The sequence below is a fragment of the Macrobrachium nipponense genome, chromosome 39 (assembly GCF_015104395.2).
Source record: "Macrobrachium nipponense isolate FS-2020 chromosome 39, ASM1510439v2, whole genome shotgun sequence".
In the NCBI taxonomy this organism is placed as follows: domain Eukaryota; kingdom Metazoa; phylum Arthropoda; class Malacostraca; order Decapoda; family Palaemonidae; genus Macrobrachium; species Macrobrachium nipponense.
Window position 1 is genome coordinate 36,615,431 of NC_061099.1, and position 61,666 is coordinate 36,677,096.

The 61,666-nt window shown below is 40.2% G+C and overlaps 3 protein-coding genes across 4 annotated transcripts in view; 1 reads left to right on the top strand and 2 right to left on the bottom strand.

The window, feature by feature from the left end:
* Positions 1-176, bottom strand: part of LOC135210301 (mitogen-activated protein kinase kinase kinase 9-like) — a 172,276-nt gene extending 172,100 nt beyond the window's left edge. The window contains 1 exon segment of the mRNA XM_064243184.1: positions 1-176. This exon segment is cut by the window's left edge and continues 767 nt beyond it. The gene's annotated coding sequence lies outside the window, so the exon portion shown is untranslated.
* Positions 177-6,085: 5,909 nt separating this feature from the next.
* Positions 6,086-23,104, top strand: LOC135210303 (large ribosomal subunit protein P1-like). The gene is made up of 4 exons (XM_064243187.1): positions 6,086-6,282; positions 20,758-20,950; positions 21,099-21,164; positions 23,053-23,104. The coding sequence occupies exons 1-4, from the start codon at positions 6,211-6,213 to the stop codon at positions 23,064-23,066; spliced, it is 345 nt and encodes a 114-aa protein (XP_064099257.1). The 5' UTR covers positions 6,086-6,210; the 3' UTR covers positions 23,067-23,104.
* A 1,585-nt stretch (positions 23,105-24,689) lies between these two features.
* On the bottom strand, positions 24,690-60,681 carry LOC135210302 (ubiquinone biosynthesis O-methyltransferase, mitochondrial-like). 2 transcript variants are annotated; one of them, XM_064243186.1, is made up of 8 exons: positions 60,487-60,681; positions 54,279-54,390; positions 52,954-53,199; positions 33,851-33,977; positions 31,934-32,043; positions 30,721-30,853; positions 25,790-25,949; positions 24,690-24,880 (listed from the first exon to the last, which is right to left on the bottom strand). In XM_064243186.1, the coding sequence occupies exons 2-8, from the start codon at positions 54,374-54,376 to the stop codon at positions 24,765-24,767; spliced, it is 990 nt and encodes a 329-aa protein (XP_064099256.1). In that variant the 5' UTR covers positions 54,377-54,390; positions 60,487-60,681; the 3' UTR covers positions 24,690-24,764. The 2 variants fall into 2 exon arrangements, with proteins under 2 accessions (XP_064099256.1, XP_064099255.1); XM_064243185.1 differs by lacking the exon at positions 60,487-60,681 and adding an exon at positions 55,922-55,970.
* Positions 60,682-61,666: the final 985 nt, after the last annotated feature.

A 61,666-nucleotide genomic window follows, 5' to 3' on the forward strand; every position in this document is an offset into this window, starting at 1 on the left:
CTATGTATTTAAACATCAATCATTCTCGAAGAGATTGCCTGACAAACTCAAACACCGACGCAATATTTCACAGATAAATGGAGGTATAAACAAAAGAATCGATAAAAACATGAAGAGAAATTTGACACATCTTAACGTATCACCCTCCAGAGCTTCACTACCGCCATTTTCTTCATCAATGACCTTCTGCAGCTGCTGCTTATCAGGGTCGCCAACATTACCAAATGGTACAATTGCGATATTTCAGCTTCGTGTCATGATTTTGCCTACACAGACGGTAAATGCTATTGTTTTCATAGCAAAATAAATTATCACGCATAATCTCAGGTTAACCCAGTTCTTGCTTCTCGATGCTGAGAACGATTTACCAAAACAAAACAACGATTGGAGTACATTCTTTTGAACCCTTGTTTTGTTTGTACCTGATACTATGGGAGGAATAAATCAAATGCCAATGTAGAAAACAGTCGTGGAAGCGTAAAGCTTAATGACCTAAAAAAGCATTTCATTCAAGCTTGGCATCATACTGATGTGTGACTCTTGCTTAAAAAATCGTGGTCTACATTGTCTCTATTTTACGAGTACCTGACCTTATTTGGGAGGTTATTATGACCAACCGGCTACCGATTAAACTATAATACAAATTCGTGCACTGCAAGGACACCAAGGTAGATGTTTTCACGGCAATTCTACGAGAAAAAAGTATCACATATAATTAATAAAAAATCAAAATTACGATATTCAACGAAACGTTTCTGCACAAATGTTTGTCAACTGTGTTTCGACGATCAACTTGAGAATGTATTAATTATCCTTTTTAAAAAAATCTCTACGCTCGCTAATGTTTTTCAAACACGCACATAGATTAAGTTAAATTTTTGGAAGATTCAATGGGGGCTCTGTTGATTTAAACAGTGAACATGGTATCTGGTTGTCAGTTGGGATTTGTGGGATGCAGCCAGAGAGCTTGGACGAGCATCTTCGTCTCTCAAAAATTTGGAAGCGAAAGGTTATACCACCTACTGAAGTGACCCCTGAAGTATATATACGTATATATATATATATATATATATATATATATATATATATATATACATATATATATATATATATATATATATATATATATATATATATATATATATATATATATATATATATATATATATATATATATATATATATATATATGTAGAGATATATAAATATATATATATATATATATATATATATATATATATATATAGAGATATATAAATATATATATATATATATATATATATATATATATATATATATATATATATATATATAATATATATATGTGTGTGTGTGTGTGTGTGTGTGTGTGTGTGTGTGTGTGTTTAGTTCAAGAGAAAGTTAAAAACTGACATGAATTTGCGTTGGATAGGAAAGGATGGAAATAAGCCCGTAAATTTGGAACAGATGAGCTTAATAAGAAGTACTTAAGAAGAGCTTCCATGGATGAAATAGATGAGTATTAGCTTAAGGCAAAGCCATGGAAGTGGAGGAGTTTCTGAGTACGCGAAGTGCCATAATGAAGTCATAGGTGGCGGGTCCAAGTAACTATTCCCAGTCTCTCTTGCTTCATCTCTTCTGTGACTCACCTCTTCTCTTGCCAGACCATTATTCAATATATTTACCCCCAATCCTTAAACGTATCACCACTTTCATTCTTTCATTCAAGCACGCACACATGCACACACACAGAGACGTGTGTGTGCGTTTGTGCTCTATTGTTGGTTTTGAAAAGTTTCTTCTTTTATAACTCTAGCACATCACAAGAACCACAGAAGGGGATTGCTGTTGTATGATACAGAGCTTGCGATTTTAGCCCTGACAATAATTCTGTTCGAAAGTCCAGCACACATAACTATAACAGAAGCCCTTTATTGTCTATTTTCGTTCCAAGAGTTCTTTCCATAAACTCAAAGAAAAATGGATTATGCTATGGGTGCTACTTTAATAGGCGGTCTACCTTCGTGTTTCAACACTGTTTAGTCGTATTTAGTACTAGCCCGTCGGGGGTCAAATGTCCCTAAGTGCATTTTACCACATATGATCCCCGAGGGGCTGGTACTAAAAGATTACGGACTGCTCTAAGAGCAAGAGCCCATGCTGGCATAAGCCCAGCTTAATCTTAAACAACAACAACCCTTGGTGCTAACGGGCTAGTATTAAACACGGCGAAACAGTGTAGAAACACGCAGGTAGACCGCCTACTAAAGTAACACCATGCTTTGTCCATTCCAGCCTACCATCCTCCTCCTGCGCGCCACTGTATGTGTAGGAAAGACGGCAGAGTGCAGAGTAGAAAAAAAGCAAGGCAAAAATATCCTCTATAAATTAAGCTGATCAGCTGTTGAGCAAGCACTGAGTCTTTCAGTCCTTCCTGTATATCAAATTCAGCTTCGTTATTTACACGTTGTCAAATGTCTTCTTACCAAACATCGCCTGTCTGAATTCAGGCCTGCTGCAGCAGCAATAAATAAATAAATAGATACATAAATAAATCAATAAATAATAATGATAATATAATAATAATATAATAATAATAATAATATAATAATAATAATAATAATAATAATAATAACAATAATAATAATAATAATAATAATAATAATAATAATAATAATAATAATAATAATAATAATAATAATAATAATAATAACCGTATGACTGATAAGAACATCGCATTACTAGCATGCCGAGGAAGTTATTTGGTACGATTTTGATTGAGAAAGTAAGACAGTTCAAAGACTGATAACCGAAGAACTTCTAGATATACATGCTAGTATTGATAAGGTGAAAAATTTTGTCAGGCGTCATGCTTGGCGACCTAACATAAAGGAAAATATAGAAATAAACAATTGGCTACAGTATCAATTCATCCCCTTGGAATTGTAAATTCTGCATGATTCTGTCATTATACATCGTTCCATATTGTTTTTCGTTCTCGAGATTAAGTTATAGCTGTTTGTCTCATTTATCTTTTATGCATTGATGGTAATAAAGATACTTGATACATTTTAACCTTTTCGACACGAATATGCCTTACTGTTCGTAGAATGTGCCCTTGAATCGCTACATACACAACTCTCCTCTCTCTCTCTCTTCTCTCTCTCCTCCATCTATCTGTTCTCTCTCTCTCTTCTTCCTCCTCTTCTCTAAGTCTCTCTCTCCTCTGCTCTCTCTCTCTCTCTCTCCCTCTCCTCTCTCTCTCTCCTTCCAACCTTCTCTCTTCTCTCTCTCTATCTCTCTCTCTCTTCTCTCTCTCTCTCTCTCTCTCTCTAGGCTATGCTACATTGTGTCATGCCTTCATTGCTTGTCATTTCGCATTTGTGATCCGTCTGAATCAGTATTCTTATTTTCATAAGAGCACATTCTTAAAAGGCTGATTAATTTTACTAATTCCCACAGAATAATTTTTTTTACAAACTTTGTATACTATGATGACGTTTTACTAATTCCATGGCAAAAGTTATATTAAGAATCTAATTGAGTCCCTTTGTGAATGAGGTGACCATATCCAGTATTATTTGAGTTACCCTCTCAGTTTGGTACCACCGTTGAGATATAATACGTTTTCTCTAATTCTTTTTCATCATCATCGTATGACTGCAGTATAAATCGTTTCCCTTTGCTAATAGATGCTGGGGAGTAAAAATGGCTTTTAATCATCATTGCCTCATTTCATGGTAAATATTTGTTTTTTACATTTTCAATTTTTCTGCCATTTAGCTTTATCGGGTTGTCTCCCGTCCTACTTATTAACATTCTTTTTCAGTGTTGCCTTTCCAGCTTTCTTCTTCTTTCAAAGTATTTTGAAAACTGTTATAGATACGTATGGCTAATCACTCTTCAATTTCTCTTACCCAAGATATCATACCTCGAGTTATTTTTCGCAAAGTTATTCGATATTATTCAGGTTCATTATAAGCTACATTGGAGCCTTCTGCAAAGCACAACATTGAATCAATCCGCCATCTTCATTGATCAGTAGGCACTGCTCATAGAAGCTTATTTTTAAACTAACTTTTTCACAGTTTTTCAAACTTGACTCACTAACATCACTGCCTTACGCCATTTAGTATAACTGATTATCCATTTTTTAAATAAAAATTTGAGTTATTTTATGTTTGTATCTTTGCTACTGTGCTTATTTGTAATCGTCATTTCTTCATGATTACTATTAGTTTCCCTCTATCCACAGAAATAAGTTAAGGCCTTTTGAAAATATATTGATGCAATAAACAAGAGGTACTATCTCGTTTTCTACGTCTGTTGAATACATTATTCTGAGATATACTAATTATCTATGGCCCTCCTTTCTGTCGCAACATGATTGTAGTTCGTGTGCTTCGCTATGCGTTCAAGGTGGTTGTGTTTTGTTTTAATGGTCGCATACTCGTTATTCTTATTCTCTCGCCTGTTGGTTTTATACGCTCTGCTCTGTTAGTCTTATTTCTGGTATAGGTTTGATTTATATCATAATTTAATTAGTGTCATTTATTGCAAAGGTTCAATTTCTATGAGAATTTGTTTAGGTAGATAATTTGACCATATGCTCTTGCGCGGTACTGTGAAATAACATATGGTGCCCGTTATGTTTTGGGACCATTACGCTTCTTTGTAAAACCTCTTCCGTGTCACCATTATATCTATATACTACATCATCATTACATATTTAATTGATTTCGTTTCAATATTCTGGTATATTGGCCTCCAGAAGTAATTACCAGTAACATTAGTGTTAGTAGCTGCAGTATTAGCAAGTAGTTACTAGTAGTAGTAACAATTTGAATTTGAAACGGCTCCCTCGTGCTGTTTTGCCTTTATGCTTTCTTGTCTATTCATCATTTCATTCTGTTTCATTATTTCTATTTCATGTTCTCCAAATGGCAGCAACCCCACCTCCATTTTTTTTCTTTTGCTAGAATATGTAGACCTTCTGTTTCAGCCTGTAATATACTTCTTCATGCCAGAATCACTTCAGGTCGAGGCCTTTCTCTTCAATTTTTTCAAAGCTTATCTCTGTCTTTACTTGTCAATAATCCATAGTAGTTCAGTCTCATCATGTTTTTTTTATGGTATTACCTTCCTTCTTATTGTTTTTTCAACTGTCTACTACTTTATTGTTAGGGCTCATCCAAGTCTCTAAGAGCTATTCAGTAGCCATTTCCTTGTGGACTCTTCCGTTAATTTCAGATATGTGGTCTTTTTAATTTGGTTTGTGTAGGCTTTTCCTCTTATTTTTTTAAACATCTAAATCGGACCTTCATAAAATGATGCCCATATAAGTCATATACTACAATCTTCGTTCATTTAGTACAAATAGGTTTAGGCCTATATATACTTTCCTTGACTGACGAGGATAAAGTCTTCTGTATTCCTTTGATCGCTTCTTCTGCAAATTGTTTCATCTTTGCTGATAGGACCTCCATTCAGTAACAAAAGATCATTTTTTTCTATCCTCCTATTAATTTATTTTCAAATTTATTCCAAACTTGTGTTTCATATAAATACTATATGTCCAATGGCGTCCACGGGTAGGCTACAATCAAAGACAGGTGTATGGCTTCTCCCGTGGCTTTATGTAAGGCATTGATTATTTCTTTATTTCTTTTGAGACATTAGAACCAAACTAAATTTAGTCATTCTAAGATTTACTAAAAGGTTATCCTTACATTACTCAATTCAGTGTCTCACTTGGTTCTATATACATCATCAAAAAATCTCATCCTGTGTGTGTGTGTTCCAACCAACAATGATCTCAGTTTAATAGTATTGGCAGTATTTTAGTTTTTTTTTTTTTTTTTACATTTCATTTACATTTCTCGAGTTCTTGTTCGTAATTGGCCATCATTTCACTTAATTTTCTTGTAAAATTGAAATAGTCTTCTTCAATGTCCTCTTTTTCACATTTTAAGTGCATTTCTTATACAATTTGATGCTTTTGTGAGTTTAATTTTGTAAAAAGAAAAAAAAAACTGAAAACACGATATATTTTGTTATATGAAGAAGAAGAAGAACGATCGGCTCTGCTCATTTGTTTTCTTCTTCTTCTCAGGCCTCTCTTACCAACACATTCTCTTTGAGTAAGGGTGTCCTGTTTCTTCCCTAGTGGTTAAAGGTGGTAGCATTTTATCGCCGAGTTACAGGCCCATCCGTCACACATAACACCAAAAAATGCCATCCAACGACGAATTGGCTTGCGTATATGCAGCCCTCATCCTTATGGATGACGAAGTCCCAATTACGGTAAGAATTTTGAGTTACACGTTTGAATTTCGTGTTGTGTTTTGGGGTCGTCAGCATGTCTGGCATTGATGACAAATTTGCTCTCGCCGAGTACTATTTCATGGCCGGTTGTTTTTACTAGGTGGTTAAATCGTGGTAGATATGTTTAGTGATTAGTATGTAATAAATAATTAAGTAAAGAATGAAGTATAGGCTAAGTATTTAATTCTGTTACGGTGACCACTAATGCTCGTGTTTGTCTACAACATTCACGCTAGTCTATGAAGCTTAGGATTGTTGTGATGGAAATTTTACCGCATTAATCACTCACAATCCTGCTGCCGAATCTAAACAATTATAATAGCACTAAAATGAGCAACAGGTACCCAGCTTAGACTTAATGCGTACATGAGGTACCGGTACCTTGATCAGGCAAACGAGACCTCTTTCCTTTAGGGTAAAAAAACCCCATGGTACAGGGGTGGACCATGTACGATCAATGTGTACAGCCCCCCAAAAAGTACATTATAACGCGTCCTGACATCGGAGATGGGCATCAGACGCGACTTATTGGTGAGAAACGGAGCTAAAGACCTCTACTCCGGTGTCAGGACGCGTTATAGTGTACTTTTCTTGGGGTTGTACACATGGATCGTACATGGTCCACCCCTGTACCATGCGGTTTTTTTACCCTATTTCTATCTTGCACTTCTGCCTCATCAATTCCCTTCTCTTGTAAGTCTCCTCTCACACAGTCCATCCATCTCTTTCTTGGTCTCCCTCTTCTTCCTTGCACCTCCACCCCCATAGTATGTCTCCCAGCGTGGTCCTCATCTCTCCTCAACAGGTGTCCATACCATCTCAGCCTCCCCTCTTGCACTTTCTTTGATACTTCCACCACCTTAGTTGACCCCCTTATGTAATAATTTCTGATCCTATTCTCTCTTGTCACCCCAGACATCCACCTAAGAATTCTCATTTCTACCACATCCATCTTCTTCCCCTCTGTTTTTCTCATGTTTGCTGCTTCCTTTTAACCTAAGTGGCACTCTTTTGTCACAAAGAACTCCAGAGGGTGCTCTCCAGTTGTTCCAGCCTGACTGTACCTGATGTTTTACTTCTTCCATACTTCCTCCAGCGTTAACAAAAGATCCTAAATACTTAAACTTATCAACTCTCCTTATTTGCTCTCCACCAAGCTGAATACTTTCATCCCCCTCAGTGGTGGTACACATATATTCTGTCTTAGGTCTACTTATTCTCATTCCTCTGTCCTCCTGTACTCGTTGTCTCCATCTTTCCAATTTCACTTCCAGATCTTCCCTGCTCTCTGCACACAGAACAATGTCATCCGCATACAATGTGTTCCATGGTACGGTCTCCCTTACTTCCTCTATTATAACATCCATCACTATGTTAAAGATAAATGGGCTCAGAGCCGACCCCTGGTGTAATCCTACTCTCACCTCAAAGCCTTCTGTCTCCCCAACACTGCTCCTCACTCTGGTAAATACATTCCGGTACATCTCTTGTATCAATCGCACATACTTCTCTGGCACCAGCTTCTCCCTCAGACTCCTCCATACCTCTTGTCTCGGGACTCGGTCATAAGCCTTTTCAAGGTCAATGAATACCATATGGAGGTCCCTTTGTCTTTCCCTGAATTTCTCCATCATTTGCCTCAGACAGAATATACCATCTGTTGTTCCCCTTCCCTTCATAAATCCCATCTGCTCTACCTATTTGTACTTCTCTCAATCTAGCATCTATCATCCTTTCCAGTATCTTCAAAGTGTGGGACATCAATTTAATGCCCCTATAATTACCACACTCGTGGACGTCGCCTTTCCCTTTAAAAATTGGGCTCAATATACTCCCACGCCACTCATTTGGTATCTTTTCCTGTTTAAGGATCTTTATCATAAGATCGTACAGTATATCCACTCCTTCATCTCCTAATGGTTTCCATGCCTCCACCGGAATCATGTCTGGTCCGGTTGCCTTCCCATTCTTCATCTTCTTCAGTGCATTCAGTACCTCTTGCCTAGAAAACCTCATTACCATGCCAATGTTCACTTGCCCATCCTCTCTTATTAGTCTATTATTTTCTTCATTTAACAACTGTTCGAAATATTCTTTCCATCTCTTCACAGTCTTCCTCCTTTCTAAGTACTACACCATCTTGATCCTTTATTTGTTTGATATGTGTAATATCTTTGGTGCTCTTATTTCTAGCCTTTGATAGCTTGATCATCATCTTTAATCCTTCCTTTGACCCCAGCTCATTATACACATCATCATACGCCTTTGCTTTAGCTTGGGCTACCACCTTTTTCACCCCCTTGTTTTTCTCTCTGAACCTATCACTGTCTTTCACTGACTGACTCTTCCCATCTTTTCTTTGCCTCCTTATCTTTTACTACTTTCTCAATGTCTTCATCCCACCACCAACTCTCCTTTTCTTCCCATATGATACCAGATGTCTCTCCTAGCAGCTCCTTTCCATGCCTTCTTATTACGGCTGCATTTCGTGCCCACCATTCTTGAACATCTTCAATCCTTATATCAATATCCTCCAAAACCCTCCTCTTAAACTTTCTCTTATTATCCCCTTCCTTCTCTATCTGGGAGAATCTTCCCCCACTCCTATATGTTATTAGGTGTTCCCTTTTCTCCTTAAAGAATGTTTACTATTGCCATGTCGAATGACACAGCAAAGTCCACTACACTCTCCTTCTGGGTTTCTCTCCCCAATTCCATGCCCCCCATGCACCCGCCCAATCGCCTCATTTTCACTTCCGACATGGCCATTCAAATCTGCCCCAACTATCACCCTCTCATGCTCTTCCAGTTCTTGCATTATTCCATCCATGTCTCCGGAAATTTCCCTTCTCTTCTTCTGTGCAACCAACTTGTGGTGCATATGCTCTTATAATATTCAGAATCTCTCCTCCATAACATATCTTCAATCTGATGATACGGTCATTCTTTCTTTGCACTTCTATTACTGAGTTCTTCAGTTCACTAGACAGTACTATGCCAACTCCATTTCTACCTTGTTTATTTGCTCCACTATAATATAGCTTATATCCATCTCCCAACTCTAGCTTTATTTCCTTTCCACCGCATTTCTTGCACACATAACATCTACTTTCTTTTGTCTCATCAAATCAGCTAATTCTCTACCTCTCTCAGTCATGGACCCAACATTTAGCTGACATACTCTACACCCAATGTGAGCTCGCTTCTTTAGCTGCACCCGCTCCTGATGCAGTAGCCCTCGCCTTACCACAGAGTTAGGGCGATGTCTCTGTGCATCGTTTACGGAGTACGCCCTAGCATTATCTCTTTCCATATTTCGGCTCATTCCATTTTTTTGGTTTTGGCACAGATTTTTACAGCTGGATGCCCTTCCTGACACCAACCCTCCCTATTTATCCGGGCTTGGGACCAGCACCCATAAGGACTTGGTTGCCCCCCCCAGGTGGCTAGGTTTCTCCGAAAAAGTACATTATAAGGGGAAACACTACCGATTACCAACCCTTATCACGCTGGATGGGTCTTTTGTTCCGACTAAGTACAAACCGTCGGTTGTCTAACAAAAGGATATCCGCGGGAACGCGCCGCCGCTACCGCATACAAAGAGTTCAAACTTGAATCGCTGTACCTGGGTCTGGGGTAACTGCGCGGGGTGAGCCCGGGCCAGCTTGGGTAGGTCATTGTGATACCATTCTTTTCGCGGTAGCCGTCGTGTCAACACCTACTCCTTCCGCCTTGACCCGACTTGAGATAAACAACGCATGACCGCCGACTGTAGTCTTTCTTTATCGTGATATATCTTTGACATCCTGTGCTTGAGTGCTTCCCCAGTGCCCTATTCCTATCCTTTTATTTATCCTTTAGTATTACCGCTAGCATCCTAACTTCCCTGTAAGTATGGAAGGCGGATCTATGGTGGGTTTTTCGGGAGGATTTGTGTTGTGTGTTTCCGATGGCATGCGTTGCGGTACATCTTTGCCTTCGCCAAACCTCGGATCCTCATCTTTGGTGTATTTGCTTGTAGGGGTTTTGAATGTTCCCCTGATGCATCGTGTTCAACCTGGTGAGCCGAGGGAATAATGATCAGTGGAGGCTCTATTATGAGGCGCATGAGAGTGTTTTCAGTGACGCTAATGTTGATACCGATAAGCCTAGGCCTAGGCCGACTACTGTGGGGCCTAAGGCTGTGTGTGAGGGGGATAGTGCCCAATTGGAGACACCTAGGCCTAGTAATCCTTCCTCCTTATTAACGGGGGACCTAGTTAGTGAGCCTAGTGTCCTTCCCAAGAAACTTAGGCTAAAGAACCTTCGTCGTCGGGGGCTAGGAAAGCAGGTAAGAGGAAAGAAGCTACCTTAGGGGCTGGGATCCATGTTCCTGCCTCGAAGCGTAACAAGAAGGGGTCTTCAACCGAGAGCTTGTTCCCGCCTAGCCTAAAGGCCGAACTATCTAGGTATGACCATAGCAGTACCGAGACACAGCCGGGTGCCAAGGTAACCCCCGTCCTCTCGGGCACAATCAGTCCAGCCCCCAGGAGGGATCCGGTGACGGACCTGATGCCTCACCCTCCCATCCTGAGGACAGTGCTAAGGAGCCCGGAACGGGACCCAACTCGCAGGAGCCGGAGGCCCCCTCCCCTCCAGAAGTTGCGGCAAACCCGACGCAAGAAGCCAGCCAGCCACAACGCTCGCAGGAGGATGGAGCATCAATGGAGACCATTTCGATGCCGCAAGGCCTAGGTCGCGCTGAGAGACCAGTGCCAGCGTTGATGCCCGAAAAAGCTAGGCCTAGGCATGAGCCTAGTACCTCCGCACCACCTCCATCAGTTTAGCCTAGGTACAGTGGGGGCCCAGGTCCTCACTCCCGCACTGGACATTGCGAACCTGGTCAAAACAGGCGGTGGAGGACTACTTAAGCTCCAAAAAGGAGGTTTTCCCAGCAAGTGGAGAAGAAGAACACCAGTCTAGAGGAGTCTGCCCGTAGGATGGAAGAAGCCAGGAAGAAGTTCCTTTGGAAAAGAAGTCAGAGGAACTGTTTCCAGATTTGGGTGACAGTTCTGACTCTGATTCCGAGCCCGATTCATCTCCGAGGGGGAAGCCCGATTCTGACCCCGATTCGGACGGCAGTCAGACTAGCTCACCTGCGGAGCCCGAGCCCTTATCATTCAACCAGATTCTGTCGTTGATTAGAAGCGCCAATGGCCTAACAGAAACTGAGGAACTGAACCAGGAGTTTCAGTCAGAGGTGCATAGGTGCTCAACTGAAGAATTCACAGCCCCCCTCGGTCAGCCTCCCCTGGAGCAACCAGGTTAGGCTAGCCATGGCTAGAGCGTCCCGAGAAGCCACGACTTCACCAACTAGGGTATCTGAGAAACAGAGGTGGCTTCCTATCCCTGCTCAGGGGGCCAGCAGGTATTATAGGCCAACAGTGACAACTAAGGGAGTCTGCATATTCCAGGGACCTTGCAGATCTCTTAGATGTCAGTCTGGACGCCCTTCAGAAAAAGCACCTCTTTGCTCTCTCCTCAGAAACGAAGGACAATTCGCGCTCTAGCTCTGGCCCTCGCTACGAATTCGTGGATGGGAACGTCTACTGGCAGCACTTCCGCAGTTCTTACCCGAGCTCCAGCTCAGCAGCAGCAGAACTTGTCTTCGTTCATGCAGTGTGGGATCAAGACACTCTCGCACCAAGCAGACAACTTAGCGGTCCTGTGGGCTAATATGGGAGGTGAAAAGGAGAAGAATGCCTTCAAGGAGGCCAAATCGCCAGTGGTGAGAGACCTCCTCCCGGACTTACGGAAAAACCCGCTGTTCCAGAAAGAACTTATTCCTGCGGAAGAAGTTCGCAAGGCAGCGGAGAAGAAGGAGCGATCTCTCCAATCTAGGGCTCTCTCCAATTCCGCAACCCGGGCCATAGACCACGGCCAGCACCACAGATTAGCCAACAGGTAAGAGAAGCGCAGAGACCGGTTTTCTTTTCCGTGCGTAGGCGAGGAGGAGAAGAAACCTTACTCTGTGTCGAAGGACAAGTTCCATAGGGAGAAGACTCGTCCCTTTCCATCAAGGAGCGGAAGCAGAAGGGCAACAGAAGAGAGGGAGGTCCCCGCAAGAAATTCTAGGCCAGATCCTGCCCGTCAGCGGAAGGTAGGGGGTTGCTTGGCTGCCAATTGGCAAGTGTGGCAGCAAGCAGGAGCGGAAGATTGGACCCTGCAGGTTATCAAGTCAGGCTACCGTCTTCCCTTCCAGTCTACACCCACTCTATCCCCTACCCCCCCATCCAAGTCCCTTCCTATCGACCGGACTCGGACCGCGGACGGGCCCTGGAGGAGGAAATATCCAAGCTACTTCAGAAAGGGGCGTTGGAAGAGGTTCAGGATCCAGGTCCAGGGTTCTACTCCAGACTCTTCCTGGTAGAAAAGGCAACAGGGGTTGGAGGCCGGTCATCAGACCTTTCACCCCTCAACAAGTTCCTTTCTCTGACAAAGTTTCGGATGGAAACGGCAGACTCCGTTCGAGCTTGTGTCAGGGAGGGAGACTTCATGGCCTCAATAGATCTTCAAGATGCCTACTTCCAAGTCCCTGTTCACCCTCCTCCAGAAAATTCCTCAGGATTGTCAGCAAGGGAAAGACTCTGCAGTTCACCTGCCTGTGCTTCGGCCTCGCCACAGCCCCACAGGTGTTCACCAGGGTCTTCAAGATAGTGTCAGTTTGGGCACACGCAAGAGGCATCCGTCTCCTCCGCTACCTGGACGATTGGCTCATCTTAGCCGAGACGGCTGCGCAGTGTGGTCGGAGCACCTTCAGCTAGTTTTGTTTTTTTCCATTCGTTCAGGAACTGGGAGTGGTGGTGAATGTCGACAAGTCGGATTTCACTCCCAGGCAAAGGATGGTGTACCTCGGAATGACACTAGACTCATCCCTCATGAAGGCCTTCCCCTCGGAGAACAGGGTCTCCGGCCTAGTATCTCAAGTGCGGAGAGCTTTGGGGCCCAGCCCTCCCACGGCAAAACTCTGCCAGTCCATCTTAGGACACATGGCCTCAATAGAGAGACTAGTGCCTCACAGCAGAAGGCGTATGAGGCCGCTTCAGTGGCTGTTCAAGAAACAATGGTCTCCTCAGGAAGGGGACCCCAACAGCAAAATTCTTCTCTCCCAAGAAGTAAGGAAGTCCCTGGAGTGGTGGATGGTGCCTTCCCACCTCCAAGGGGGCATCTCTCTCAGTCCGAGAACCCCAGAGATTCTTCTCTTCACGGATGCATCAAAAAGAGGGTGGGGGGCGCACCTGACGGAGGAAGAAGTGAGCGGCCTGTGGTCGGAAGAAGAAAAGCAGCTCACATCAATGTCTTGGGAATGAAGGCAGTCTTCCTCTCCCTTCAGCACTTCCTGTCTCAACTCCAAGGGAAAACGGTGGGCCTATGTCAGACAACGGTCCCGGGTGGCTAATATCTAAACAAACAGGGGGGCACAGTCTCACTGGATCTCTGTCGCCTGGCAGTACAAATCCAGGAGTTAGCAGAGGAAATGGACATCACCCTCAATGGCAAGATGATATTCCAGGCAAGAAAAATGTTTGGGCGGACCATCTGAGCAGGAGGGACAGATAATCAACACAGAGTGGTCCCTCCATCAAGAAGTAGCAGATGGCTGATAAAGAGGTGGGGCTCTCCGTCGATAGACCTCTTTGCCACCGCATGGAACAGAAAACTGCCAGTGTTCTTCTCCCCACTCCCAGACCCGCAGGCAGCGGGAGAGGATGCCCTCCTGCAAGATTGGAAGAACCTGGACGCTTACGCCTTCCCGCCTTTCCCCCTCCTCCAGAAGATCCTTCAAGAAGAGATTCGCTACTCGCAGAACCTGCGAGTAACCTTAGTAGCTCCTTGGTGGCCGGAAGCCCCTGGTTCCCAGAAGTGCTGGATCTTCAGTTAGAGGACCCGGTAAGCCTACCAGACAGAATAGACTCCTCGCCCAACCCAACAACGGATGCCTACACCCAAATCCGTCGGCCCTCCGCTTACACGTTCGACTGTCATCAAATCCTCCGCGATAGAGGTTTTTCCAGGCAGTTAGCTGAGGCCATGGCCAATCCTGTGAAACCTTCCTCAGGCAGATTGTACCAGGGAAAGTGGCGACGGTTTCAAGATTGGTGTCAAGATAAAGGCATTGCCCCAGACGAGGCCACCATCCCTCAACTAGCGATTTTTTTCCACCACCTCAGGAAGGATAAACGACTATCCATATCGGCAGTGTAGGGTTATAGAGCGGCTTTAAATCAAGTATTCGCGTTGAAAGGCATGGACCTCGCTGCATCTCCAGAAATTTTGTTGCTCTTCAAGCACTTTAGGAACCACCTGTCCCCGAGAGAGCTACGGACTCCCCACTGGGATGTAGCCTTAGTCCTGGAATCCTTGAGAGGTCCTCCCTATGAGCCCTTACATTCAGCTTCCTTGAAGAACCTCACCTTGGAAGACCCTTTTCCTCTTAGCCCTGGCATCTTCGAAGAGGGTCAGCGAACTACACGCGCTGTCCTACGAAGTGTCACACACCAGGCGTTGGAGGGAGATGGGGTTCTCGTTTGTCCCTGGCTTTGTAGCCAAGACTCAAGACCCATACAAGCCAGAGGAGATGTTTTCCTCTTTTACCATTCCTTCCTTGGGGGATTTTACCGGCTTTGACAAAGAGGAACTGATTCTATGCCCGGTCAGAGCCATGAAAGCCTACCTCAAGAGGACGAGACAGTTCAGACCGGCTATCAAACGGCTGTTCGTGGCCACGGGCAAGCATCCGAAAGAGGTGGCTAAGAATACCATCTCCTTCTGGATCAGACAGGTTATAAGAAGGGCCTACGAAAACAAGGAAGTACCAATGCCAAAGGTGAGGCTCACGAAGTTAGGGGCATAGGCTCCTCTATGCTCTTCAGGAAGAACCTACTCAGTGGGTCAGGTATTGAGAGCATGGCACCTGGAAGAGTCAAACCACCTTAACCTGCCACCTCCTTCCCTACGAGAAGTTACGTTCAAAATCTCTAGAAGTGTTCTCTCTGGGCCCCATTGTCCGCAGCCCAAGAGATCCTCTAGGCGTTGGTCACCCGCACTGCGTACCTCAATTTGGAAATACACACACACACACTCCCAGCAATTCCCGCCTAAGTCTGGCCGAATGTAAGGGGTATGAGTGAGTTTTCCTGGTAATATCCTACGTATGACTGTACTGTTCCATGACACGACTTGGCCACTACTGACTTACCTGGAGAGTAGAATGATGGCTAAGAATCCTTCAGGAACAGCTCTCTGAGTGAGTATTAGTACCATAGGTTAGGACAACAGCCGGAGCCCCTTGGGTTCTCCCCTATTGAATCCTTACCGTGTAAAGTGTCATGAGGAGTAGGGGGTCTGGGTTAACATCAGGTTCATGTGAAGTTATTGGCGGCTTTCAAAGGGTACATTCAGGTCACTCACCTTCCCATCCTCAGTTCGAGTCTCCTTTTGTTAGACAACCGACGGTTTGTACTTAGTCGGAACAAAGTAATTTTGTCGAAAAATTATTTTTTCCTATATACAAACCTAGGTTGTCTAACAGATTAATGGCCCTCCTCATCCACCCCTCATTGAGTTATGGCCCCCATTTTGAAGAGTGTGTCTGTTTAGACTAAGTATTCTAACGCCTCAAAGAATGGTATCACAATGACCTACCCAAGCTGGCCCGGGCTCACCCCGCAGTTACCCCAGACCCAGGTACAGCGATTCAAGTTTGAACTCTTTGTATGCGGTAGCGGCGGCGCGTTCCCGCGGATATCCTTTTGTTAGACAACCTAGGTTTGTATATAGGAAAAAATAATTTTTCGACAAAATTACTTATTCACTTTATATTTAGGCACAGGATATAGGTACGGCAGCCGTATCCCGATCGTGGTAGATATTGGTACGGCAGTGAATTGCGCATGCGTCAATTTCAGACTTCCTGCCGTACAAATAATATAGTGAGGTGAGGGTACGGCAGATTCTGTCATTGGTGCCGTATTGCGCTCTTGACTTGCTGTAGATACGGCAGTTAGCTATATCCGTTTACCAGTTTGCTAAGCATACTGTATTATGTAAACCAGAGTTCGGCTTTTAGGCGGGACAGTCACGCTTTTTGAATATCTGTCCCCCTTTTTTTAGTTAGCAAAATGTCCCTCCCCAACCCCCCTTTTTTTTTTTTTTTTTTTGCTTTTGTGAATTTTGTCCCGCTTTTTTGTACAACAAAAACAACACTATCCCAATTTTAATGGAATAGTGCTGAAATTTTGTTTAATTTTGCCATTTCACTACCTGGTAAATTCCATCGTCTTCTCCGACAGCTGCAATACCCAATGAAGTGAATTAAAAGAATATTGTAAAGTGTATAAAGGCCCTTGCAACTGCCGATGTCGGGCAGAATAATAATGCCGAGAAAGTCACCAAAGGTACGATGGTAGTGTATATATTTATATATAATCCTCTTTGAATCTCCTCTTCGGAATTCTTTTCAGGGCCGATTCGATCGTTCGTGACCTACGTATATACCATGAATTACCCAATTTTTGAAAGTTTGAGTCTTCATAGATGTCTATGGCTTTTTTCAGCTCGTTAAAGCCTGAAAACATCTGTTTTTCGGCGAAAACTATTTATTATTCCGCGTTTCATGCTGTTCCGTCACCATTTTTCTTGCTGTCACTGATATGCCCAAAGACTGCGTATATACTTCAGTATATAGTCTTTGGATATGCGTGAGGCGGTAAACAAGGGTTCGCGCATGCGCAATTCACTGCCGTACCAATATCTACCGCGATCGGGGTACGGCTGCCGTACCAATATCCAGTTCGTTATATTTAATTGGTGAAACAAGAAAACAATTACAACTCCAAGCATACCATTCAAAAGATTGAAGTTTCGTCAACTAATGTGATATATGAAAGCCCCATACCAACTAAAATAAGCATGTGACGCTCTTCGTAAAATATGTTTTCAAGGCAGTTTTGAAATCCAATATGGCGGCTACCATGTGAGAATGGCAAGAGGTTTCTGATCCAGTGACGGGGACACCATCCTTTCCCAGCACTCATTTGAACAATGTTTGCATATATATGTAACGTTTATTGATCTTACTCAAGATTGCAGTTGTAATCAGCACAATAAAACATTTTGTTGCCTATATTACTGAAAGTATGAAACTTTGGGAAACTTTTTTATTCCCGGGGTCATGGTTTGAACTGAATTCATTGTTACCTTGTAATCGGTGAATTTTATCCTTACTGCCATCACAACTGAAACTCCACAGTGCTTATTTGATTGGTATTATACACATTTTGGTCTCAATTCACAAGTTGCTGTTCCTGGTTCCTAAGCGCGCGCGCCACACAGTTACGAACAGCAGACAACGAAACTGCAAAGATTTATTCCCTAAATTGTTTACTTTACTCGTTATTTAGCTCAACTTTACTTTATTTAAAAATGTTAATTTAATTCATGTATATTATCCCTTTTTTGCAACCAAATTACCCCGAAAAATTACAGATAGGGTAAAACACCGCATGGTACAGGGGTGGACCATGTATGATCAATGTGTACCACCCAAAAAAAAGTACATTATAATGCGTCCTGACACCGGAGATGGGCATCAGTCGCGACTTCTTCTTGTTGAGAAACGAAGCTAAAGACCTCTACTCTCCTTTCGAAGTAAGTGTTTTCTCCAAAGTTAGAAATTAAGGCCAAATTTTAAGATTTAAAAAGAGGGTAGTCAAAAGGGTGTACACGGCAGTCCAAATCTCACCAAAATGCTTTCAACATTTTTACTTACAACTCGAAATATTTAGAAGATCGACGCCATCTCGATGTTTACGGAAACAACTCGAAATATTTAGAAGATTGACGCCATCTCGATGTTTACGGAAACAACTCGAAATATTTAGAAGATTGATGCCATCTCGATGTTTACGGAATTGCTGGTGTCAATAATTGATGCCATCTCGATGTTTACGGAATTGCTGGTGTCAATAAACTTCCCATTTCCTGTGATAAATCCGCACCCCACTTGTACCCCTTGGAATTAGAATGTTCGTTTAAGTCGTGTATTATGACGTCACGAGATCTTGGCTTTCGTACCTATTATAAATAATTGTTTCACTCAACTTTATTGCGGAACAATTATTCATGCAGTTTATTCAATGGCAGATTATCAGCTATTCATGTATATGTTATAATCGTAATGCGCATATATATCTTTATTATTTACTTTTTGGATATATGAAGATTTTTACTGCTGGATTATCGCCGTAGTGTGACGCAATTGTTTTCGGTCCCTGGGACTGTTTTCGCACCATAAGAAATTATGGGGCCGAATTTGCAATGGCCAGAAAGTCGTTAAAAGAGGAAATTAGCAATTGAGGACATATGTTTTTTTGATTGAGAAAAATACAAATTTATTCAATAGCTAGCTTGTAAAAAATACTTTATTACAAAAAACTTGATTGGCAACTAAGCAGCATACCTACTTTGGGTTTCAGAGACAGTGCAAGCACGTTTTTTGGCAATATTTCTGTAACAAACACTCGTATCAGAACGAGATTTTGCTATGGTGCATTACACCCAGTGCCGTAATTTTTAAGGGTATCATGAATCACTAATCGTAAAGAATAACGACACTTGTCCTTGTACCCAGAGGCAAAAACTCCATTATCCAGAAATGGATACGCGTATAAAGCTCCATCTACCCCCCCCCCTTACACCGCCACCTCTCTCTCTCTCTCTCTCTCTCTCTCTCTCCTCTACTCCTCTCTCTCTCTCCTCTCTCTCTCTCTCTCTCTCTCTCTCTCTCTATGCTCCTCCTCTCTCTCTCTCTCTCTCTCTCCTCTCTCTCTCTCTCTCTCGGCATCTCTCTCTACTCTCTCTCTCTCTCTGTTGTCAATTGGTATGTTTTCACCCTCCAAACTGGATATAAGACTACACACAAAACGTTGAAATTGTTGAAATTAGGCTATGTATTGGAAGTATATATACATAAATATTAAAGCAATTTTATCATTATTGCATTACTATGACAACTAGAATTTATGGAAACAGTTTATAATAATGAATCGGCGTGTGTGAAGCCTCCACTATGTGGTAACGATGATTTTGCCATTCTTAGCATGCAAACATTAAAGGTTACATTTATTTCTGGCATACAGTTATTAAAGAAATTCAAAATACTAATATAGACTTAAATCAATGAAAAGTGCTAGCAAAAACAAAAAAGCAATCAAAAATATATATAATCCACTTATCCGTAGTCGTTCCTCTATGGTTTTCGGCAGCCAGATGTACGACAAGGTTAGAAACATTGGATTGTATCTACTTTAGAAATATCTGTAATTTTTCGGGGTAATTTGGTTGCAAAAACGGTATAATATACATGAATTAAATTAAAATTTTTAAATAAAGTAAAGTTGAACTAAATAACGAGTAAAGTAAACAATTTAGGTAATAAAACTTTGCAGTTTTGTCGTCTGCTGTTCGTGACTGTGTGTGTGGTGCGCTTAGGAACCAGGAACAGGAACTTGTTTAAAGTGCAATGTGTATAATAACAATCAAATAAGCACTGTGGAGTTTCAGTTGTGATGGCAGTAAGGATAAAAACCACCGATTACAAGGTAAAAATGAATTCAGTTCCAACCATGAACCCGGGAATATAAAGTTTCATACTTTCAGTAATATAGGCAACAAAATGTTGTTTTATTGTGCTGATTACAACTGCAATCTTGAGTAAGATCAATAAACGTTACATATATACGCTAATATTGTTCAAATGAGTGCTGGGAAGGCTGGGAAAGATGGTGGTCGTCACTGATCAGAACCTGTACGTACATCCACACGGTAGCCGCCATATTGGATTTCAAAACTGCCTTGAAAACATATTTTACGAAGAGCGTCACATGCTTAATTTAGTTCGTATGGGGCTTTCATATATCACATTATGTTGACGAAACTTCAATCTTTTGAATGGTATGCTGGAGTTGTAATTGTGTTCTTGTTTCACCATTTAAATATCCAAATTTTGCTGAAGGTAATTCCAATGTAAAGATGACCGCTTTGTATTTTAGGAAAAATACAAATTACTTTTATATATACATATATATACACTGTATATACTATATGATAAAAAAGATGCCCCAAGTCCGAGAGGTGCTTGCTGTGAATACAGCTTTAAATTTTCTCTCTCCTTGACCTCTGTACGTCAACCTTATGTTGTGTTAGTTATTTAAAATAAAACTTGGGAATTAATGTCATTGTTGTAATCCACATTGAAAATGGCCTTGAAACACCAAAGGAGTGTTTCAGGTACGTTATAGTGTGAGTGGCCTCCAACATGTTTAATTTCACACTACTGTCAGTTTTGAAATGGATTAAGGTTATCAATATATTTACCCTCAAACTTTTAATTAATTTTTTTTTATTTTCCCACAGGTTGAAAAGATTAGTACCATCCTGAAGGCTGCTAATGTAACTGTTGAACCCTACTGGCCAGGTCTTTTTGCCAAGGCTGCCTCTGGTCTTGATCTCAAGGCCATTGTCTGTAATGTTGGATCTGGAGTAGGAACTGGTGGCGGTGGTGGTGGCGTTGCTGCCCCTGCTGGTGGTTCTGCTGCTGCTGCTGACGGTCAGTATTAAACCCACATTTTGCCAAATGTTGATTTTATACAGACTTACTGGACATTCTCATGTTAACAAAAAGTTGGTTAAATGTTATCAATTGCTATAATTCACACAATATGGTTCTCATTTGTTTTTTTGTTATGCCATTACAGCTCCAGCTGCTGAAGAAAAGAAGGAAGAGTCTGCAGCAGAAGAATCTGATGACGACATGGGCTTCAGTAAGTTTTTCCTTTTTACTTGTAGAAGTTAGCTTTTCACTTTTATGTCATTGGTATTACATCCTTTGGAATTGAGGATAAGAATTTTTATTTATTGCTCAGCCATTATCCATGTCTGTAGTTGCCGGGGGATTGGGCCAGGTTATCCTGCCAGATGATTTTGATTTAAAGTAATTTGGCAAGAAACCCAAGCTGTGAGGCACTTTCATAATTACAGTCGACACTTTCGATTGGCACCAATTAACTACAAAAACATCAGGTCTGACATTGCTTGTTATATCAAATATTATGATATCCTCAAACCTGAGGGCTTTATATAATTTTGGGAGATACCAGTCTTAGATAATTGTGGAAGTGAAATTAGTTTTTGTGGGACAAGTGATGCGAATTACAACTGAATATGAAGATTGACAGTTTTGATATAGGAAAGTAATCCATACAGACACTTTACTCTGTAGTTGTTGGGGGAATGGGGCCAGTCTATCCTGCCAGATGATTTTGATTTCAAATAATTTGGCAAGAATCCCAAGCTGTGAGCCACTTTCATAATTTCAGCAACAGTTTCGATTGGCACCTATTAACTACAAAAACATCAGGTCTGACATTGCATGTAATATCAAATATTATGGTATCCTCAAACCTTAGGGCCTTAATATAATTCTCGGAGATAACCAGTCTTAGATAGTTGTGGAAAGGAAATTGGTTTATCGGTTTTTGTTGGACAGATGATGGGAATTACAACTGATTATGGAGATTTAACAGTTTTGATGAAGGAAAGTAATCCATACAGACACTACTTCAGTTAACATTGAATGCAATCATGTACAGAAGTTCATGAAAAGATAGTCAATGGTCTTCCTGATCCAGTCAACCTATGTCGATCATCAGTTCCAAACGTACTTTCCATGTCCTCTTACATTGATGAGAAAACTAATCAGATTTGGTAAAGGATTTTGTGTAGATAAGCAGGAAGGGAAATACTCTTGGGAAATACTTTCATGATAAAGTTTTCATTAGACTTCAGTTAATATTAGTATATTTTTGTTGTTAAGTTCTAGTAAGGTTTATTTATGAGCATTTAGTTACATTTTTGGTATTCATTATGGTGCAATGGTTGGTTAGCAATGTACTGGCTAAGCATAAAACATGTCCCCTTATTCTCCTTTTTGAATCTGTTAATGTAGATTAATTACAGTGCGGTCTTCAATATTTTCAGTCATCATAAATGATGGTTATCACTTGATCCACTTATGCAGGGTGCAAGTAAATCATTGTTCCCAGTTTTATTTTCCTTCAGGAAGTGGCCTTGTTTCCAACTTTTGATCTGAAAATTTTGATTGTGGACTTCTCACACTAATAGTAATTTGTTAATTTTCAGTTTGAAGAAAATTTTCTCATAAAACAATATATTACTTTGGAAGGGGAATTTTTATTTTTTTATGATTCCCAAAGAAATAAAGGATTGTTCATTTTATAAATATCAATGGGATAGCCTTGTAGATAAATGCCTTTATTAGTTAATAACGTGCTCATTTCCTTGATGTTTTGTGGGGGTACTGCTTGACGAGTTAAATGTGGGCAATAAGGAATGTTCCTTGGAATGTGCCCTTCAGGCCATACTAGCTTTCCGCCCCCTTACTACTTTCAATTTTACTCTCGTACTTATTTCACTTGACAACTTTTCTTGCTCCGGTCTGACTATCTCAAAAAGTACCTTAGGGTTAGTTCTAACTTATTACAATTTGGAATTAACTGTTGAGAGATTTGTTATAGTAACATTATGAAAATTTGTAAGCATTGTGTGTTTGTGAGTTGGTGGAAATGGAGTTATGTAAATATTTATTAAATTTTATACATGGTTGCTAACAATTTTTTTTCTTTGTTTCAGGTCTGTTCGGTTAAACATCAGCCATTTAAAATAAATTTTTGAATGTACAGAAGATTTTAATTATCCAAGTGTTTTCTGTGTTTATATGCATATAAATAGTTGCAAGTGTCCTTGTAATCCAATCATATTGAAAATTTTTAAGTCACTCGTTGTGCCACTCAAAAACCGACCAATTTGGTGCTGATTATCTCTTGATCTCAGTGCTTGGCCTTTGGCCTAAATTTTAAGTTTAGTGCGTATATCTTAGTTTTACCAGACCACTGAGCTGATTAACAGCTCCCCTAAGGCTGCCCTGAAGGATTAGATATTTTTACGTGGCTAGGAACCAATTGGTCACTTAGCAACGGGACCTACAGTTTATTGTGGGATCCGAACTACATATACTGAGAAATTAATTTCTATCACCAGAAATAAATTCCTCTGATATGCATTGGCCGAGGCGAGAATCGAACTTCGGACCACCAGATTGGTGGCCGAGCGCGAAAACCACCAGTTCAACTAGGAACTTTGGCCTAAATTTTAAATTCCATTCGAAATTGAGATTTGAGAATTAACAACTTAAATCATACTTCTTGTTCATATGCAAAACAAACCCATCTTATCAACAGGATAAATCTTATGCCAGCTGGAAACCTGTTAAAACAATCAGAGATTGTAAAGCAAGGAATCTGAGGGATCTGGCAACTCGTGCGTTTACGAGGTGGGAGCTGGTCACTTACCAAGCACAGTATTTCATGAAACATTAGTCTTTCTTTGACCTTCTTGGAGAGTAAACTTTTTGCTCTCCTTTCAAGCCGGTTGCTTTGACTGTGATTCTTTGTGTTGTGGTTTGACATGGAGTCGTCAGAGTTTTCACGACCTCGTCAATGCATGTGCCTGGGCATTCTGGGTTTTTGATGCTCCAGGTTTTTGGCTGCTACAATTACAGATTCCCATACAATATTTAGTAGGACCCGAAAAATTTTGGACTTGCTAATCCCTGTCGGAAAAAAGAGGGAACATCGCAGAGTTTCTACTTGTCCTTCTTTCGATTTTTTTTTTTTTTTTTCCCTCATAGATGAGTCTGCTTCCCCATCTTCCAGAAGTGCTCCCCCTGCTGCAATTGTACCTCGTCTCCTTCCTTTCCTTCCATCAATTCGTTGTTGGAAGTATCGGGATTAAAGTGAAGTGGCTTACATCAAACATGCTGTCAGCATTCTAATTCTTAACTTTCATTAATGACCAAACCTCAACTGCCAATTGAACAGGTCAACTAACCATTCTAACTCTTAACTTTCATTATTGACCACCCCTCAATTGCAAAGTGAACAGGTCAGCTACAATGTGAGAGGGCACAAGTACATTATGACAAATCTCGTTGATGGACAAGCATAAATATATAATCAAAATCTAATGTTAGGTAATTCTCGAGATTGTGAAATAATTAAAAGTGAACAAATTCAAAATACACAAAATTCTAGATTGTGTTATTAATTACAAGCTGCTTGAATATCAAAACTGGATGCATGGGCAAAATGGAATGTAGAAATTAGCATTTTTGTATGAACTTTATTTGATGGAATTCCCTGATCTCTCATTCATACTCTTGAGAAGGGCACATTAAATGTTTGGTGGTCAAGAATTTACAAAATTAAGATAGATAGACAACCATAACTAAGTAATATATTTACAAAAGAATACATTGCTTGTGTCACATTAAACTTACAAAATATTTAAGCTGGTTTTACTGCATGAACAGCATAGTTGATAGAAGAAGATTTTATCCATAGCCAGTCACTGGCCAAAGGGTTATAAGCCATTCCGTGAACAAGACGGGTTGCAAAACCATCTGGAAGAAAAATGTTAATATAAGCTGTGGTGTCAAAGTTAATTTTCTCATGGTGTGAAGCCTTGCAAAAATAAATCATTCTCCATACCAGAGGCCCAAAGTAAGCATACTTATGCCATGTTGTAAAATCTTTCATTCAGACCTGAACGGGGACTACATATTAAGTTTTGCACTAAGTTTACAAAAAAAAAAAAAAAATCAAATGATAGCTGATGCTCTTTGAGTAAGGTCATGGTGCACTGCAGGCATTACTTCTTTGCAGTGATCCTTCTCTTCCGTCTTACTTTCCACCCTCTCCTGACAATTGTTTCATAGTGCAATTTCAAGGTGTTCCTTCTGTTGCAAATTTAAAACCTTTTTACTTTCAATTTTCCTTTCAGTGCTCAATGGCAGCTGAAAGTCTTAAGACAGCCTACAGGGAATTGACTAATTTTTTGTTGCTTTCTGCAGCAGGTTTCCATCAGGTGTGATTGCAAGTGGTGCAACTGCATCATTAATGTACATCCTATACACATTACGTGTATATAGGATACATATATTAGAAACTAAAAAGGTGAAGCATTGATACAGCAAATATTCAAAACTTGATATGTCAGCCTAATTGGTTACTAAGAATTAAATTTGTAATTCATATGAATACACTATAGTTTACACATAAGCATATTGATAAATGATATTGGGCTAGGTGAAAAAAGAACTATAAATGATATTGGCCTGGGTGAAAAAAGAACTTGATAAATGATACTGGGCTTGGTGAAAAAAGAATTAAGTCGGGAAGCACCCTTTACCAACTCAAAGGTAACCCATAAATAACTAGTGCTTTGCATTTTTTTGCGAATGGCACATAATATATGGTTTGTTTTCTTGTAGGGGACACATTAAGATTAAAGATACATCTGTCATACATACTCTTTTCAAGCATGAAGAGAAGTTCTTGTCGTGGTACAAATCTATTCCAATCATGGGTCCCAACAGGAAGGAGACGTAAAGCATATTCGGCGATTAAAATCCCACCAAGCCATGAAACAGTAGTCTTATTAATTGTTGTAACAAAGAATGATCCTCCAGGCTGCATCATGAAAGAAATAGAAAAAAAATTAATCTATTATTAACCCTCTTACGCCGATTGGACGTATTAAACGTCGAGTCAAAATGTCTCCCGTATGCCGGGGGGGGATTGGAGCGTATCATACGTCGGCTCAAAAAAGTTTTTTTTTTAAAATTCGCGGGAAAAATAATATAGGCCTACCAGCCGAAAACTTTTTTATCGCGCCTTGGGGATGCTGTGAGTTCACGGATCGAGGCATTGTTTTGTTTACAATCGCTAACGCAGGCGCGCAAGCGCGAATTTCTTTCTTATCGCACTAAAAAGTATCAGTGACACATTTCGGAAATTATTTCGTCACTTTGACATAATTTTTGCACTATTTTAAATTATCCTTTACATGAAGTATTATATATGAAAATGTGCGCAATTTCATGTAAAATACAACAAAGAAATACTCATGATTGTAGCTTTTATCAGTTTTGAAATATTTCCATATAAATAATGATAAGTGCCAAAATTTCAACCTTCGGTCAACTTTGACTCTACAGAAATGGTCGAGAAACGCAATTGTAAGCTAAAATTCTTATATTATAGTAATATTCAATCATTTGCCTTCATTTTGCAACAAATTGGACGTCTCTAGCACAATATTTCGATTTATGGTGAATTTATGAAAAAACTTTTTCCTTACGTTCGTGCCGATAACTCTTCCGATAAATTTTTTTGTGCGATGTCCTAATGTTTGCACCCTTTTTAAATTTGCCATTACATAAAGTTTTATATATGGAAATGTGCGCAATTTCATGCACAATACAACAATAAACAACCCATGGTTGTAGCTTTTATCAGTTTCGAAATATTTTCATATAAATAACGTTAAGTGCAAAAATTTCAACTTTCGGTCAACTTTGACTCTACTGGAATGGTCGAAAAACACAATTGTAAGCTAAAACTCTTATATTCTAGTAATATTCAATCATTACCTTCATTTTTGCAACGACTTGGAAGTCTCTAGCACAATATTTCGATTATGGTGAATTTATGAAAAAAAAAAAAAAAAAAACATTTTCCTTACGTTCGCGCGGTAAAACTCTTCCGAAAAAATCTGAATTTTTTTGTGCGATTGTCGAAATGTTTGCACCATTTAAAATTAGCTGTTACATAAAGTTTATATATGAAAATGTGCGCAATTTCATGTAGAATACAACTAAACAGGATTGAAGGTTGTAGCTTTTCTCTTTTATCAAAATATTTGCATATAAATCACGATAAATAGAAAAAAGCCACGTTCGGTCAAATTTGACTCTACCGAAATAGTTGAAAAACGCAATTGTAGCTAAAACTCTTACGGCCTAGTAATTATTCCGTCATTTTTCTTCATTTTGAAACAAATTTGAAGTCTCTAAAACAATATTGTGATTTATGGTGAATTTTTGAAAAATATATTTACCCTTCACTCCGCGCGCCGATTCGCGGCCCGCAAGTCTCCGAAATACGTACATCGCATTATCCTAATATTTGCTCCATTTCATATTAGCCTTTTTATAGAGTTTCATATATCAAAATGTGCGAAAATTCATGAAGAATACAATAAAAAATAATTGAAGGTTGTAGCTTTTTCCATCTCCGAAATATGTGCATATAAAAAAATAAATATATAAAAATTTCGACATTCGGTCAAATTTAACTCGTCCGAAATGGTCGAAATCTGCAATTCTAATCTAAAACTCTTACAGTAACGTAATATTCAATCATTTTTCTTAATTTTGAAACAAATTGGAAGTCTCTAGAGCAATATTTAGAATTACGGTGAATTTTTGAAAATAACATTTTTTTACGTCCGCGCGTTACGAATTCGTACATCATTTTGTGATAATATTTTTCCGGTGTTGCTTTTATTGTTTTACTATGTATTATATATCAAAAGGATTGCAATTTAGTGTACAATACAACGGAAAAAAAAGTAACTCGTTAGCTTCGACCGTTTTTTGTACAGCGCGATTTGAATACAATTATCTATGAATTTTTTTTTTCGCTACCATATATCGCATTATTTACATATGATAATGATATTATTTTTCATTCTGATGATTGCATACTAAACTTCAGGCAATGAAAAAAAATGAGCCAAAAATGACTCTTAATCTTCCAAACTAAGCGCGCTGTGATTTTTGAAAAAATTATTTTTTTCCGCTTTCGCGCTCACTCCAAACCGGCGCCGGCATACAGGAGAGGTTTTGATTTTTAGGGCTTCGGCGTAAGAGGGTTAAATGAATTGTGGATTATTGCAAAACTTGTTACCTGATACCTGAAACTCTTCATTAGGTTTATATCATATTTTGAAAGTACTGTATGACCAAAGTAGAGAGATCTACCTCATGATGTAAATGGTTTTCTGAATGGAATATAACTATAGTCAAACTCATCCTTTTTGGCCAGTGAGGCGTTGGTCGAGAATATTGGGCATTTTCCCCACTGTTGCCACGTCTACCCAGGTACTTCCGCCCCACCCCTTTCTTTCTCTCTCAGACTGATCTTTGTTATTTTGACCTTGTTTCCACACCACCATTAAAGTAAAAGTCAAGGCGGGTTTTTTTTTATAGAGGTCTCCCCAGTAGGCCTAATCCTCTCCATGCTGTTTAATCAGGAGATTCGTCGTCTGAGCTGTCATCGATGTTAATGACGAATGACTCTATAAATTGCTCAACTGATATATCTTGCATCGCTGGCCTTTTCATCTAAAAAGTACTGATTTACATTGTAAATTATTTCCTTTGCTTGACTATGCAGGCGGGGGCAGCGAGGAGTGGAAGATGTATCCATGTTGGGTCAGTGACAGAATGACCTTTGGTGTCTGGAGACGGAGAGAGGTGGCCACAGAGCAAAATAACAGTACAGCGGTGTTGTCAAATCTCAGGAAAACATTTTTAATAATATCAATTCTCCCATCAAAAACTTAAGTTATTCTTAAACAAATGAAGTTTTCTTATAAGACAGAGTTATTACCATATATATATAGTTAGTATGAAAAATATCAGACACATTTCTTCGTCACTGTTGTGGCATATTTGTAGAATTGTGGCAACTGTGCGGAAAATCCAGGCCTACCGTGACCAACGCCCCACTGGCCAAAAAGGATGAGTTTGACTATAGTCCTATGTTTTTTATTTTCAACATGTTAATTGTAGATTTCAACTCTGAAATGAGTGTTGCCAGTTAAACTGGGTAAATTTCTCTTTCAAAAGCTGAAATGAAATCATTTAAAAATAGATTGATAAAAGCAATTTAAAGAACTTGAAATTATCTACCAAATATATTCACACTGTCCCCAAGTTAAATTAAGTACATCTTAGTTCAACCAGACCACTGAGCTGATTAACAGCTCTCCTAGGCCTGGCCCAAAGGATAAGATTTTTTTATTTACGTTGTTAGGAATCAATTGGTTACTTAAATGGGACCTACAGCTTAATGTGGGAGCCAAACCACATTATATCGAGATATTAATTTCTAACCAACAGAAATACATTCCTCTGGTTCCGTGCTGGCTGCAGGTGGGAGTGAAATCTGACTACTAGATTGGTAGGTGAGTATGCAACTGACTCGTCCAGTGAAGAACTGAACACCAAGATTATCAATTAACAGATATCTAAGATAGCACAAATACCACTGAGCGCCTCAGTGGCGTGGTTGGAATGGGCTTTGCCTGCCACTCGGTGGCCGCGACTTCAATTCTGGGCATTCCAGATGTTTATTTCTGGTGATAGAAGTTCACTCTCAACGTGGTTTGAAAGTCACGTAAGGTTATTGGTCCCATTGCTGAATAACCACTGATTCAATGCAACGTAAAAACACAATAAATACCACTGTAACAATTGATGTCATAAGGGCACTATGAGTGAATACACTTCACAAAAGATATTTTCAAAATAATAATTTCTCAAGAGTCAAACTATTATTTCATTAGACTTGTTTACAGACCAAGTGAAGACTGAAGTTGACAACTGCAAAGTATTAAATTTAATTATTTTATAACAGATCTAAATTGATAAAATCTTACATAAACTAGATTTTTCAAGATTTTACTTTGCATCGGTATTATGAGTAAATTTATTGTGCATATGTAAACCTATTTATCTGGTATGTGTATGTGTGTTAAACTTCATCTTCACTCATTTTAGTGCTTAATGACTGCATGGGTCTCAGTACTTGGCCTATGGCTTAAATTCCATATTCCATTCCATTCCATATACCAGGTGGAAAGCACTTGTGGAAAATTAGTTTTTTATGTGGAAATTAATTTCAAAAAGACATAAATTTAAATGGAATGATCTCACATTAAATTTCAGCCAATATTATAATTATTTCATTTACATATACCTGTAGCTTTGTCACGTGGGACTGGTGTAAAAATAAATGATAAAAAAGTAAAACGCTAAATGCTGTATGTAACAACTGAACTAATATAAAAAAACTATGCAGAGCTAATAAACTACACGGTATGTAGTGCAATACCTCTGCATTACCAGAACAAGTAACTAATTTTTAAAATAAGTTGTTTCATATTGTATAACTTCACTTCAATTGTAGAAAAAAAAAACTGACATTTATATGGCAAGAATTTGTATTAGTGAAGTCTTGTACATAAATAAATGTTGAATGTACTACATTTTTTCTTTCACATATTTAGAAGCAAAAAATAGTTTTACTAACACACTGCTATTGTTTTATGGCAAAAAGGGTACAACTAAATTAAATAAGTGCATTATGTATTATCTTCATGCCAGTAACTTACTTTAAGGGCATCGAAACAGGTTTTGACAAACAGATCAGTTGCTTCTATGTGTTCCAAAATTTCGGACGCCACAACAGCATCATAGTGATCTTTCAGAGACTTGGTATGCTCCTCTACAGTTCCACATATGTAGCTGTAAATATAAAAGAATTTCATGAATATTCACAAAAATACAACTGAAAAATATTTGAAATACAACAAAAACTCTTCCTTACACTACTCAATAGGTTGGAAAAATTATTAATAACTAAATTTTAATATGGATGGAGATGGCTAATAGGGAAGCTCCATATTAGATATTTCCTCATAAAACAAATACGTAGTACCTAATCCAATTAAATGCCCTCATTATTTAAACCACCACTGCTCTTTTATGGATTTTTGCTAATGTCAATGAGTACTGGAATGATGTGGAACATGTTGCTGAATAGTTGACCTATTCATATACTGTTTATTTTGTTGGTTACTTACAGCTCTTTGTAAACTTTAGGATCCTTGAGAAGATTTTGGAATGTTTACTTTGGGAATGTATTTGACTATATGGTAGGTATTTTTAATAAAATAGGTTAGTTTGCTACTGTTACGTTTTATTCTAACCTACTGAGCTGTAACAGCTCTTCCATGTATTTTTCACTGGAACCCAATGGAAAGCAATCCATAGGAGGGTAGTGCCATCAGTGAACATCATGACTGCATTGTGTGCATTACTTGAGGTTCTTTGTAGTATCCCTTCAGCCTCTAGTTGCAACCCCTTTTGTTCCTATTACCATACCTCCATTCATATTCTCTATCTTACATCTTGCTTTTCACCATCTCTTACAACTGTTTCAACATTAATTTTGGCTCTTGGCCTTGGGCCTCAATTCTATGTTCAACCCAATGGACAGTAATGAAAAAGAAAAAGTTAGTTGAGAGAGAGAGAGAGAGAGAGAGAGAGAGAGAGAGAGAGAGAGAGAGAGAGAGAGAGAGAGAGAGAGAGAGAGAGAGAGAGAGAGAGAGAGAGAGAGTTGAAAAGGGCAGCTCAAGGAATACAACAAGCAAGACAATACAATTACCATAATAACTATGATGCATTAACAAATAAAAATTAGCACTGTTTGAAAATATACAAAAATGCAATCAATTAGACACATGCTACAAAGAAACATAGCATAAAACTTATAGGAAAAAACTACGATATAAAGGGCTATATACATGAAAACTGGGAACATACTTAATGTTATTTCGAATTCTTGCATCTCTGTTAGCATGCAAACTTGCGACTGCAACGTTTTCTTCGGCAGCATCAAGTCCATCAACACTTGCACCTAGTCTCGCAAGAGGCTGCAAATGAAGGGATTTATTGTTCCTTGTGACAGAAATGGTGAAAATCTCGCACTTAACCTATAATTATTTACTGTTAATTTTATATGCTTTTTATACAGTATGAAATATATAGCATTTTGATCAATAACCAAATACCAAAGGTTTGTAATATTTTATTTACACTAGTAACTTTTTACTGTACATTACCAAAAACTTCAAGTTCATAAAAATCTGTTGTTGTCAGCCTATCTGTTAGTTCTTTGTGGAAAAAAAAATTACATCACCTCAGTTGAAGATAATTATAGTACTACTGAGGATAGTACTTCAGACATAAACCTAAGAATGCCCAAAGAGTGAAAACTTAAACTAATGCAAACACTTAGGAGATCAAATCCATCCTAAAAGATTTCATATGGATCCTGACAATTAATCAGATTGGATGGATTTGATCTCCTAAGTGTTTGCATTAGTTTAAGTTTTCACTCTTTGGGCATTCATGTCAGGCTTCATTGGCTAAAAGTTTTAAACTTTTATTATAAATTTATAAGGATTAAAATTCTAGGACTGGAGCAAGTATAATAATTTTTCAATTAAAACTTGGATCTGTAATACCCATTCAAAATTTAGGAGGAGAATGAAGTATGCCAGCACTTCTCTGGACATCTTATGGCCCTCTCCAACCTCTCTCCCAGGCCTCCCAGGGATGAAGTAAGACAGCCTTAGACAGGCACCCCAATAGGAGCAGCAGATGCAAGAGCTGAAGCAACGGTGTACATCAAGTCCACATCAGGTGTCAAGTTCTTGGCCACAGCCAAGTGTTCCAGGAAGGTCACAAGGGACAGAGCTCATGTTAACCTGAGAGAAAGCCATGCCACCTCAGCAACTGTGTCTCGTTAGGTTGCCTAGGAGAGGCAAGAACAGTACAAGGGTCAATGGAACAAATGCACAGCCATCGCACTGACCAAAGTCATGACTGGTGAGCATCCAGGTCATTCAGTATCTGATTTTTGCATTCCTTTGGACTCTGCAGGGAGAAAACAGAAAAACACTGCCTCAGTGTTAGAAGCACATGATCATTGTTGAAGGTCTAAAGGAGAAAATAGGGGTCTATTGCCCTCAGAAGACACTCACAAGCCTTCTTCAGCTTCTTCTTGGATCCAGACTTTTTACAAAAAAAGAGTATTACAGAATTAGGGTCAGCATAAATCTTCCATAAACTATCACAGCAACAATACCTTTGCTGTTTTGCATTTTGTACAAGAGAATAGACAGCAAAAGAAGAAGCAATGCTTCATTACATACTGGTGTTGATGTTGAATATGGAATTTAGGCCAAAAGCCAAGCACTGGGACCTATGAGGCCATTCAGCGCTGGAATGGAAACTGACAGTAAAAGGGTTGATAGGTCAAACAGGAGAAAAACCTCGCAGTTGCACTATGAAGCAATTGTTAGTAGATGGTGGAAAGTAAGACGGAAGAAAGAGAATATGAAAGGATAGAGTAAAAGGAATGAAAGGGGTTGCAGCTAGGGGCCAAAGGCACACTGCAAAGAACCTTGAGTAATGCCTACAGTGCACCGCATGAGGTGCTCTGACGGCACTACCCACCTACGGGGTCACTCACATGTTGCTAGTTATTTACCTTATTGCCAAGCTTCAACAAGACCAACTTTTTATAGTCAAGTAAAAGACAAAAGTTTGTATCCTCTTAGCAACAAAAGTATTTTCAAAGTATTGTCAAGAGAGAACTGTAGTATCTGGGGAGCTTCAAACATTATGAATAGACAATAAACAATACAGTAAAGCAACACCAACAAACTATCTAACCTCACATAGAATACCTCCACCGCAGCCCACATCTAAAATTTTCAATCCAGCTAGTGGTTTTGGTCCACCCACTTGTTCTGGGTCAACACTTTTAGAATGTATCAAACCATCACGTATAAGAGATACCCTGAAAAATACACAAATTCAATTATACAAGTACTACCTAACATAATGTGGCAATACAATCTAAAACGATAATGACATACAATTGAATTGTTATTATTACATACTTATCATTATTTCGGCATATGAAACCTATTCATACACGGGCCATTGACTTTAAATTCAAGCTTCAAAAGAATGTTGGTTTCAACCTCCCACCACAGACACAATGCAGCAGTAACTGAACATGATACAGAGCCAGTGATTTTTCATCCCCGTCAGGGAAAAGCAAAACCGTGACATCTGATTGGCATGCCTTAACACTAACCACTATACCAGCAAACCAGCTAATTTGCAAGTATACAGCAACAACACAATCTTATATGTCAAATACAATAAGTTAATTTTTTCCTATCTTTAGCTAGCTGATATATAGATTTTCAAGATGGATACAGTAATTACTATTATTATTATTACAGTATCATGACCAATGGACTAATACATAAGAAGGCTGATTCAAAATGACATCTGTCAGGAATGTAAGACCATAAAGAGTAAATAAAACTGAATGGTACAAAGAAATCAAGTTGAGGGTCAAAAGAATGATGCAAAAATACCTTCAGTTGACCTAGTAAGGTAGTTGCTATTAAGCAGTTTAACCAAACCACCAAGGTAAAATACTTGAATGTCACTGGAATGCCACAGAGAGTTTTTAAATTCAAAAATAAAATTCTCAATCTTATCTAATATGGTTGCAGTTTTTAAAAATTCAACAGCACCAATTAAAAGAGGAAAATCTCAACATTCACAGTTGGTTGAAGTTTGGATATTTACATGTTTGATTGTTAGTGTTGTCCTGCCTTTTTATAGATCCAAAATTTCCAGGCATGTTATGATTAACTTTCCTAATGTAATCTGTAGCTTCAGACCAGACCATCTAACATACTGTGGCCCTACAGCATCTTGGGAACATCCTCTTCATCCACCTTCACACCCCTAAATTTGTAAGACAATGTCCTTGTAGAAGCTCTTGACTTAAGAAATCTTGTATGCACTCAGACCACATCTTCCTCAACATTGCAATTATCACTCAAGGCTATATCTGATCCACAGAGTCAAGGATTACATCAAATGTTCCTTCACCATCCCTTCAAGCCTTGTGAGTGTCAGTCCCAATTGTATTAAGTTATCTCTTTTATTACTGACCTCCCTTAATAATGAGATTATGCCCGGGTCTATAGGCAGATTTAAGAGATTAGGTTAAGGGGGAAACACCCTGATATTCTCATATCAATTCATGGAGTTGGGACGACGGAGCATTTATGAGAAGGGGGATTTTGTCAGGAATTTCATTCCATAAATCATGCTGCAGGGCCAGAGAAACATGGCCCACCATGTATCCACTGTTAATGTATTTTACCATCTACTATACCTTACTTTCCAGGAATACACAAAGCTGCACCTTAACTAATCTCTTAAATGATAAGTAGGTATATATTGGAGGAGTTATGGAGTTCCATTTGACAACGTCTGTGAGAGAGAGAGAGAGAGAGAGAGAGAGAGAGAGAGAGAGAGAGAGAGAGAGAGGGTGTAATTGCTGTATGGATAGTTAATGACTGAATTAGTTGTTGGTAAGTTCTGGGCTGTCTGCTGGTGCTGTTGATTGTTAAGAGTTCTGTGTTTTGAGTGAGTATTTCAGTCAGTCTTTGGTGAGAGCCTGTGATAGGTAGTAGTGTTGGAGGAGTCTATTGAAGGCATTGGAAATTGATTGAGTTTTGTGTTTTATTTGGTGTTGTTAAGTTAGTGTTTTTGCTTAGAGTTGTTGTGCCTGTGCTGTTGTGATTTTTTGTGTTGTTTGTGCAGTGGTCTTTTGTTGTTATATGTGAGGTTGTGTTCCTCGGTTGGTTGTTGTGTTGTTAGGTTGTGGTTATGTTCCTTGGTTGGTTGCTGTGTTGTTGAGTTGTGGTTGTGTTCCTTGATGTGTTGTTGTTGTCCTTGGTTGTTGTGTTGTTGAGTTGTTGGGTTGTAGTCCTTGGTGTTGTTGTGTTGGGTTGTGGTGTCATGGTTCTTGGTTGTTGTTGTTGGTGTCCCAGTGACCTCAACCAGCGGACAGCACAGGATAGCCCGGAGTAACTGGATTGATTGGTAAGTACATGTGTTTTGAGTTTTTTTTGTTTTATGTTTTGTGTAGTTGTAGGTCAATTGTCCTGCATGTATGCTGTAGTGTGTAGAGGAAAGTGTGACTGGGGTGGATTTGGCAGCTAGAGTGATTAGGTTAATGTGGGGGGGGAATTTTGCCAGCTTGTTTTTCAGCTTGTGATCCCGCCACATTATTTTTTGGCGCCCGAACAGGGACTGTTGGTGCGGCACCTGCAGGGCAATTGGGGTAGTGAGTTGTGAGGATGGAAGGGTTGAAGGAGATTGAGAGGCTGAAGGAGGAGCTGAGGTTGGCGAGGGAAGCTAAGGGAAGGTTGGAAGTGGAGAATGAGAGGTTGAGGGTAGAGTGTGAGGAGCAGAAGAGGGAGTTAGAGGAAATGAGAGGAATGCTAAGGAGTGCGAAAGTGGAAATGAAAGAAGAGGTGAAAGGAGCGGAAGAGAGAATGGTTGAGAAAATGGATGAAAAATTGGGGGTAATGATGAATGCAGTGCAAGAGATGATGCAGGAAATGATGAAGGGATTTGTGGGAGAGGGAGCTGTAAGAGGTAGGTCTACTGGGTCTTGTGACGGGCTAAGAGTGGTAAAGAAAGTGAAAGAGTGAGTGGATGAGAGTACGAGTTGACGAAGGTGATTTGGTTGTGATAGGTAAGGGAAAGAAGGGGAAAGGGACCACCAGGATAAGGATAAACCGAGGACAAGAATAGAAAAAGGGGGCTGAGGAAAAGAAGACTAAGGAAAAGAAGGTTAGTAATGATGAGATTTAGGACAGAATACATTGGGGTGGGAGAGGGCTGAGAGTGGGGATTTGGATAGCGTGATGAAGAAGAGCCCCCCCGTAGTCAGGGGTATGGACGGTGAGTATGGAAGAATGGATTTCGGCGGTATTCGGAAGAGGGGGAAAAGAGGGGGGTCCCCCAGAATGGAAAGAAAAAGCGAAAGTGAGAGTGAGAGTGAGCAAGAGGTACGAAAGGCTGTGTATATGAGAGGTACCCCGATGTGTACAATGAGGAATAATGGTAGTAGGGACATAGGGGACTTTTTTAAAGAATATAAGAGGTATTGTGAGGCAAAGTATGGGGATAACAAGAGTGTCTGGGCAAGAGAGTTAGGCAGCTTTTTGACGGGATTCTTGTAGAGTATGTATGTGGTAATGATGAGTGTAGGAAATGTGCCGTATGAGAGTGTAAAAGCTAGGATTGTAGAACAGGCAAAGAGGATAAAGAATAACGTTAGATATAATAGGAGAAAGCAATATTTTGAAGAGGCAAGAATGAATGTTGGTGAGTCGTTGTCCAAATGTATGTCTGTAGGTTAAAAAACATTAGCGGAAAAAGTTTTGGGGACGAAGCGGGATACGTGAGGTGTAAGGAGTTAGTGCGAAAGTTGTTGGTGACTGTACCAGAGAGTATATGAGTTTATAAATCTGAAACGTAAGGAGAAAATGTGATGGACAAATGAAAGGTTAACATGGAACAACATTTTAGAAATAGTAGAGGATCACGAGTTAGATAGGTGTATGAAAGAGAGTAGAAGTGTCAGTGTTAGGACTGAAGTAGCTGAGGTTGTACCAAAGTTTAGAAGCTATGGGGAGACACTTTTGGAAGGGCTGAGGTGAATGGCAGAGCGAGTGGTAGATAGGAGCATTAGGGCAAGTAACGTTTGTGTAGTTAGCCCAAAAAGAGATAGGAGTGCAAGTGTTGGAAAAGTAGGGTCAGTTAGTTGTGAGCGAGAGCAGCAGCAGTGTTATAAATGTGGTAAGCCAGGACACAGGAAGAATGAATGTCGATGGGCGTTAGGAGCGTGCTTCGGGTGTGGGCAAACAGGGCATTTGGTGAGTGAGGGTAAGAAAGATAGGGATATTAAATGTTATAGGTGTGGACAGGCAGGGCACATCGCTAGTGGATGTTGGGGTACCCGTATGAACATGGTTTTTTGGCGGCAACTGTGGGACCGATAATGGCCATTAATGCTGGGAGGTGTGTAAAGAACAGCATGCGAGGTGTGTTGAATGTGGAATGGAAGGTCACATGGCGAGTGTGTGTAGGCAAAAGAGGATGAGTCAGGCTGGGAATTCGGGAAACTAAGTGAAAAGGGGATTCAGTTGGGTGGGTCCTCTACTATGCGACAGTATGTTCGGGAGAATGCGATGAGTGAGTGGTTGAGGGTGAATAAATGTGAGCTGAGTGTCAGTGAGCAAATGGGTCTGGAAGATCGGCAGTTGGTGTTGGTTGAGTATGGAAGAAAGAGGAAGAAGGTAAGGAAAGGGAATGACAGGGAGAAACTTGAGCTGCATGATAGAGGGGTTAGTGTTAGGGTAAAAATGGTGGATAAGGCATGTAATACAGATGACTTTGAGGGGAGGAATGATACATATAGCGTGTGTGGGTTTGAATTGACAGGGTTTAGTGAAGTTTCACCGGGAAGGGAATCAGGTGGTAAGGATGTAGTTGGCAGTATGAATGAGTCTCTTCGGGAGTTTGGCAGGAGTGTAAATGAGGTAAGTGATTTGGTGGCAGAGTTACGAGAGATGTTCGGACAAGAGTTGGAAGGGGTAGGTGAGATAGTGAATGGGATTTGGGAGGATGGTAGTGAGGGAGATAGCAATGGTAGTCTGACTGGAAGTGGTCTGGGAGAAATTGATGGCGTTGTAACCGAGAGTGTGTACGAGGGCCCTCAAACAAGATCCAGGGGACCTGCATCTGAGCATCCGTGGGTGTTGCGGAAGGCTATTTAGTGTGGGTGTTGTGAGTGAAAGGAGACATTGTCAAATGTAACAGGGGAGGAAATATGGAGGAGTTATGGAGTTCCATTTGACAACGTCTGTGAGAGGAGAGAGAGAGAGAGAGAGAGAGAGAAGAGAGAGAGAGAGAGAGAGAGAGAGAAGAGAGGAGAGAGAGAGAGAGAGGGTGTAATTGCTGTATGGATAGTTAATGACTGAATTAGTTGTTGGTAAGTTCTGGGCTGTCTGCTGGTGCTGTTGATTGTTAGAGTTCTGTGTTTTGAGTGAGTTTTTCAGTCAGTCTTTGGTGAGAGCCTGTGATAGGTAGTAGTGTTGGAGGAGTCTATTGAAGGCATTGGAAGTTGATTGAGTTTTGTGTTTTATTTGGTGTTGTTAAGTTAGTGTTTTTGCTTAGAGTTGTTGTGCCTGTGCTGTTGTGATTTTTTGTGTTGTTTGTGCAGTGGTCTTTTGTTGTTATATGTGAGGTTGTGTTCCTCGGTTGGTTGTTGTGTTGTTAGATTGTGGTTATGTTCCTTGGTTGGTTGCTGTGTTGTTGAGTTGTGGTTGTGTTCCTTGATTGTTGTTGTCCTTGGTGGTTGTGTTGTTGAGTTGTTGGGTTGTAGTCCTTGGTGTTGCTGTGTTGGGTTGTGGTTCTTGGTTGTTGTTGTTGGTGTCCCAGTGACCTTAACCAGCGGACAGCACAGGATAGCCCGGAGTAACTGGATTGATTGGTAAGTACAAGTGTTTTGAGAGTTTTTTGTAGTTGTAGGTCAATTGTCCTGCGTGTATGCTGTAGTGTGTAGAGGAAAGTGTGACTGGGGTGGATTTGGCAGCTAGAGTGATTAGGTTAATGTGTGGGGGGATTTTGCCAGCTTGTTTTTCAGCTTGTGATCCCGCCAGGGTGATATGATTCTTTACTGCCTTGGCTCATTTACCTAGTAGTATTTTCATTTTGTAACAATTTTCTCTAGTGGAAGTCATGTGAAAGAAATTTCTCTTCAATGGGAGTGTTGATCTGGTCACCTATCTTGGTCAAACATGATCTCATCATAAAGCTGTAATAGAGGAAAGTCCTCTGATTAGATTATGGCAAACCAGTGCCTTTTAAACTCCAACTGAAGAGATCTCAGACTTGAACCTCTGTGGCACTGACTTCTTTAGTGAATTTATGTGACCTAGAAGTTTTTGCTACAACTTTCCAGGAGGGGCTTGAGACTGTAGAAACTCCTTTAAAAGTGAGTGGAATCTTTGTAGTCTCTCCCTTCTTGGGCAAACTGTAAAGGTGCAGTGCCTACGTCCATACATAGATAAGTTTTTGTATTTTGCTTAGACCAAGTCCAAATTCTACCACTTCATGACTAGACCCAGATGCTGTCATAAGTTGATGAGATAGCTGAGGTACTCCGTAAGTTCTTGGGATGCAGAAGCTATGATCAGCCAGGCATCCAGAAAGATGTTAGAACGGCAATGTGAAAGGAGTATGCAATTATCATGTTCAGAGATGCCATAAAAAACTAGGCATTATGAACAGAGCTGCAGACCTGATGCACATCTCCATTAAAAAATGATAAGCAGGATTGGTACTTCTGCATCCATTTTGGTCCTTGGAATTGACTGACTATTCTGTTTATGCGATATCTCTTGGCTGGGGGCTAGGAGGCTTAAGATTGTCTATTTCTGAGAAGGGGAAAATACAGAAATCTCTTATATCTCCTACATTAGATGACTGATGCTGTCTAGAATAAACCTAAACAGGTACCATCAGGACTTTGTAGTAGTAAAGGGTGAATGGTTTCAGCATGCTCTCTTGCATGAGCACAATCCTGCTCAAGACTCAATAAAGTCACTTGAAGCTGCTAAGAATTTGTGCTCACCTTTTGAATTATGAGTCTTTAAAAACTTGTATGTAATTGGAAAGTGAGGATTTTCAAGAGAAACCTTCTCTTGTTGAAAAACAATCAATGATCACCTGACCTGGAATGGTGGAAGAATGGTGGAAGTCAGCGTGAGCCACTTTAACCTGGAAGTTACCTGAAATAAGGGGTAAATGAGACGACTTGAATGTGCAAGATCCCTTGTATGAGGAACTAGGGGCAGGTAGTTTCTTTGATCTGCTGATATATGCATGAGCAGGATAAACCAGTATTGTAGAACTAATGAAGCAAAAGACTCAGGATCTTCCTATAAGACAACAGACAATCTTACAGATAACTGGGGCCCTCTAATTAGTCGACCCTCACCTATTTGCAGTTCCAGATTTGCAGACTCACAGCATCCCTGTGGTAGGGGTGTAAGAATACTACCACCGTAGGTTCTGCGGGTCATAAAAGAGACTAAAAGGACAGGTGCTGCCTTGCAGTCTTACTTTTTGGTAAAAAGCTAAGTCCACCACCAATAACCGTGGAAACTGCTGCCTTGCAGTCTTACTTTTTAGTAAAAGGCTAGGCCCACTGCCAATAACTGTGGAAACTGCTGCCTTGCAGGTGGACTTTTTAGGCAAGGCTAGGCCCACCACCAATAACTGTGGTTGATGACAGCAAGGGCATGCTGTCGTAAAAACCCCTTTGCCAAACAATAAATCATGAATTAGGGTGCTGCCAATTCATGAAACATACTATGCAATGAAGCATTAATTAAAGAAGTACATTATATTGCAAAGAATAAATTTGGTCTCTGAAATATGCCTGGTAAGAAAACAAAGTCCTATAGTATGTACCTGGAACAAAACAAAGCTGAAAGATCAGCTGTTCAAAAAATTAGACAACACTCAAATAGCCTCTTAATTACTGGCAAGAAACTAATTGATGAGCTACTAATTCAAAAGCAAATTCCAAAGTGAAATGACCCTAAAACTTCTAAAATTCTGGGAGTAAACAATTGTGCCTGAGCTGACAGATACACTTGGAATGATTTCATTCAACTGGAGAATACTAAGGAGTCCAGATGTAATAAAGCAAGTTAAAAGCCAGCTCTTCTAATTTTGAGTGTATCTGAGAAATGAGCTGTCTCACATTTAAGGCTTCATAAAGTCATTGGTGGAATAAAACAAGTCAAAATTTCATACTGTTGATTCTCCATGTAAATGGTTAAGGCAACTGCAACCACCAGGTGCAGGTGCACTTCACTCACTGAAAAATCTTCACTGCATCCATAGTTCCAGAAAGCAATTTGCATCACTACAGCAAAGTAGTACAGATTTTTGTTTATCAGATACCTTCAACTTGTCATCTGGACTTTTCTTTTTTGTTACCCCTGTAGTTTAATTTGGCAAAAGGAAAACAGTTAATTTTTTATGTGCAAACAAAAAAGTTCTCCTTTCACATTATAGGAGTAACAAACAAGGACTACACTTGCCGCAAAATGCTTCAGGACCAGGTTGTGGAAGCCTACATATAACAATAACAATAAATAATAAAAATAAACACTAAAAATGACAGGCTCTAAGTGAACAATCCTATCAGATTATTATTCAGTATACATGATACTCCTTATGAATATGGGTTTCCTCTTTTAACATGACATTTCATCCATAGATGAACAAAAGCTTTAGAGCAAAATCACATCAGATCTCAAGGGGAATAAACATATAAGTAGTCCAATTTACCCAAAACATAAAAAAATGAAATTTTCATTAGTAAAATTAAGTTTTATTGTATACTTACCGAACAATTATACAGCCGTGATTTCCACGAGCGGCAGGAGACTAAATTCAAATTTAGCGTATAGGCGTCGCCAACACTGGTGGTGATGACATCATCTCCCTCCACTCGCGGGAGAACCAGGTACAACTGCTCAGGTGAATCCAATTCTTTCTGCCCGTCTGTCCACCTAAGGGGAGGAGGGTGGGTATAATCATAATTGTTCGGTAAGTATACAATAAAACTTCATTTTACTAATGAAAATTTCATTTTTATTGTAGTGTCTTACCAAACAATTATACAGCTGATTACACATTTATGGGAAGGTGGGATTCAGTGGACCACTAGTATTTCTAAATGGGTTACATTTATTACAATACCAGTAAACACTCGAGGTGTCTGTTGTACCTTACCTTGTAAGAGAGCTACAGCAGACTGTTACTGCCTCTGGTCGGTGCTCTTCTTACTATTGTAGAGGAATTGGAATTTGACCAAAGTTAGCCTCTACAGGAGTGGAATCCTTCTGTAGTTCAAGCGAGTCAAGGCTGACTGACGGAGGATAGTAATAACAAAGATTGCCCTTGCCCTGGGCTAAGACCAGCAATTCAATCATACAAAACATTTGTCCACCAACCAACCCAGATTTAAAAACATATAATACCCAACCATTATAAAAATCTGACCTAACAGACTGTGAGTATCCCAGGTACTCAGTACCCCCAGCTTCCCTTGAACTCGACAACCTATTTCAAGGTGAAAAGTTAGCATAGAGGTGACGACCCCTGTGCCGTTTCTCCCAACACCATGCCAGAAACCGCCACCGGACCTAACATTCTACAATTCTCGAAAACCGTTTCTATCTCTTTGAGATATGGCTCGCAAAAACCGAATTCGATCTCCAGAACTAGTACTCTGAAGAATCGAACTAAGATAAATTCTTTCTAAATGCTGAAAAAAAAGTTGCCCACTTGCTCTAACCTCGTGAGGCTTGAGCTCTCAGAACGGAAAGATTGTCGTTCTCTGGACTGCGAGTGAGCTTCCCTGATAAGCTCTCTAATAAAGAACGATATAGCATTCTTAGAAAGAGGACGAGAGGGATTTTGAACCGAGGTCCAGAGCTTAGAAGATTGGCCTCTAACCTTCTTAGTGGCAAGAAGATACTGCTTAATTGCCCTGACTGGACATAGAGCCTTTCTTCCTCCTCATGTCCAACCAAATCAGATAAGTTCCTAACCACAAAACTCCTCGCCAAGGACTAGACAGATTCTCATTTTTGGCTAGAAAGGTCAAAGATACCGAAAACACAGCATTGCCTTGAGAGAAATGAAGTTTTTATTGTAAAACTAATATTGTAATACCTACCTGAACACCTGAACTAGCCCTGGTCACTTACCAGCCCGAACCATCATTTATTAAAAATTTACCAAATCTTTGGTTAAAATAAACGATCAGTGTTGCCAATCTCCTGGCAAACACCCTCGTTACCTAGTTACCAGCCCACGCCGCTAGTAGCCCTGCCTCACGGGCCGGTCACACCTGCCCTCTGCAACTCAATCATAACTCAATAACTCTGTATGAGAGGGGAGGAGGGTGGGAATCATTCAGGTGTTCAGGTAGGTATTACAATATTAGTTTTACAATAAAAACTTCATATTGCAATACACCCCCTGAACACTGAGAACTAGCCCGATTAACAACATTAATTTGGAGGTGGGGAATCAATCTGCCCGGCCCTCCACTGTACTAGTTGTCAGTCAATATAATTGAGTACGCGAGTCAGTCTCAAGTTCATTTGTCACTCGTCCAAGCTAATTCTCCCATGTGTGGCCTTCTAGGCCTGCCATATGTGGAGGGAAAAATAAAAAAAAAAAAAAAAAAAAAAAAAAAAAAAAAAAAAAAAAAAACTAAAAAAAAAAAAAAAAAAAAAAAAAACAAAAAAAAAAAACAAAAAAAAAAAAAAAAAAAAAAAAAAAAAAAAAAAAAAAAAAAAGAAAAAAAAAAAAAAAAAAAAAGAAAAAAAAAAAAAAAAACTCCCTGCACCTCTACCCTAAGGTCAAAAACTCATTGAGTGCGGAAGGGATACAACCTGTTTTCCTCTCAGCTGGCTATGTGCCTCACCTGAGTAGAGGAAAAACTGAAGACCTCCCATGTGGCTCTCGGCCTCTCATGTATGGAGGAATCTGAACGACCTCCCATGTGGCTCTCGGCCTCTCATGTATGGAGGGAATCTGAAGACCTCCCATGTGGCTCTCGGCCTCTCATGTATGGAGGGAAACTGAAGACCTCCCATGTGGCCTTAGGCCTCTCATGTACGGAGGAGACAACGGTGTCGTCGATCGTAGTGATGTCCTCTCTTGTAGTGTTGTACCTGCCTGTCTGTACTCTGCCTGGTTGGCACTTGGAAGAATACCCTCAGATAGACCCAGACCAGTTCTTTCCTATCTTTTCCTATACTTAAAATCCTCTTGTGATATATCATATCATGAATACCTTATACATATTCCGAATATTCGCTCCCTACTCTAATACTAACTCAGACAGCAAGATTGTTGGGTTTAAAAATAGAATTTAGGCCAAAGGCCGAGTATTGGGACCTATGAGGTCAGTCAGCGCTGAAGGGAAATTGAGAAAGTTTGAAAAGGTGTGAAAGGAAGAAAAACCTCTGTTGCACAATGAGTCCAGTGTTAGGAGAGCGTGGAAAATAGGATGAGAGAATATGGAGAGAATATGAAATCAGAAAAGTGAGAGAGAGAGAGAGAGAGGAGAGAGAGAGAGTGAGAGAGAGAGAGAGAGAGAGAGAGAGAGAGAGAAACACAATCGTCTAGGATAAAGAGAGAATATAAAATCAGGGAAAAGAGAGAGAGATAAAATCAGGGAAAAGAGAGAGAGATAAAATCAGGGAAAAGAGAGAGAGATAAAATCAGGGAAAAGAGAGAGAGAGAGAGAGAGAAATTACGATCGTCTAATATCTCCACCTCCGCAAAATTTCAGCAAGTTAAAAGGGTATTATCTTAACGATAACACTCTTATAACTCCGTACAGCTATGAACAACCGAACGAGAACTTGTTGCTAATGCGATCGACTCCTATAACAACATTAATTTATTGTATTGATCAGCGTGTGACAGTAATCGAATCCGATAGCAACATCCGTTATTGTATTCATCCGCGTAGGACGGTAATTACTGTATTCATGTTATAAATGCAGCTGAAGCTAATAAGGCAAAATTACGTTCATCAGCAACCTGGACAGAAGTCCCGAGCTTATGTATGAATTCCAACGCAGCCGTGGTAAAAGAAACTAATAGCATGAAAGAGCTCATTACTGTTGTTTTCACACAGACAAAGGATTAATAACGTATATAAAGTGTAAGGTTCGTAATACCTATGAAAACGAGTGAAAAACGAACGGAATCCTAAATTTAACGCCATCTAACCCGAGGGAAAAACTAGCTTCCAATGAGACGTATCAGTCAAATTTTGGTCTTAAATTACATCGTAAGACGAACAGTATGACTTCGTTACATAAGTTAAGTATCCAGATATTCATTAATATGCTAACTAAGGACAAAAACATTAGCCGAGACCAAGTGATATGGTTGAATCTGAAGCCAAGGAGAAAAAAAAATAGACTAGCCGGCATCCTTGTCTGTCTAAACCACACCTCCCTACAATTTAATTGAAAAGTAATAAAATATTTAAAGGTAATTAAATTAACTTTATTAGGCCTAATATTAATTTCAGTTGTCATTGTAATTTGATAATACGACTGGTAATAATTTGTAACTGTAATTGACATAACCTCAATGCAAATACTGACGGCAATAGTCTGTTAAACGTATGAAGACGTCATACATACAAATTCCTTATATCTGACATCTGATTATATGCCCCAAGATAGATACGTCATTGACTATATTAAATGTCAACATAGTTGAAGACACGTCTCCTTTAAGACGTTTGTACAAACTTGGCATAAGTGAGTGTTGTTACGTTAGTCATTTTAGTCAATCAGGAGAGAATGAGATGGATACGGCGACGCAAACCCGTATTCGTCATCCGCTGATTCCAGCGTGAATGACTGCCGAGTTTAGGTGTTTATACTACGCCAATATGATGAGACACATAATACAATTATAATGCTTTAGTCGGACAAAAAGAATCCGATCTTCATTCTGTTTCGATTACATTCATATTAATTATCCTCAGATCGGATTCTCGTTCGTTTTCAATTACACCTGTATTAAATTATCCGAAGTCAAGAATGCCTTAAGCCTACTACAGCGTTAGCCAATATAAAAATAACTACCGATATGTTGTACAGCGAATACTTTAGGTTAGGCTAGGCTACTGAATATGCATACGATATATCATCGTGAACACTAGGCTAACCGTAGTTAATTTTATTCGATTTCTCTTCATACTGAATATCGTAAGTCAATATGCATTGAACGGAGAATTAGTTGATATTAACAATTATCGTATCGTATACGTAGAGGAAAGTAACCTTAAAGACGAAGGAGCATATCTGAAAGACCAACCCTGGCCTAAAAGCTTCTGATGCAAGGAACTCGAAGCAGGAAAAAGCCTAAAGATGCTCTAAGGACACTGTGCCTCTAAAAACTACTACTTTTAATAGAAAACCGCCACCCGAAGAAGCCTGCACTTCTCTTCCTAACTAAACACTATGTAGCCTATTATCCCTACTCGTCTATATCTGACCTCAAGTTTTTATTCATCCTGAGAACTTACACATCGAGGGAAGGGGAATCTGCTGCCAACACTGCCTGCTCCGCGCCAGGGGGGACGGCGGATCCTGCCCGTGGGCTTGCGGATCCCCATAACCCCCAGCACCGGTTAGGGCTGATTCTGGAACAGGCAGGGGAGCTGGAAAAGAACGATTAGTAATTTCAGTATCCTTATTGCTCGATCTATCCTCACCATAATCTTGACCTAAAAATCGGTAACAGAGATGTCATCGGGGGAAGGGGAATCTGCTGCCAACCACTGCCTGCTCCGCGCCAGGGGGGACGGCGGATCCTGCCCGTGGGCTTGCGGATCCCCATAACCCCCAGCACCGGTTAGGGCTGATTCTGGAACAGGCAGGGGAGCTGGAACAGAACGATTAGTAATTTCAGTATCCCTATTGCTCGATCTATCCTCGCATAATCTTGACATAAAATCGGTAACAGAGATGTCATACTCGATGTCAGCGTACTCTCAAGTCTCTTAAAGAGCACTGTCTCTAAGTCTTTATCTTGATCTACGTTAGTCTCTTCCTGCCTACAGTTACTTCTTAATACGAGACCTTTCCTATGTTTTGAGATACCTAACATCTGGTCCAAAGACACTCCTGACCATTACCATTCCATCTGGTCTTTACATTATATTGAACAGGCCTACAATTTACGCATAAGGAATGACTATCGTGTCATAGGGTACTCATCCTCTTCTTGCATTGTTGGCAAAGACGATACGTTGTTGAACTTCCGCTCGTCGTTTTCTGTGATGTCGTGGCCGAGGATGCAGTAGTCGTTGTCGTAGCCTGTGTCGTTTCTTCCTTTGCAGAATCAATGTCTAATGACAAGGTATTAAGAGCAATCCAAAACCGTAATCCAAAGGGATGCGTAATTCGTCACCAAATTCAATCAAATCAAAGGTGCAAATGAAGGCGGGCAGACCAAAAAGGAGTTCGCTGTGGATACATCTGTACTCCACTGCGAACGATAAGTGATTGAACGTGAGAGGGCAGGTGTGACCGGCCCGTGAGGCAGGGCTACTAGCGGTGGGCTGGTAACTAGGTAACGAGGGTGTTGCCAGGAGATTGGCAACACTGATCGTTTATTTTTAAACCAAAGATTTGGTAAATTTTTAATAAATGATGGTTCGGGCTGGTAAGTGACAGGGCTAGTTCAGGTGTTCAGGGGGTGTATTGCAATACCGACTCTTTTGTCTAAAGCATGCAATTCGCTGACACGCCTTGCAGAAGCTAGTGCAATAAGAAAAAGAGTCTTTTAGTCAAATTCCTGAGTGAAGCCGACTTCAAAGGCTCAAACGGTGGCTCCATGAGGAACCTTTTGAAGTGAGGTTGTTTGAGAAGCCACTTCTCTGGAGGAAGAAGCCTGGGGAAGTCTACTAACAACTGGAGAAGGTCCGGGAACCACTCTTTCCTGGGCCAAAAGGGAGCGATTAAAGCAGTGTTACATGCTGTGCGACATGAACTTGTTCAGCACCTCTCTTATTAGGACCGAACGGAGGGAATGCATAAGCTTCCAGACCCGACCAATCCAACAGCATTGCGTCCACCGACCAAGCTAGAGGATCTGGAACTGGAGAACAAAAGAGAGGAAGACGGTTGTTCCTTGAAGTCGCGAACAGGTCTATGGACGGTCGTCCCCAAAGGCGCCAAAGTTTCTGACAAATTTTGTTGTCCAAAGTCCACTCCAGAGGTAACACTTGCTGTTGACGGCTTAGCTCGTCCGCCAGGACGTTCATCTTTCCCGGAACAAATCTCGGGACTAGCTGAACATTCGCTTCGTTTGTCCACAGGAGGAGATCCTTGGCCACTTCGTACAGAGAGAAAGACTGAGTCCCCCCCTGTTTCCGCACGTACGAGAGAGCCGTGGAGTTGTCGGAATGTACTGCCACTACCTGACCTTCTACTAAGTTCCGAAACTGTCTGAGCCCCAGGAAAATTGCTAAAAGTTCCTTTACATTTATGTGGAACTTCTTCTCCTTCTCCGACCAAGCTCCTGAAGCACGTTGATTTCCCAGCAGGGCTCCCCAACCTGTGTCTGATGAGTCGGAAAAGAACTGTAGGTTCGGGAGGATGGGTCGTAAATCTAACCCTTTTTCCAATCTTGCCCGAGACAGCCACCACCTTAGGTCCTCTTTTATTTGGTCTGTGACAGGAAAGGTAATCGAGTCCGGTTGCGTCTTCCTGCACCAAGAGGCTCTCAGAAAAAACTGCAGCGGTCTCATGTGCACTCTTCCCAACGTCACAAATTTCTCCACTGACGTCAATTTGCCCAGGAGCCTCATCCACTGATTGGTAGAACTCACCTTTTTGTCCAAGAACTCCTGAACTGTCTCCAGACAGCCTTGGACCCTCTTCGGGGACAGAAAAGCCCGAAAAACTTGAGCATTCAGAGTCATCCCCAAATAAAGGATGCTCTGAGATGGAACCAACTGGGACTTCTGTTTGTTGACCAGAATTCCTAACTTTCTGGCAAGATCCAGAGTTGTTCCAAGGTCCTTCATGCACCGACTCTCTGATTCCGACCGGAGAAGCCAATCGTCCAGATAGAGGGAGATTCTTACTCCTAATATGTGCAGCCAGCTTCCTATCGGGGATAGAACCCTGGTGAAAACTTGAGGAGCGGTTGCCAGTCCGAGGCAAAGCGCCCGAAACTGAAACACCTTGCCTTCGAACATGAACCTCAGGTACTTCCGAGATTCGCGATGAATCGGAATGTGAAAATAAGCGTCTTGCATGTCCAGAGAAACCATCCAATCCCCCAGCTGATGGACTCCAGAACCGACCGAGTGGTCTCCATATGAAATTTTGTTTTCTGGACATGCAAGTTCAGGGCGCTCACATCCAAAACCGGCCTCCAGCCCCCTGATGACTTGGGAACTACAAAAAGGCGATTGTAAAAGCCTGGAGGAAATTCCCCTTCTACCTGTTCTATAGCTTCTTTGAGAATGAGTGCTTCCACTTCCGCGGCTAGCGCCAGAAATTTGTCTGAGCCCGGAGAGTATGCCTGGAATGGAATTGGCACAGGTGAGAGCGAGGGAGGTGAAATGAGAGGAATACGGTAGCCAAACTTGAGTACTACTTGCACTACCCAGGCTTCTGCTCCTCTGTTTTCCCATTCCTCCCAAAACAGAGCCAGCCTGCCTCCCACTGGTGCATGAAGAACCGAGCTTTCATTTGGAAGGTTTGTTAACCTTGGCCGAGGTCTTTGACTGAGGTCGCAAATTCGACTTCGGCCGAAAGAAGCGCTTGGGTTTTCTCCCTCGAAAAGGCGCTTGGGCCAGAGGGGAAACAGAAGGAACAGTCTCCAAAGGAGCTTTAGGTCTCTTAGTAGACTGTGGCAGCAAATCCGAAGTAGATTTCTTATCTAGTGCCAACGAAATTGACAGCACTACATCGTCTGGAAAGAGGTTATCTTTCACAAAAGGAGCAAACAAGAGAGCAGACTTCTGTTGGGAAGTAACCCCTTTAGAAGCAAAGGAGCACCAAAGTTGGCTTTTCTTAAGGGTATCAAAGGCGATGAGCGAAGCTAACTCATCACATCCATCCCTAATGGATTTGTCCGCACAGGACAGAACACCAATCCAATCCCCCGCTAAATCCTGTGAAAGAGAAGGACAGTCTTCGATCTTGGCCGCTAAAGCGCCAATAGTCCAATCAAGGAAGCTAAATACTTCCAAAAGTTTAAATTGGTTCTTTACAACGTGGTCCAACTCAGGCGCTGTAAAGAAAACTTTCGCTGCGGCGAAAGCAGATCTTCTAGAGGAGTCGATTAAACTATACCTCTTACGAAGCAACTTAGAGGGAGGGTAAGCAAACAGCACCTTCCCTAAGTCTCTTTTCATAGACATCCATTTCTCCGTCTCTTTCAACGAATGTCTAACCGCTTTAGATAGAACAAGTTTTGGGAGGAGAGGGTCTGAAGTTTTCCTCCTCATCAAAAAAGTCGAAGTCGGGGAGCGCGGAGCCGCTTTCTCAAAATAATCTGGATAAGATACCAGAAAAAACAAACCTAAGGAGACGTGAATAACACGAAAGGTGATGTGAATCCTCCTCCTCTACCTCTTCCTCATTCTCCGATACCGCCGAAGAAGTAGACGGGACTACAACCGGATCTGAAGGCTTCGAACCACCCTTGGACTCATTCATCCAGTTGGTTAACATCTCTAACTGCTTGCGCAAAGGCGCCAGAGACGAATCAAAAACAGTTAACTGAGGCTTGGAAGAGCCTAAATGTTCAGCAGGAGGCGGAATAACTACTTGCGCCTCGCCCTGAGCCACCGAAATTCGAGGCGAAACAGGCGCATCAGGCGTAACAGACGAGAAAGCGCCTAATGAAACACCCTTAGAACGGCTAGCTACAGCTCTACCACAATCTCTACTAGTCGATGGAGCCGAAAAAGGAACAGATTGAGGCGAAAAACGAGCCGCTAACGGCCGCGGCGCAACACTACTCTCAGGCTCCTTATACCGCTAGACTGGAGGAGGCGAAGAATCGGCGCCTGAACGCCTCTTTAAGGGACGCGAAACGGGCGAATCTCGCCAAGAGCGCCGCGCGATCGGAGACGAATCGCCTGAATCAGTCGAAAGGCGTCTAACCGCAACACCTTTCCAGCGCTTAACTGAGTCCTGTTGAGGCGCAACAGGTTCAACAAGAGAGGCGCCTGTCTGTGGGCAACTCCCGATCGACTCCCTTGGACTTCCGGTATGTCTTCTCCCCGGTGCGGGGGAGCTGGACAGTGACCTTTGTCTAGGAGACGTGTCAGGACAGACAGACGCACCCTCAACTACACTCTTACCTGAAACCGCTTTCTCCAAAAAAGTCTTAACCGAATTACCAAGTTGCATAACCGTATCCGCTAGTACCGAAAATTTCTGATCGAACCTCGATTCAAGACTGGCAATGGTATCGGAAGAAACTACATGGGAAGCCGGAGAAGTGGGATTAGTAGGAGGAATAGGAGGTGTAGTTAAAGGAGACATAACAATTTGAGGAGAAACAGAAGGAACAGATGCATCGCAAGAAGCAGAGCTAAGCTTTCTTTCCCTAAGCGCTGCTTTCCTATTTTGTCTTTCGCTAATTTCTCCGAGTATGAACTAAAAAACTTCCATTGAGAATCAGTCCAATCACTACACTCATTACATGTTCGATCTGCTGAACAAACCTGTCCCCTACACTTAACACATTTAGTGTGAGAATCATACTCTAATTTGGATAGCCTAGTTTTACATCCTGAGATGCAAAACCTAACTCCCGACGGACTAGAATCCGACATGGCAACGCCTAAATAGTATTCAAATAAACAACAACGCCAAAAAAGAGTACTTCACCAATTCCGAAGATCAAATCCACTAGAAAAAAGCGAAGCAAAGTCATCCAACCGCACCGACCACCGATGTTCACCGGACGCCGGCAGGAAAAGAATTGGATTCACCTGGGCAGTTGTACCTGGTTCTCCCGTGAGTGGAGGGAGATGACGTCATCACCACCAGTGTTGGCGACGCCTACGCGCTAAATTTGAATTTAGTCTCCTGCCGCTCGTGGAAATCACGGCTGTATAATTGTTCGGTAAGACACTACAATAAAATATATTATTTTGACCAAAGTAATGTTACTTAACTTTTTACTGGCTCCTTGTCCAAGAAGCAGAGAATCTAAAATATAAAAAGTAAATGCAAGATTTTCTACATGAACAAAGGATCAATATTTTAATTGAATATAAAATTTACCTTAATCTATTCAGTGCATGAAGTGGCTTGGCATCACCTTTAGGGTCCCACCACATGTTTGCCATAGCCCTGAATTTACTAACTTCTTCTTCAATATAAGTTGATTCTCTACCCTGTTCATGCCCGTCAGAATCAGAACTTGAGTCATCTGAACTACTGCTGCTTGATGAGGTGTCATGATCTTCAGTGTGTGGTAAAGTTCTGGAAGACTGTTCAGTTCTCTGTGTTTGCTTTTCTATTGTATTGCTGCAAAAATCATAAAACTGGGTAACTTGTTTTAATAATTAAATTCTTTTACACTCATATATTACTTATTCCACTCACACAGTGACTGTTTAGTGTATGTCAGTGCTGTATGTCATTCCTGAGCTTTATGAAGATGCCGATAAGAAGTATAGGTCCAATTACGAGGTTTGTATTAATAAAAAATTGTCTAAACTTTATGGGTACATGTCACAAATAAACTTCGTTTACTTGAACAATAACTACTTATGATATTTTCACAAAGAAAACACTGAGTTTCTTGCTTTTTTATTTTCTCACACTTTTATATATGATTGTTCCAGTAAACTGTGAAAGCAAATTGGGATACGTATATGTAAGAAGAAAATCTGACTACTTCCAGGTACAGGACAACTGTTGTAAACCAAAATGCTGCAGCAGCCATAATTTAACAAAATGTGTGTTGGTGTTAATTCCATCAAGAAAAATCAGAGTTTCTTTATGTATTTCTTGGTCAGATTCAGTGTTTACATAAGTAAAAATATCCTAAATTATAAGAAAATTCAGATATGAAAAACTGAGAAGTCACTAGGTCTTTGCTGGCTTAAAAACAAATAGAATGCTTCTGATTCAAGGGCTCAGTGGGGAAAATAGCCTAGTACAGAAAAACAGGATATAATATAAAAAAGAAATAAACAAAATTAAGATAAAATTACAAGCATATAAGTTCAGATTAAATATTCATAAGGAAATATAAATGCAGTGCAAATTCTTTTGGCTATCACAAATGCTACATACTATAATTCTTTTATCCCAAGCAAAAGTGAGTGGCTCAGGAAGAACAATGGTATGTCTGTAATCAGTGATGACCTCACACAAAGTTATTTCCCCAACAATGATCAAAAAATACTATTACAATAAAAATGGCATTGTAGTTTGTAAACAATAATATATCATGCTTTCGTAGGGGCATTGTCTTTCCTTTTATGGCATTCTGTCTTTATGTGTCACATACGTAGTCTTGTATTTCAGTTAAATGGAAAAATAATGAAAAAAAATAATCGTACAAATTATATTACAAATATGGATCAAAAGAATCTTACCTGTAAAATCTACAAAAGTTGTGTATGGCAGGGGTTATAAAAAATTTAGACCTCTGAAGAAAAGCCAGTGTTGTTACGTGCCCTTTCATTATTTTCATGTAATTCCATGAACCTGAAAATGGTAAACAGTTAATACTACAACACAACTTTCCTTTGTGTTTCCTTATTTTAAATGTAATACATAGAAATACTAAATTGATTAATCTTTCTAAGATTAAAAATTATATGATTCTAACCTATTAGTCTAACCTAACCAAGTAGGCCATGTTGCTCAGCTGGGGGACTCTGGCCCCAACTTTTACCAAAAGATCCCATACAGGTAACACTGCACATGTTTAATAGCATTCCAGGATGGCAACCATACAATAACATATTTCTGAGGTTAATTACATGTTAATTACAGTGGTCCCCCCGTATTCGCGGGGGATGCGTACCAGACCCCCCCGTGAATAGTTAGAATCCGCGAATGTTTGGAACCCCTATAAAAATGCTAAAAACAACCTATTTTGTTAGTTAAAACTCAAGAAAAATCCACTAAAAATTTTCCTACATGGTTTTTTTAATAGTTTTATCACAAAAAGTGCATTTTATGATGAAATTCATAAAAAAAACCAGGAATTTGTGGATATTTATCGTAGAAAAATACCGCGAATGCGCGAATTTTCCGCGAATAATGCAGGGAAACGTTCCCGAGAGAAATCCGCGAATGTGTGAGTCCACGAATCTGGAGAACGCGAATACGGGGGGTCCACTGTACACCCAACTGTCAAAATATAACAGTAAATTCTTGATAAGCACTCAAAATACTATAGAAAACTCAATTACTACAGTAATAAGCCATGTGGCATCATATTAAAGTTATACCCCAAAAATGTGACTGTATTGGCAAATCAAACCAAGTTTTAATGCAACGTCATACAAGATCTTAAGTAGAAGTGAACGAGTGACAGAAGGTTTGAGAGCAAGTGAGAGTTTGATTTGATTTGAATTATATAGATTTTTGGCATTATGCCAAGCACTGGGGCAATTAAGGGCATTCAGTGCTGAAACAGAAATTGACAGTAAAAGGTTTGAAAGGTGTCACAAGAGGAAAACCTCAAAGCAGTTGCACTAAGAAACAATTGTTAGGAGAGGGTGGACAGTAAGATGGAAGATAGAATATGAACATAGGCACAGTAAAAGGAATGAATGTAGTTGCAGCTAGGGGCTGAAGAGTTGCTGCAAAGAACCTAAGTAATGACTACATTGCACTGAATGGGGTGCACTGATGACACCAACCCCCTTAGGGGGCCAAGTGAGTTTTGATAGGCTAGGTATGCCCATATGCTACCTATAATTTATCTAAAAATGATGAACAAGGGAATAAGGCAAACAACCGATTGGACTAGCCAAGCCACTGACTACTGTGTTTGTGGCCACCCTCCGAAAAAGTACTTTAACACGTCCTGACACCAGAGATGGTCATCAGTCATGAGTTGTTGGTAGTGAGAGGTGCAGCTCGAGACCCCTACTCTCCTTTCAAAGTAAGTATTTTCTCCAAAGTTAGAAATTAAGACCATATTTTAAGATTAAAGAGGGTAATGAAAAGTGTGGCCATACATAGTGCACACTAACTCCATGACACTTTCGAAATTTTTACTTACAACTATATGTAAATATTTCAAAGATTGACGCCATCTCAATGTTTGTGGAGTCGCTTGTGTCAACAAACTTCTCATTTCCTGTGCTAAATCCTCACACCACTTGTACCCATAGACGCTGGGGCACTCTCATCACAACAATCGTAAACACCGACTTCCAACCACTACTTTTTTAAGGAAACTACAATTTTTGGTAAGAAGAAGCGTGCACTAGATAATTAATTAAATAAATAGTTAAATGGCAGTATAAGGTCATGAATTGCATAAATATTTTTACATATTCAGGACTATTAATTTGAAAATATCATTGTTGAAAAAGTAACTAGATTTCTGACTTAAATATCAACAGTTTTGCTTGTGAATGGTACCTCCGGCATTCTTCGCGCTCTTCAATTGTTTATCTGTGTTGCCAATTGGTATGTGTTTACCCTCCAAACTGGGTATAAGACTTACACAAAACCAGGGAAATAAGTGAAATTAGTGTATCTATTTGTAGTATATATATTATTACAGCAATTTTATCCTTACTGCATTACTATGACAAATAGAATTCATGGAAACAGTTTGTAAATGCATCGGCGTATGTGTGAAGCTCCACTAGACTGGCAACGATGAGTCACTTTGCCGTCGTCTGCTCGTATGTACTTCAGAAATATCTGTAATTTTTCGGGGTTAATTTGGTTGCAAAATGGATAATAGACATGAATTAAATAAACATTTTGAAGTAACAAAGTAAAGTTAAACTGAATAATGAGTAAAGTAAACAATTAAGGGAATAAAGCTTTGCACCTCATAAACCATGTACTCGTGTGCTGCCTGTAACTGTGTTTGTGGAGTGAGCGCTTAGGAACCAGGAAGCGCAACGCAGTTCAAGTGCAATTTGGAGTGAATTAAGACCAAAATGTATATAATTACAATCAAATAAGCACTGTGGAGTTTCAGTTGTGATGGCAGGGAGGATAAAACCACCGATTACAAAGTAAAAATGAATTTCAGTTCAAACCATTGCCCCGGGAATAAAAAGTTTCATACTTTCACTAATATAGGCCACAAACTGTTGTTTTATTGTGCTGATTACAACTGCAATCTTGAGTAAGATCAATAAACCTTACATATATACGCTGACATTGTTCAAATGAGTGATGGGAAGGATGTGAAAGATGGTGGCTTGGCTGTGGTTACGAACGGCAAGTCACTTGGTTGCCGCCATATTGGATTTCAAAACTGCCTTGAAAACATATTTTGCGAAGACCTCACATGCTTATTTTAGTTTGTATGGCAGTTTCGTATATCACATTAGGGTAAACAATCACAGATGATCCACCATCATCACGCTGGACGGGTCTTATTCACTCGATATTTAATTGGTGAAACATAAATACAATTACAACTCTAAGCATACCATTCAAAAGATTGAAGTTTTGTCAACATAATGTGATATATGAAAGCCCCATACAAACTAAAATACGCATGTGACGCTCTTCGTAAAATATGTTTTCAAGGCAGTTTTGAAATCCAATATGGCGGCGATCGTGTGGCTGGACGGGTCTGTTCACGGATGAACACCATCTTTCCCAGCCTTCCCAGCACTCATTTGAACAATGTTAGCATATATATGTAATGTTTATTGATCTTACTCAAGATTGCAGTTGTAATCAGCACAATAAAACATTTTGTTGCCTATATTAGTGAAAGTATGAAACTTGTTATTCCCGGGGTCATGGTTTGAACTGAATTCATTTTTACCTTGTAATCGGTGGTTTTATCCTTACTGCCATCACAACTGAAACTCCACAGTGCTAATTTGATTGTTATTATACACATTTTGGTCTTGATTCACTCCACATTGCACTTGAACCACGTTGCTGTTCCTGGTTCCTAAGTGCGCACTCCACAAACACAGTTATGAGCAGCAGACGACGACACTGCAACGTTTTATTCCCTTAATTGTTTACTTTACTCATTATTTAGTTCAACTTTACTTTGTTATTTCAAAATGTTTATTTAATTCATGTCTATTATCCCTTTTTTGCAACCAAATTACCCCGAAAAATTACAGATATTTCTAAAGTAGATACAATCCAATGTTTCTAACCTTGTCGTACATCTGGCTGCCGAAAACTATAGCGGAGCAGACTAGGGATAAGTGGATTATGTTTTTTTTGTTTTTTTCCCTAGCACTTTTCATTGATTTAAGTCTTTATGCCAGAAATAAATGTAACCTTTAATGTTTGCATGCTAAGAATGGCAAAATCATCGTTGCCACATTAGTGGAGCTTCACACATATGCCGATGCATTATTATAAACTGTTTCCATGAATTCTAGTTGTCATAGTAATGCAATAATGATAAAATTGCTTTAATATTTATGTATACGTATATACTTCCAATACATAGCCTAATTTCACCAATTTCCACATTTTGTGTAAGTCTTATACCCAGTTTGGAGGGTGAACACACCAATTGGCAACAGAGAGAGAGAGAGAGAGAGAGAGAGAGAGAGAGAGAGAGAGAGAGAGAGAGAGAGAAAGGAAGGAAGAAGGATAGGGGTGGCGGTGGAGGGTAGGTGGAGCTTTTTACGTGTGTTCGTATCCATTTCTGGATAATGGAGTTTTTGTCTCTTGGTACAAGGACAAGTTTCGTTATTCTTTACGATTAGTGATTCACGATACCCTTATAAATTACGGCACTGGATGTAATGCACTAAAGCAAAATCTTGTTCTGATACGAGTGTTCGTTACAGAAATATTGCCAAAAAACGTGCTTGCACTGTCTCTGAAACCCATAGTAGGTATGCTGCTTAGTTGTCAATCAAGTTTTTTGTAATCAAGTATTTTTTACAAGCTAGCTATTGTATAAATTTGTATTTTTCTCAATCAAAACATATGCCCCTCAATGCTAACTTTCCTCTTTTAATGACTTTCTGGTCATTGCAAATTCGGCCCCATAATTAATTTCTTATGGTGCGAAAACAGACAGAGGCCCAGGGACCGAAAGTGATTGCGTCACACTACGGCGGTAATCCGGCAGTAAAACATCTTCATATATACAAAAAGTAAATAATTAAGATATATATGCGCATTACGATTATAACAATTACATGAATAGCTGATAACAATCTGCATGAATAACTGGTAAACTGTTCTGCAAGAAAGTTGAGTATAGCAATTCATTTACAATAGGTATGAAAGTCAAGATGTCGTGACGTCATAATATAGGACTTAAAACTTATCTAGTGCACACTTCGTCGTCTTCTTCTACCAAAACAGTTGTTTCCTTAAAAATATCGTGGTTAGGGACCGTGTTCCGATTATTGTGATGAAAGCGCCTCAGCGTCTGTGGGTACAAGTGGTGTGCGGATTTATCACAGGAAATGGGTAGTTTGTTGACAAAAGCGACTCCGCAAACATTGAGATGGCGTCGATCTTCTAAAATATTGAAGCGTAAGTACTGCGTTGGACACCCTTTTCACTACCCTCTGTTTAATGCTTTAAATTTGACCCTAATTTCTAACTTTGGAGAAAATACTTACTTTGAAAAGAGAGTAGAGGTTCTTTAGCTCCGTCTCTCACCAACAACAAGTCGCGACTGATGCCCATCTCCGGTGTCAGGACGCGTTATAAGTACTTTTTCGGAGTGTGGCATGCCGTGATCGTCGGTGAGTTGAGCCAGGCTATGCGGTTGTTTACCCTATGTTGAAGAAACTTCAATCTTTTGCATGGTATGCTTAAAGATGTAATTGTATTCTTGTTTCACCAATTAAATATCGAGTGAATAAGGCTGAGCCACGCGATGACGATGGATCGACTACAGTGTTTCCCTCTAATAGGAGGTGGGTAAAATAGTCACAACTGCCATGGTTGTGGAGTAAATTGTATTTTTCCCTAACTATACAAAACTGAGGTCCTTTACATTAGTTTGTTTCTTTGTATGGTGTTTTTATATTGCATGAAACCAGTGGTTATTCAGCAACGGGACCAATGTCTTTAAGTGACTTCCGAACCACGTCGAGATGTTCACATCTCTCACACCTAAATGGAATGCCCGAGAATCGAACTCGCGACCACAGAGGTGGCAAGCCAAGACCATAACGATCCTTTACACTAGTAGAAATCAACTTCAGCGAAGCTGCAAAATCGACGCCATACTTTTCCGCTGGTCTATGAATAGCCTACAAGATACTAGGCCTAGGTATACCTAAGTAGCTAGCTAGTACTAGCTATTTGGTAAATTATCATTGTACTTTGTTTATGTCTATGAAAGAATGTTTACCGTCTTATTTATTTGTTTACACATCCACAAGGGGATGACAGGTAGGTAGGATAGCTACCTACTTAGGAAGTAACAGACGCCGACTTTGCACGTACCCAGGTAGGTAGCCTAGTACTAGGTATATAGCTAGGTATCTACCAACCTATAGGCTAATTTAGTACTGAGCTAGACCTACCTTTTCATATTACTAGCTACTAGTCTACGTATACTAAATGATGTCCGGTCTACTTACTCAAAACGGTTCCTTGTTGGCAATTAAATGCTTTGAACAAGTTACATAAAAATACAATGTTTACCTTCAAGCTTAAAGGAAGTAGTAGTAGTAGTTGTGATGGTGATCTCTGAAACAGCTCCCGCTCCCTGTTTTGTCTCGTCGTCCTGTGGTTGTTTTTCAATGTTTATTTTCCTTGGAATAAATACATGGCGCTGATGAATTCTTTCTTATTTTCATTTTATTCTTTGGAGATATATGCAAAAAGCATAATATTTTCTATTGTTATTTTGCCTATGTCTTCTTGATAATATTGCATCTTTGACCTTCGAATTTTGGTGTTGCTATAGTACCAGATTTCCACATTAGAACACACACACACACACATTGATATCAATGGCCGGCTGCTAATTCCCGAGATGTATGCTGGTATTGCACTAGCCCCGTTCTTTGCCATGCCCTGGGGTTAAGCTAGGTTAGATTAGTGCCTCCATATTTGATTTGAGTGTGGAAAACATAATGAGATTATTTTTTAAGAAAATTCAGTTTTTTTTTTCTAAGAAATGGCATCTAGCTTTTTTCAAGGAAAATCGGTACTACTCAGCTACTACATCTCGGGGGAAAATGCGCACCGCCCTCATCATATCATACAAGCATATTATTTTATAGAGTGACAACGCATAAAGAGGGAGCCTGAGTCACACAAGCTTCCAGATTTCAGGTGGAGTATGATAATCTTATGGGCTTGGGCTAACTTAGGCCTATAACTATTCCTACTGACGAGCTCACCTAAAGGCCCCATACACTGAACGATTGTCGTTATCGACCTACACACACACACTATTCATACAGTACGAACGATCTCCGCACCGATTTCAGTCTGAACAAAGATTTTGTCTCGAGAAGACATGGCGTCATCCCTTTTATCGGCAGACAAACCCATACATTGAACGATCTGTGTATGACAGCCTTAAGTCGCAAGCCAGCAACCTGGTCGTGACAGATTCCCGATGAGATCGTTCAGACACGAAGCTCCGCCCACTTTTGCATTCAGACAAGCCCAGGCCCATACACAGTGTTTTTGCGAACGAATCGTCCAGTGTATGGGGGCCTTAACGCTTGCCACGAAGCTAACATTTATAGCTAAGTTAGTATTGACTTCAGTCCGCAGGGTTAAGAACCACAGCACCGTTAGTATTAACAGGGAAAATTCCCTTCGCCAGGAGTTATCAGGCTCTGGACCTTTTCCAGAAGGACAGAGTAGT

Excerpts from the sequence above, each read along its gene's own strand:
- LOC135210303 (XM_064243187.1), top strand. The coding sequence starts at position 6,211 with ATGCCATCCAACGACGAATTGGCTTGCGTATATGCAGCCCTCATCCTT. Across the intron at positions 6,283-20,757 it reads ATGACGAAGTCCCAATTACG|GTTGAAAAGATTAGTACCAT; the intron begins GTAAGAATTTTG and ends ATTTTCCCACAG. Across the intron at positions 20,951-21,098 it reads TTCTGCTGCTGCTGCTGACG|CTCCAGCTGCTGAAGAAAAG; the intron begins GTCAGTATTAAA and ends ATGCCATTACAG.
- LOC135210302 (XM_064243185.1), bottom strand. The coding sequence starts at position 55,955 with ATGGCGTCAATCTTTGAAATATTTACATATAGTT. Across the intron at positions 30,854-31,933 it reads AGAATTCGAAATAACATTAA|CTACATATGTGGAACTGTAG; the intron begins GTATGTTCCCAG and ends TTATATTTACAG. Across the intron at positions 24,881-25,789 it reads TCTCTTCATGCTTGAAAAGA|ATGGTTTTGCAACCCGTCTT; the intron begins GTATGTATGACA and ends TTTTTCTTCCAG.